Source organism: Oncorhynchus keta, chromosome 33, assembly GCF_023373465.1.
Source record: "Oncorhynchus keta strain PuntledgeMale-10-30-2019 chromosome 33, Oket_V2, whole genome shotgun sequence".
NCBI classification, from domain to species: domain Eukaryota; kingdom Metazoa; phylum Chordata; class Actinopteri; order Salmoniformes; family Salmonidae; genus Oncorhynchus; species Oncorhynchus keta.
In genome coordinates, this window is record NC_068453.1 from 5,615,857 (window position 1) to 5,687,945 (window position 72,089).

The 72,089-nt window shown below is 43.9% G+C and overlaps 2 protein-coding genes across 2 annotated transcripts; one reads left to right on the forward strand and one right to left on the reverse strand.

Moving 5' to 3' along the window:
* The first annotated feature begins 19,769 nt into the window (after positions 1-19,769).
* wnt7ba (wingless-type MMTV integration site family, member 7Ba) lies at positions 19,770-36,287 on the forward strand. Its single transcript, XM_035748171.2, has 4 exons — positions 19,770-20,153; positions 21,645-21,871; positions 28,830-29,101; positions 33,349-36,287. The coding sequence occupies exons 1-4, from the start codon at positions 20,071-20,073 to the stop codon at positions 33,826-33,828; spliced, it is 1,062 nt and encodes a 353-aa protein (XP_035604064.1). The 5' UTR covers positions 19,770-20,070; the 3' UTR covers positions 33,829-36,287.
* Positions 36,288-37,122: 835 nt separating this feature from the next.
* atxn10 (ataxin 10) lies at positions 37,123-49,226 on the reverse strand. The gene is made up of 11 exons (XM_035748461.2): positions 49,054-49,226; positions 48,609-48,785; positions 48,228-48,313; positions 47,946-48,042; positions 47,140-47,304; positions 46,964-47,044; positions 45,136-45,286; positions 44,905-45,013; positions 44,138-44,316; positions 42,712-42,775; positions 37,123-39,107 (listed from the first exon to the last, which is right to left on the reverse strand). The coding sequence occupies exons 1-11, from the start codon at positions 49,191-49,193 to the stop codon at positions 38,923-38,925; spliced, it is 1,434 nt and encodes a 477-aa protein (XP_035604354.1). The 5' UTR covers positions 49,194-49,226; the 3' UTR covers positions 37,123-38,922.
* Between the last annotated feature and the right edge of the window lie 22,863 nt (positions 49,227-72,089).

Consider the following 72,089-nt stretch of genomic DNA (forward strand, 5'->3'; position numbering starts at 1 on the left):
AATCTCAAGTATAATATATATTTTGATTTGTTTAACACTTTATTGGTTACTACATGATTCCATATTTGTTATTTCATAGTTTTGATGTCTTCACTATTATTTTACAATGTAGAAAATAGTAAAAATAAAGAAAAACTCTTGAATGAGTAGGTGTGTCCAAACTTTTGACTGGTGCTGTAAGTCAAAACTGTCACGCCTTGGTCATTGTATCTTGTGTTTTTGTTATATGTTTGGGTAGGCCAGGGTGTGACATGGGTTTATATGTTGTATTTCGTATTGGGGTTTGTATTAATTGGGAGTGTGTATTATTAGGGGTGTGTCTAGTTAGGCTTGGCTGCCTGAGGCGATTCCTAATTGGAGTCAGCTGATTCTCGTTGTCTCGGATTGGGAACCGTATTTAGGCAGCCTGAGTGCGCGTTGTATTTCGTGGGTGATTGTACCTGTCTTAGTGTTAGTCACCAGATAGGCTGTATTAGTTTCACTCGTTTGTTGTTTTTGTATTTTCAGTTATTTCATGTACCGCATTATTCTTCATTAAAAGTCATGAGTAACCTACACGCTGCATTTCGGTCTGACTCTCTACAAACAACACACGAAGTTCATTACAGAATCACCCACCACCATTCACAGACCGAGCAGCGTGTGAACTGGCAGGATCTAAAGGAGGACGCTATGGATGGCAGAAGCAGGGATTATACGACGTGGGAAGAAATCGACAGGTGGGACCCAGAGCGAGTGCAGGAGCCCGCCTGGGATTCCCTACAGCAATGCGAAGAGGGCTATACACGTATGGAATCGAGAAGGAAAGCATTGCTATACAGAGCGAAAACTGAAGGTAACAGGGGAAAGCGCAGAGAGAGAGTGGCTGAGTCAGGAAACAGACCTGAGCCTACTCTCCCTGTTAATCGTGAAGAGCAGTTGCAATGGGAGAGAATGCATCATTTGGAGATTTGGACATGGGAGGAGGAATTAGACGGTCAAGGACCCTGGGAGCAGCCGGGAGAATATCGCAGTCCCAAGGAGGAAATAGAGGCAGCAAAAGCGGAGAGGCGCATGTATGAGGAGGCAGCACGGCGACTCGGGGTAGGAAACCTGCGCATACTCCCTGTGCTCACCGTTGGGCTAGAGAGACTGGGCAGGCACCGTGTTATGCTATGGAGCGGACGGTGTTTCCAGTGCAGGTGCAGAGCCAGCTGCGACACATACCAGCCCTTCCTATTGGCCGGGCTAGAGTGGGCATCGAGCCAGGTAAGCTTGGGCAGGCTCGGTGCTCTAGAGCTCCAGTGCGCCTGCACGGTCCGGTCTATCCAGAGCCACCTCTACACACCAGTCCTCCGGTAGCAGCTCCCCGCACCAGGCTTCCTGTGCGTGTCCTCGCGCCAGTACCACCAGTTCCAGCACCACGCACCAGGCCTCCAGTGCGCCTCGCTTGTTCAGCGCAGCCAGTGCTTTTCTCCCCTCCTGCGCTGCCGGAGTCTCCCGCTTGTTTAGCGCAACCAGAGCTGTTCTCTTCTCCTGTGCTATCGGAGTCTCCAGCCTGTTCAGCGCAGCCAGAGCCTTTCTCCTCTCCTGCGCTGCCGGAGTCTCCTGTCTGTCCAGCGCCGCCAGTGCTCCCAGTCTGCCCAGCGCCGCCAGTGCTCCCAGTCTGCCCAGCGCCGCCAGTGCTCCCAGTCTGCCCAGCGCCGCCAGTGCTCCCAGTCTGCCCAGCGCCGCCAGTACCGCCAGTCCTCCCAGCGCCGCCAGACAACCAGTCTCTTCCAGATCTGCCAGACAACCAGTCTCTTCCAGATCTGCCAGACAACCAGATCTGCCAGACAACCAGTCTCTTCCAGATCTGCCAGACAACCAGTCTCTTCCAGATCTGCCAGACAACCAGTCTCTTCCAGATCTGCCAGACAACCAGTCTCTTCCAGATCTGCCAGACAACCAGTCTCTTCCAGATCTGCCCGACAACCAGTCTCTTCCAGATCTGCCCGACAACCAGTCTCTTCCAGATCTGCCCGACAACCAGTCTCTTCCAGATCTGCCCGACAACCAGTCTCTTCCAGATCTGCCCGACAACCAGTCTCTTCCAGATCTGCCCGACAACCAATCTCTTCCAGATCTGCCCGACAACCAGTCTCTTCCAGATCTGCCCGACAACCAGTCTCTTCCAGATCTGCCCGACAACCAGTCTCTTCCAGATCTGCCCGTCAACCTAGATCTTCTAGATCGGCCAGACAACCTGAATCATCCAGGTCCACCAGCCAGCCAGGATTTACCGGAGCCTACTACCTGCCTGAGCTTCCTCTCAGTACTGAGCTTCCTTTCAGTACTAGGCTTCCTCTCTGTACTGGGCTCCCTCTCAGTACCGGGCTTCCCCTCAGTACTGGGCTGCTTCGGTCCCAGGCTGCTCCTCTGTCCCGGGCTGCCCCTCTGTCCCGAGCTGCCCCTCTGTCCCGAGCTGCCCCTCGGTCCCGAGCTGCCCCTCGGTCCCGAGCTGCCCCTCGGTCCCGAGCTGCCCCTCTGTCCCGAGCTGCCCCTCGATCCCGAGCTGCCCCTCTGTCCCGAGTTATGTCCCGGGATCAGGGTCCCGAGCTGCCCTCAGTTATGGGGGATCAGGGTGAGGACTATTAGGCCATGGAGAAGGTGGATTATCCTAGGACGCGAAGGGGAGGAACTAGGACATTTATGGAGTGGGGTCCACGTCCCGAGCCAGAACCGCCACCATGGACAGACGCCCACCCGGACCCTCCCTATGCTCTTGAGGTGCGTCCCGGAGTCCGCACCTTAGGGGGGTTCTGTCACGCCTTGGTCATTGTATCTTGTGTTTTTGTTATATGTTTGGTTAGGCCAGGGTGTGACATGGGTTTATATGTTGTATTTCGTATTGGGGTTTGTATTAATTGGGAGTGTGTATTATTAGGGGTGTGTCTAGTTAGGCTTGGCTGCCTGAGGCGATTCCTAATTGGAGTCAGCTGATTCTCGTTGTCTCGGATTGGGAACCGTATTTAGGCAGCCTGAGTGCGCGTTGTATTTCGTGGGTGATTGTTACTGTCTTAGTGTTAGTCACCAGATAGGCTGTATTAGTTTCACTCGTTTGTTGTTTTTGTATTTTCAGTTATTTCATGTACCGCATTATTCTTCATTAAAAGTCATGAGTAACCTACACGCTGCATTTCGGTCTGACTCTCTACAAACAACAGATGAAGTTCATTACAAAAACTATAACTCGGACATTCAGGAACATTCACTGCCTTCTTGGTAAGCAACTCCAGTTTAGATTTTCATTATTGTTCTGCTAAAAGGTGATTTAATCTCCCAGTATCTGTTGTTGGAAACCAGACTGAACCAGGTTTTATTCCAGGATTTTGTCTGTGCTTAGCCCCATTTTGTTTCTTTTTTATCCTGAAAAACTCCCCAGTCCTTAATGATTACAAGCATACACATAATATGATGCAGCCACCACTATGCTTGAAAACATCGAGAGTGGTAGTCAGTAATGTGTTGTATTGGATTTGGCCCAAACATAACACTTTGTATTCAGGACAAACAGTTAATTGCTTTGTCACATTTTTTGCAGTTTTACTTCAGCGCCTTGTTGCAAACAGGATGCATGTTTTGGAATATTTGTATTCTGTACAGTCTTCCTTCTTTTCACTCTGTCAATTAGGTTAGTATTGTGGAGTAACTATGTTGTTAATCCATCCACAGTTTTCTACTATCACACCCATTCAAATTGGCCTCATGGTGAAAACCTTCCTCTACAGCAACGGAGATAGGAACGATGCCTGTATCTTTGTAGTGACTGGGTGTATTGATACACCATCCAAAGTGTAATTAATAACTTCATCATGTTTAAAGGGATATTCAATGCCTTCTTTTTATATTTTTACCCACCTACCAATAGGTTCCCTTCTTTGCAAAACCTCCCTGGTCTTTGTGGTTGAATCTGTGTTGGAAATTCACTGCTCGACAGAGGGACCTTGCATATAACTGTATGTGTGGGATACAGAGATGAGGTAGTCATAAAAAAAATTATGTTAAACACTATTATTGCACACTGAGTGAGTATTATGTGACTTGTTGAGCACATTTGTACTCCTGAACGTATTTAGCCTTGCCATAACAAAGTGGTTGAATACTTATTGACTCTTATCTTTTAATGAATTTGTAAACATTGAAAAAAAACATTATTCCACTTTGAGGGGCCAGACCAGTGGCTGACTTTGCCATTGAGTTCCCCACCCTCACCGCCAAGAGTGGGTGGAATAAGGAGGCCCTGGTCACCGCTTTCCACCAGGGTTTGTCTAACTCCATTAAGGATGAACTGGCCTCTCAGGAACTGGGAGAGGACCTCGAGTCCCTGATAATACTGGCAATCAGGATCGACAACAGCTTCCCAGAACGAGTGAGAGCGCCTTTTTGACACCACCCCAGTGACCCGGTTTCCTGAGCACCCCAAGCCCCCCGAACCCAGCATTGAGGAGTCTATGCAGCTGGGACGAAACGTCTGAGCCCACAGGCGCATGTGCATGGCTGCTACCTCTACTGCGGAGGTCTCGGCCATCTCCGTGTTACATGCCCAGAGCTGACGGGAAACGACAAGGCTCGCCAGGACAAGTGGAGATCCTGAAGAGCTGTGCAGTTACCACCCAGCTACCCAGTCATCGTCTGTCACTACCCTCCACTGGGACAACCATCAGCACCAGATTCAAGCCTTCTTGGACTTCGGGCCGCAGATAATTTCATTGATCAGGACTTTGCCAGAGAATTTCAAATCCCCTGCGTGGAGTGTCCCATCCCTCTGCAGATTCAAGCCCTCGGTGGACGGCCCATTGGCTCCGGTAAGATGGAATATCAGACCAAGCCCTTTCTACTGCAGGTTGGGGTGACTTACTAAGAGACTCTTAGTTTTCTTTTGATCACTGCTCCTGAGAATCCCCTTATCTTAGGGTACCCCTGGCTAGCGCTACATAACCCACTATTCTCCTGGTTCACGGGACACCTACTAAACTGGGATAAGGACTGCCAGACTAAAAGTTCTAAGACCCCCACCAAGAGCCTCACCGTGTCCTCCTGCATCCACTGAAGACCAAGACTTCTCCGCTCTCCCTCTTGAATACTTCGACCTCTGGGAGGCCTTCAGTAAAGAGGCAAGCCGCCATCCTTCCCACCATCGTCCATACGACTGTGCCATAGATCTCCTACCTGGCTTCACACCTCATCGGGGCCGCCTGTACTCCCTCTCGACCCCTGAAGCAGCAGTCATGGACAATTACATCCGGGAGTCACTCTAGCGACAGGTTTCATTCGCCCCTCTACATCCCCAGCTGGTGCAGGCTTCTTCTTTGTGGGTAAGAAGGATGGAGGCCTGTGTCCTTGCATCGATTATAGAGCATTGAACGGGATTACGATCAAGAATAGTTACGCCTTAACCGTGATGTCCACCGCCTTCGAATTACCCCCAGGGTCCCAATTCTTCACCAAACCGGACCTCCGCAACGCTTACAATCTGGTGAGAATCATTGAGGGAGATGAGTGGAAAACTGCCTTTAACAACCCTCGTGGTCACTATAAATATTTAGTCATGCCCTTCAGATTATCAAACTCACCAGCAGTCTTTCAAGCATTGGTCAATGACACTCTTAGGGATATGTTGAATCGGTTCGTCTTTGTTGACCTCGACTACATTCTGATCTTCTCCAAAATCCTTCCGGAACATATACTGCAAGTCCGCCAAATCCTGAGATGCCTCCTGCAGAGCCAACTATATGTCAAGATAGAAAAGAGTTCCATGTATCCCAAGTGTCTTTCCTGGATCACATTATCTCTACCGCAAGCATGCGAATGGATCCCATAAAGGTTGATATGGATGCCGTCTGGCCCCGTCCCACCACACTCAAGCAGGTCCAGCGGTTCTTCGGGTTTTCCAATTTTTGCAGGCACTTTATATGCAACTTTGGTGCAGTGGCAGCGCCTGTCACGGTCCTAACCCGGAAGTCCCAGACCCGTTTTTGCTGGACTCCTGAGCTAACAGGGAGGTCATTCATGGAGCTCAAAGGAAGTTTCACCTCTGGACCCATCCTCGTTCATCCTGATCCTACTCATCCCTTTATGGTAGAGGTGGACGCCTCTGACACCGGAGCAGGGGCGGTCCTTTCACAGTGGAATGAGGAGGACAAGAAACTGCACCCAAGCGCCTTTCTCTCCAAGCGGTTCTCGCCAGCGGAACGCAACTACGATGTAGGCAACCGGGAGTTCTTGGCAGGTAAGTGGGCCCTTGAGGGGTGGAGACACTGGTTGGCGGGTGCACTTCATCCTTTCGTGATCTGGACAGAACATAAAAACTTGGTCATTCAGGAAGCCAAGTAATTGAATGCTCACCAGGCTAGGTGGGCTCTGTTTTTTAACAGGTCTGATGTCAGACTAGCCTATCGCCCGGGATCCAAGAATCAGAAGCGGTACCGTCCCAAATCGCCAACAGCCAGTGAAATTGCAGGGTGCCAAATTCAAAACAACAGAAATCCCATAATTCCTCAAACATACAAGTATTTTACACCATTTTAAAGATAAACTTGTTGTAAATCCAGCCGATTTCAAAAAGGCTTTACGACGAAAGCACACCAAACGATTATGTTAGGTCAGCACCAAGTCACAGAAAAACACAGCCATTTTTCCAGCGAAAGAGAGGAGTCACAAAAAGCAGAAATAGAGATAAAATTAATTACTAACCTTTGATGATCTTAATCAGATGACACAGATGATCAGATGATAAAGTTCATATTTATATCCAAAAATCTCAGTTTACATTGCCGTGTTTTGTTCAATAGTTCCTAAACATTCTGGGATTTTGCAGAGAGACACATTAATTTACAGAAATACTCATAATAAACATTGCTAAAAGATACAAGTGTTATGCATGGAATTTTAGATCCACTTCTCCTTAATGCAACCGCTGTGTCAGATTTAAAAAAAACACACCATGCAATATTCTGAGTACAGCGCTCAGACACAGAAACAAGCCATACAGATATCCGCCATGTTGTGGAGTCAACAGAAGTCAGAAATAGCATCATAAATATTCACTTACCTTTGATGATCTTCATCAGAATGCACTCCCAGGAATCTCAGTTCCACCATAACTGTTTGTTTTGTTCAATAAAGTCCATAATTTATGTCCAAATACCTCCCTTTTGTTCGCGCGTTTAGCCCAGTAATCCAAATTAATAAGGCGCGATCACTAGGTCCAGACGAAAAGTCACAAAGTTCCGTTACAGTCCGTAGAAACATGTCAAACGATGTACAGAATCAATCTTTAGGATGTTTTTAACATAAATCTTCAATAATGTTCCAACCGGAGAATTCCTTTGTCTTCAGAAATACAATGGAACGCAGGTCACTCTCATGTGTGCGCACGTGATCAGTTCATGCCACTCTGGCAGACATCTGGTTAAATCAGCTCTCATTCCCCCCTCTTCACTGTAGAGAACTCAAACAAGGTTCTGTTGACATCTAGTGGAAGCCTTAGAAAGTGCATTAGGACCCCATAGACACTGTATATTCGATAGGCAATGACTTGAATAACTACAAACATCAGATTTCCCACTTCCTGGTTGGATTTTTTCTCAGGTTTTTGCCTGCCATATGAGTTCTGTTATACTCACAGACATTATTCAAACATTTTTATAAACTTCAGTGTGTTTTCTATCCAATACTAATAATAATATGCATGTTCTAGATTTTAGGCCTGAGTAGCAGGCAGTTTACGCTGGGCACCTTTTTATCCAAGCTACTCAATACTGCCCCCCAGTCCCAAAGAAGTTTTAAGGAAAATATAAATATTAGGATGAGCAATGTAGGAGTGGCATAGACTAAAATACAGTAGAATAGAATATAGTATATACATATGAGACGAGTAAAGCATAAATATGTAAACATTATTAAAGTGACTAGTGTTCCGTTATTAAGTGGGCAGTGATTTCAAGTCTATGTATATGGGACAGCAGCCTCTAAGGTGCAGGGTTACATAACCGGGTGGAAGCCACCTAGTGATGGCCTTGACATAGAAGCTGTTTTTCAGTCTCTCGGTCCCAGCTTTGATGCACCTGCACTGACCTAGCCTTCTGGATGATAGTGGGGTGAACAGGTAGTGGCTCGGGTGGTGGTTGTCCTTGATGATGTTTTCGGTCTTCCTGTGACATCGGGTGATGTAGGTGTTCTGGAGGGCAGGTAGTTTGCCCTCCAGATGCGTTGTGCAGACCGCACCACCCTCTGGAGATCCCTGTGGTTGCGGGTGGTGCAGATGCTGTACCAGGCTATGATACAGCCTGACAGGATGCTCTCAATTGTGCATCTGTAATGGTTTGTGAGGGTTTTAAGGTGCCAAGCCAAATTTCTTCAGCCGACTGAGGTTGAAGAGGCTCTGTTGCGCCTTCTTCAGCACACTGTCTGTGTGGGTGGACCATTTCAGATCGTCAGTGATGTGTATGCAGAGGAACTTGAAGCTTTCCACCTGCTCCACTGCGGTTCCGTCGATGTAGATAGGGAGGTGCACCCTCTGCTGTTTCCTGAAGTCCACGATCAGCTCCTTTGTTTTGTCGACATTGAGTGAGAGGTTATTTTCCTGGCATCACACGCCGAGGGCCCTCATCTCCTCTCTGTAGGCTGTCTCGTCATTGTTGGTATTCAGGCCTACTACCATTGTGTCCTCTGTAAACTGTGTGTGTGTGGTGCAGGATCAGATGATGCAGGTTCAGATGATGCAGGACTCCTGTTTACCCATGAATGAAGAATACAGTACATCACACACAGTTTTTTCTAACATTGCAAAATACTGTGTCATTCACATATTCATTCCAAATAACAATATCTGCAAGATCACACAGTAGGCCTATGAGGCAAATGCGAAGATATGATCTGCATTCAACCCGTAATAAATAATTCAAAATTATGTATGCCTGCTAATTTATACCTAATAAATTTGTGGACAAAAATTTAACAACAGTTTACAAGCTAAGACAAATGACATGCTATGATTTAGATTCACCCGATTAGTAAAGTAAATTTGAGATTTCTAATTTTTTACCAATTGATTTGAATAACTTCTATCAAAGACTCAAAACCTGTAGCTTTCGCAAAACAATTTCACCCAATTTCCTCCAGCACCAACTGTATCAGAGGGAAGGAGTGAACGAAGGAGGGAGGGGATAAACTGGAGGGTGAGGGTAGCTCCATTTCACACTAAGGTCTGTGCTAATTTGCAATCAGACACTCTCTTTGAGTTCTCTCTCCATGCCTCCAGACAGTGTAAATGGCAGCTGAGACAAAGCAGCCATTCTCTGGGGCCTGAGCGGCCGACCAGCCAGAGCCCTAGCTAGCTCGTACTTTTATTTCAGGCCAGTGCTCTCAGACGGAGAGCATTCTGGGACTGGAGAGAGCCAAGAGATGGCAATGACGTCCGAGGAGGCGGAACCAAAGCAGGACAAACTGCCATTCTCTATCCCTCCCTCCCTTCTCACCAAAGACATGCTGCAGTGCCACACCCTAGGGCCTAGGCAGGCACTGCGTGTTCAGGCCTCTGGGTAGTTCTACTCTTTTAACATCTGATATCCATGGTTATGTCATCAGGTTTTATAGCTCTGCTCTGTTATAATATCTGGTATCCAGGTCGTGGAGTTCTTCTGTGACTCTTGGCTATGCAGTATTACATTATACACTGTCTTCACATTGAACTGACATTGTGAGGGAGAGGTCACCTCTGGAAAATAACCTAATTCTCCTTGTTTCAGAACAGTATGCAGAATAATTTGTGAATCACTTTAATTAATAACTTTAGATATTATACAGTGTGTTCATGTTGAACTGATATTATGAGGGAGAGGTCACTCTTGGAAAATAACCTTATGTCAGAAATCTACACAGAATAAACTGCTAATCACTCTTATTTCTTTAGAAGAACAAAGGTTGTTAGAGGCCTCCCAAAATCATCTGCTATTTCAATAGAATAGAATATATCTTTATTAAATGGACCTGCATATTTAACTTTTCCGTAGTACCAAGAAACCATCTGAAAGTCAAATATAACCATAATAAAAACATTTAATTAGGACTAAATGTGGCAGACTATGACAGAGTAGGCCTAAGCTTCACTGATAAGGCAGTCATAAAGTCTGTCTGTGTGATTGTCGATAACAGCTCGCCTGAGTGTGTGTGCATCTCCAGTGCTGTCATTGCCCTGCTATCTGTTGGGTGTTTGCTGTAGCTCTGTTGCCACAGGTAACAGGTGAATGATTACCCAGGGAGCCCCGACCGAGGGAGGGTTTCCTCAGGAACAAGTCATGGCCTGGCCATCAGCCTCACCACACTGTGACAGATACAGAGACACAAGCAGAACCATGCATTGTTAGGCTGTGGTAGCTAAGCTGAGTGGCACAGCAGTCTAAGGCACTGCATCTCAGTGTTAGAGGCTTCACTACAGACACCCTGGTTCAAATCCAGGCTGTATCACAACCGGTCGTGTTTCGGAGTCCCATAGGGCGGCGCACAATTGGCCCAGCGTCGCCCGACTTGCCCAGTTAAATAAAGGTTCAAAACCTTCTGACAGTAAGTTTAACTGACTGATGATGACATATTTTTCATTTGTGTCTATTTGTTATTGTTAGCAAGGGCAATGCTAGCTGTATGCTAGTCTTATACTTTTTTTGTAACATACATATTGTGAACCATAGTGACATTTTGAATTTATGCATGTAAAAAGTAAATTGAGTGTGCCTAGCTCTAGCTGATGTAATAGAACTGGAAGACCTTGTAGCAGGGGTATTCAACTCTTCCCCCACGAGATCTGGAGCCTGCTGGTTTTCTGTTCTACCTGATAATTAATTGCACCCGCCTGGTGTCCCAGGTCTAAATCAGTCCCTGATTAGAAGGGAACAATGAAAAAAAAAACACAGTGGAACTGGTCCAGAGTTGAGTTTGATGGCCTTGTAGGACACATGAGGTAGCACACCCTACTACCTCATCCCAATATTGTTATTTATCCTGTTGCTCTTTTGCACCCCAGTGTCTCTACTTGCACGTCGGCATCTGCACATCTATCACTCCAGTGTTGATGCTGAATTGTGGTTATTTCGCCTCTCTGGCCTATTTATTGCATTACCTCCCTACTCTTCTACATTTGCACACACTGTATATAGATGTTTCTATTGTGTTATTGACTGCACGTTTGTTTATGTGTAACTCTGTGTTGTTGTTTTTGCCGCACTGCTTTGCTTTATCTTGGCCTGGTCGCAGTTGTAAATGAGAACTTGTTCTCAACTGGCCTACCTGGTTAAATAAAGGTGAAATAAATGTAAAATAAATCAATAAAATATAAATTATGTTAAAAGAGTACTGGGTCTGAGGCTCTCTGGGGCTTTCTCACTCAACTCTACCCCACTCTACACAATACCCCTCACACCAACACTAACATACTACAATGCCAGGAATGGGTGCGTATTTGCAGAAATCAATTCAGAAACATCCCCTTAATTAATTTTCTCCTGCTGCCAAGCCAGCAAAAGCTCGACTGGAGGGGAGTCAGTCTACAACTGCAAGCAAAGCTAACAGTTTATCTTCATCTTATAATCGTATAGTTGTTATTGCAAAGGACAAGGGAATTGATAGAGTGACTGACTGGGAGCATTATACCCTTGAGGTGACCCCACTAGTGCAGCAGCAAAGAGCCACACACACACACACACACACACACACACACACACACACACACACACACACACACACACACACACACACACACACACACACACACACACACACACACACACACACACACACACACACACACACACACACACACACACACACACACACACACACACACACACACACACACACACACACACACACACACACACACACACACACACACACACACACACACACACACACACACACACACACACACACACACACACACACACACACACACACACACACACACACACACACACACACACACACACACACACACACACACACACACACACACACACACACACACACACACACACACACACACACACACACACACACACACACACACACACACACACACACACACACACACACACACACACACACACACACACACACACACACACACACACACACACACACACACACACACACACACACACACACACACACACACACACACACACACACACACACACACACACACACACACACACACACACACACACACACACACACACACACACACACACACACACACACACACACACACACACACACACACACACACACACACACACACACACACACACACACACACACACACACACACACACACACACACACACACACACACACACACACACACACACACACACACACACACACACACACACACACACACACACACACACACACACACACACACACACACACACACACACAGGTCTCTGAGCAACAGTGAGTGAACAGTACAATTACTGTATTGCTTGCCTCGGATGGCCACAAACACTCATTGTCAAGGAATACCACTGATGGGATCGGAGGATAAACTTTAGCATTGCAACAACTGCACAATCAAGCTACAATCCTGTCGGGCCGTGTGTGTGCCATCATTTAGAAAACAATGCTTTGTGTGGTGCTGCTAGATAGGGTAGCACAAGTTCAGCATATTTACACAGTAACTATCCCTTGAGCTTAAACAGTGATGATTTTGTAGATACACATAGGATTTTGTAGATAATACAATTGTTTAGTTATTTGCCCTCTAGGGTTGTTACTACTAAGTCTGAAAAAAGTATAGATGTTGTATTATAAAGCACTATAAATGTGTACATCTGTATGTGTCATTACATTCAGTGTGTTCTTTACAAGAACTAACTTAATACTGGGCTGCAGGGCTGAAGAGGAGCAGTGGCTGAAAAATAGTTCCCCCTCCCCCTCCCTGCTTTCTCTGCCCGTCTCCCTTCCCTTTTCTCTCCCTCTCTTGGATCAAGGATCTGCGTGTCCGCTGTCCTCATGCGCTGGCTTCTTTTGCTCCACCCCTCCACATACCCTATCCCATTTCTACATGACATCATCGCACATCTGTCGTCCCAACAGGGTGATGGTGACAAGGCCCACAAAATGACGAGCCTCTCTTTATCTATATTTGCCCCTCTAACTCTCTTTCCCTTTCCCAGTCTGGCTCTCTTTCTCTTTCACTCCCTCTGCCTCTCTCTCTCGCTCTGCCCTCGTCCCTCCCTTTCACTCCCTCTCTGCCCACCCAGTTTGTAATACCAACTCTTTTCAAGCAGATCACCATATTCACATGCCCGAGAAGGCCAAGGTGACCTGCCTAAATTACTATCACCCCGTAGCACTCCCATCTATTGCCATGAAATGCTTTGAAGTGCTGGTCATGGATCACATCAACACCATCATCCCAGACACCCTGGACCCACTCCAATTCACATACCGGCCCAACATAGCCACATGTGTCTCTAATCTCTATTGCACGACCCTCACCCACCTAAACAAGGATGCTGTTCGTTGACTGCTGTTTATTGACTCCAGATCAGCATTTAACAACATAGTCCCCTCCAAGCTCAGGACCCTGGGACTGAACACCTCCCTCTGCAACTTGATCCTGGATGGGCCGCCCCCCCAGGTGGTGAAGGTAGGCAACAACACAGCTGACCATCAACACTGGGCCCCTCAGGGGTGTGTGCTTACCCCTACCTATATGTACACAGTTACCTCAATTACCTCGTACCCCTGCACATCAACTCAGTACTGGTATTCTCTGTATATAGCCATGTTACTTTTACTCGTTATTGTTATTTGTTATTCATTGTGTATTTATTCCTTGTGTCACAATTTTTTCAATCTGTTTCTTAAAGTCTGTATTGTTGGGAAAGGATCTGTAAGTAAGCATTTCACTGTTAGTGTACACCTGTTGTTTATGATTTAGCAGGTTGTTTGATTTAGCCAGTCTCTCTTTCTCTGCTGAGTCGAGTACTGCAAATAATCAGGCTACATACACTAGCATGTCTGCTAATGTTTTCTCCAACATGTGCTTTGAGAAGCAGAAAATGTTTGTTAAAGTTAAAACAAATGACCCGTTCAGCTAACCCCAGAGTTGACCCATGTGATTATAACCAAGCTTAATCAGCACTAATGCGACATGGCTTGTGTGTGTGTGTGTGTGTGTGTGTGTGTGTGTGTGTGTGTGTGTGTGTGTGTGTGTGTGTGTGTGTGTGTGTGTGTGTGTGTGTGTGTGTGTGTGTGTGTGTGTGTGTGTGTGTGTGTGTGTGTGTGTGTGTGTTAGAGAGAAAGAGATATTGTCAGTATGTTTCAACAAAGAAACCTAACCCTGTGGACTAATGGCACTCAATATATTCAAGAGAGACTTACAGAAATCTGATATGTTTGATTCCCAAATCCCCTATTTTGGGAACAACAACCAGTACATAATGGGGACCAACGATCAGTACATAAAGATAACTTCACAATGTAATAAACATTATGTTATACAGGGCCTTTACTTTTCCTGTCCTTGGTTTCAACATTTTGCCCCAAAAAGGGGCACTGCAAATAAACGTTTGCACCTTGCAGATAGTTACACAAAAAGTGGAAAAAATGTGTTTAAACAGTTATAACCACACCTTTAAACATCCAATACTCTTTTCAGGAAGTAATAATACGCCTAGTAGCCTACACACAGTGGAAAAACACTTATTCCGATATGAACTTGGTTAGTTGAGTATCAATAATACCGATGCTCACTCTTGCCAAAGTGGGAATCAAAATGGCGGAACCACTGCAGAGTCTCTCAGTACGGTGCAATGATTTGGAGGGTGTTCGACATCATGAGCTCCAGCACTTTTTCTGCAGCAAATATGGATGAGAAGAGACCCCAGGTGGACATTTAGAGCATTGCTTTCTCAGAGAGACAATCCAGAACTTCATTGGCATCACGCACAAAGCAGACAATGTAGAACTTGACAAGAATAAATGCATATCTATTTTAATGTGGAATATACTGAAATTCATGGGTACTACCTTCATAAAATCAACAATAAAATCTGAAAGTTGAAGCATAAGTGAAAACAATGACAATACATATGGGGTAGAGATAAGGGAGAAGCTAAATGTGGAGGTTTTAGGCTATATCATCTAAGTTCAGCCATTCTTCAGGTTATTGTCTCCCTCTATTGGTAAAAACTACAAGGGGGCAGAAATTCAAAACTGACCTTAGATCAGTTTCTGGGGGCAACTCACTTCATCATACATCATCCTGCAAAACACCAGATACAATAGTCATATACAACATTAACAATGTTAGCACTGTATTTCTGATCAATTTGATGTTATTTTAATGGACAAAAAATGTGTTTTTCTTTCAAAAACATGGATATTTCTAAGTGACCCCACAACTTATGTTGCGAAGAAATCCGAAGAGGGTGGCCAGCAGAGATAGTTGGGATGGGCTGAGGGAAGCTGGGGGTTGGGATGTGGAATTGGAGACAAGTGGTAGTGGAGTTGCTGAGAGGGGGATAGAATGATGGTCAAAGATAAAAGTATAACAAATAAAGTCAAAATAAAACATAATAAAAAGTACATTTGAATGACACTGAGGGGCAGTTTTTACAACTAAAGCAGGTTTGCCTGAGGCTGATACTGTACAGGTATTTGTACACATGCATATACACACACTCTCATTCAAATGCACACATACATGGACACACACACATGTAAATAGTGCCAGACATGCACACAAACATATACAGTTGGGCTTGCTGTTATGATTTTAGTTGTCCTTGGTGACCTTGTTTTCCATTTTCCTCTGTCTCTTTATTTTTTAAGTACTTTTTTTTGGTTGTTGGTGCATTGGGGGGGGGTTCTTGGGGGGGGGGGGTCTCAGATGGTTGAGGGGCAGCTCTTGGGGAACTGTGGGGGGATCTTGGAGGGTTGGGGTCCTTGTTTTTGGCATTGTGGAACATCTGTCGACGTGCCCTTGGGCGTGGTGTTGACCCTTTATGCTTCTTCTGTGTGTCGCTCTGAATGGGAGTCTATTGGATGACTGGTGTGATGTAGTTGTTGAGCGGCTTCACTGCAAGTATATTGTATGTTTTGGATATTCAATCAAATAAAAAATTAAAATATATTTTTAAAATCCACTTGGCTTTATCGTAAATACTCCCCATTGGTTAGTTTACTCTTCATCACCCATACTTGTTCTCAACTTGCCTACCTGGTTAAATAAAGGTGAAATAAATCAAATAAAAAACTGTGTGTGTGTGTGTGTGTGTGTGTGTGTGTGTGTGTGTGTGTGTGTGCGCGTGTGCGCGTGCGTGCGTGCGTGCGTGTGTGCGTGTGTGTGTGTGTGTATCATACAATCTCAGAGGAGCAGAGGTGAGAATACACATTTTCTCCACAGATTCCTGACGGTTAGTTTATGCTTTTTCCTTTTACATGAATGATTAGTGGTGCCATGTGTTTGTCCAAGCATGTTACTGGTGATAAATGCCTCTGCTGTTTTGTAAAGGATACCAGCCAAGCCATCTGATAAGGATGAGTTGAGATTACTTAAATGTGCTGGTTGGTCTTTTTATCTTTTCCTACACTGTATAGTGTCGACATCTGTTTGGGATGAATAGGATGAAAGTCAAGTGATATTTGGAGTGGTACCAGACAGAAACCCTTCATGGCACTAAACTTTTAACCCATAAAAGTCTTAGCAATTGTTCTATGATATCTACTACCTTAATATATATGATAACATGACCATCTAGCTATTTGGTTCTCTATTTTAGGGGACCCGGGGATATCAGAAACAAATGTGTAAAAGTTATTTGATGAAACCGGGGTGGATTCCTGCTTTACACATGCAGGATGTCCTAGTCCAGAGGTTGCCAAACGTTTACTGCACCTTAAATTGGCACTGGAATATCCAGGGGTCCCAACATGATATCCCCTATTTAATGCTGTGCCGGCTGTCCAGACACATAATAATGACATGAAAGCACATTCTTATAGCGTAAGGGGTCCTTAGTTGACACTAAAAGGTTGCATTATATACCCATTTGAAGAGAAAAAAGTAATTCATTTGTTTGGTCAAATTACAGATTTTCTCAGGGGACCCCATTTCAATTTCAGGGGACTCCACATGTGAAATGCCAAAAGATAGATTATAGTACATGGCAAACAGGGACATGGGGAGAATCTCAATTGCACACTCCTCACAAATGCCAGAGGTGAGGTCCTTTCCTCTGACCTTCTCCTGCAATGGGTCTTGAGAAGGAGGCGAGGAGAGAGGACATGAGGAGTATGCAATTGAGATTCTCCCATGATATCCTACCTGACTGTCACTATCCCTGCCCTTGGGTCAAGTTCTAAGAGAGGACAGAGGAGGCCATCTTGCACCAAGCAGAAGTTCTCTATCCTTTCTCTCTGGGGATGGATTCACATATTAAAGACAACTTACATTATTCTGTGAAGTTTTCCCCGTGGTTGGAAACCAAAATGATTCGAATCCCTTCCATTTCTCCCCTTCCCTCCCTTACTATGTAAAAACATGATAAGAAACAGATACCATTGTCCAGACCAGTTGATACAGCGAGTGCACTGCTTAAGTGCTGTCTTGGCTTTAGACACAGTGGTCAAATACACTAACAAGGGGTACATCCTAAATGGCACCCTATTCCCTATATAGTGCACTACTTTTTACCAGAGTCATATGGGTCCTGGTCATAAGCAGTGCACTATATAGGGAACAGGGTGCAATTTGAGATGCAACCAAGGCGAGGAGGATTATACAAAACTGTCAGAGAGAAAGTTCCAGATACTCTGTGTATGTCTCAAATGGTACCCTATACCCTATTTAGTGCACTAATTTTGACAAGGGCATGGTCAAAAGTAGTGCACTAAATAGGCAATAGGGTGCCATTTGAGATGCACACTTAGTCTACTGTGCTTTGTGCGGGCCCTGATCAGAAAGCCAACAAAGTTATCTGTGAGATGTCCGCTGGAATCAGAAGTAGGACACAAGTTGTGTTTTACTGACAGGGGCTTTGTTGAAATGAAAGATATGAAAGCCTGGATTGAGGTGTTATCAGCTAGAGAATTCTATCTAACTCTAAGGTGGTTTGTTGGCAGAGAGGTTTTAGACAGGGTGAATCTGAGTCTTTGTGGCTACAGATAGTCTGTGACCAAGATAGACTGTGACCAAGAGGTTGGCAAATAGGTTTTAGTAGGAAGGGTGTAGTGCAGTGGTTCCGAACTCCGGTCCTTCGAGTACCCCCAACAGCACACATTTAGGTTGTAGCCACAGACAAAAACACCTGGTTCAACTCATTGAGGGCTTGATGATAAGTTGACATGTTGAATCAGGTGTGCTGTTGGGGTACTGGAGGAGTGGGGAAACACTGGGGTTGTGGTTTTCCTTGCCTGGCTCTTAAAATGGGTGAATCTGAGTCTGCGGTTACACAGATAGTAGTCTCAGCTTGTAGTGGCTTTTCTGATCTGATCTGAATAAAGAATGTGAGATATTTCTCTTCATGTTTTCTTTTATTGATTGAAACAAAGCATGCCTTTCATGCTTGAATGACTGCTCAGTGCTCAGCTGGTCCAATCTGTGCTAGCAGACCAAGATGAAGAGCACAACAGCCAGAGGATGTCTTCAACACAACACTTCCCTAACATGACACGACACCCCCGAAAAGGAGAGAGAAGAGACAACATGGGCGTACTTTGCCCTCAGTTATCATCCCATGAGAGAAGTATCCTTGTAAAACTGTCCATGCTTTGAAGGTTGTTTGAAACTAAACAGCACCATCCCCACCCACTGAGATTTTTTACTCACACTAAGTTTCTAGGCAAACAAGCTGCTATTTGCATGGAGCATCTTTAAAGGGAAGACTGTAAATATGTCTTTCTTTGTTTCTCATTCCCATCTGATATTCTAGAGTGCTTTTGGTGGTTTTATTTGCATGTCTTGGAAGTTATACACATGTGGTTAAAACATGGGCCTCTGTTTGAGAAGAATCACTCAGGGCTTAGATACAGTTTTGTCTTCATGAACTCGTAAATGATTCCTGACAAGATTAATACTAAGAAAAAGTATTAAATAATAGCTTCTTTCTGCAGTGTGATGTGTTCAAGATCACAACTATTTGACCTCCTTCAAGTTGACAGTGATGGCAAATGCATTCTACCTTTCAACCACGTGAGGGTATCTTCGAGATCTAAAGATCATTGAGAGAGCAGCAAGATAATTCATTGTGTCCTGAAAGTATCCTACATTATTTCTATAGTTGTTATTTAGGGATTGAGTGGTTATATTGTGTGTCACCCCATGTATGTCCTACCTGTTTCCACAACAAACAATGTTATGGTGTCTCTTTTATCAGTTGAAATGAACAGGACCTGTCATGCATGCCTTCACAAGCAATTGATGGTTTTACAATTGTTTTTACGCGAGCCTTTTACTGAGACCTGTTGAAGACATAATGTCCAGAAATATCTGTATCCTACCTAACACCATAATACCAATAATATAAATGCATAAAAGCACAGATTTTTAAGACAGTATTGATCACATAGATTCATTGATTGAATGAAAAAAAAATATTTGGGAGCTAAATAGTCGAAGTCTCGTCTCTCTACCGTTGTCCCGTTTGGTTTTAACGGGGGGTGGGCGGTTTAGCACTGTCATACTCCCTCCACTGTGTCTCCCTCTGCAAATGATAAAACAGTGTCTCTTGGGAGGCGAAAGCGGCACATCCCTGTTGTCCCGGAATCTAAAATCCACCCCATCAGTCCAGGAGGACAACCACATTGACACCACTGCCGCCAAGAGATGACCCGTCCAGTCTCCGCGCCCGAAGCCAACGCTACTACCGGGGGGCTTGGAGCTGCATAGCACCAACGCTCCGCCGACTGACCCAAAGAAGGGAACAGAGATTTTTTTTAAACGAACACCCAGGACTACTTATCTTCTAAAGGAATTATCTAGCTAATTTCATTTTTTCCCCCTCACTAAAGCAAGCAGCGGTCGTTGTGTTCAATGACACCATGCTCATTGTCTCGTCCCGCAGTGCGCTGCTGTCCGTCTACTATCCCCAGATCTTCCTCATCCTCACCAGCGGTAGCTACCTGTAGGTTGGCACGTGCTTTTTTTTTACCCTTCTCTCCAACAGGTGCTTGTAGAGAGAGCCATGTGATGGTGTGCATTTGTAAGATCTCTTTACATATTGAATCTCTATTATACACGAATTTAATTAATTTGTTGATTAGGACATTTACGCACGTGAAAAGTATGTGTAGTGTATAATGCAATTTCGCTATAAAATGACCAACTCAAATAAGCTATTGGAACTTATATAATAGCCTATTGTAAAATAAGGGGATGGTATTGGCCTTTACATGAAATTGTTGGTGCCAAACAACACATATCTGTTTGGTTTTGTGACTGAAAATGATTATATTAATAACAAAACCTACAAGAAAACCACTTAACAAGAATAAAAACATGTCTGTTGAATATCTTAATTTAAACGTTATTTGACGAAATGTATTTTCCAACTAGCCTAAAAGTGGTACAGTCAATGGAGAGCTGCTCCAACTTCCCAAACTGACAAATGAAATGAAATCAATATTTTGATGGATTTATAAATGACTTACGTTATATTCACAGTGTTCAATAACTAAATTGATGAGCTTACCTGACTCGTAGGATTTGCGCATTGCCGCATGACCATGTTCCAGGCACGCTATTTTTGTAAAAGCAACACATGGAAAAGAGCAACATGTCGCTGGATGACATCCTGTGTTCTGTCGACAGTAAGACTGCACAACTGGTTATTTCTTATTACACGAAAAGACCCATGCTCTCACAGAACGAATGATTACTGCACATATATGTCTCATACTTGTACAGACAGACCTGACCAATACCTAAAACAGTCATTGTTGAGGTTCATGGCTTTAGTTAAAATGTGGGAATAAACGGCTATTAGTCAGAGTTGGTTTGTTGTCTGTTCTTCATCGGCTAACCATTGTCTGCTTTTGTGCATTTTAAAACCTGATTCGGTGACCCGAAGTAAACCTTACACACAGTGGTCCTTTAAAAGTTATGAGGGTCAAGTTGCAGGTTTTGCTTGTTTATCTGAAGTTAGTATGTAACATGTTTATTTGTCAGTCTCAAAACATAATCAATCAAGTGTAAACCAGAAGTTATTGGCAAATACAATAGAGATATTGGCCCATTACTGTGATTCGACTCATTTTCGGGGTTACGGCAAGCCACACGAGTCACGCTCCCCATCCCTTTCTCTTTTTGTAAGCAGGCGGTGGAGCAGGGTCGTTCCTAACTGACTCAGATCTATAAGGTCACAATAAACAATCTCAGTGACCTGCTTGTCTCGAACCAGGAGTGTGTCTTAAATCAGCTGTGTGTCTTAAGTGCTCTATCTAGATTGGTAGCGAAACTACCTGCGAGCCAAACCAAAACCTGACTGATATGAGGGAACACTGTTGCCCATGGGGGACCTGTAGAATCTGTAGCTACAGTCCGTGCCACGCCGACTCTGCCCTGCCAACTCTATGTCTTGATGATTAACTATCTCCCTCCTCCCCCCCCCCCATAGGGCACTGTCCTCGGTGGTAGCTTTGGGCGCTAACATAATCTGCAACAAGATCCCTGGGCTGGCCCCTAGACAGCGCGCACTCTGCCAGAGCCGCCCGGATGCCATCATCGTCATCGGTGAGGGTGCCCAGCAGGGCATCAATGAGTGCCAGTACCAGTTCCGCTATGGCCGCTGGAACTGCTCCGCCCTGGGCGAGAGGACCGTCTTCGGACAAGAGCTGAGAGTAGGTCAGTCTACCTGCTGCAATTAGTCTAGTCAAATGCACATAACTTATTAGGGGGTGCTGGGCTGAAGAAAACTTGTAGGGACAGTTTCCCTGAAGCAGATTAACCCTATTCCTGGATTTCTAACAACAAAAAACAATTTTCGATGGAGATTGTCCATTGAGCTTGCTTTTTAGTCCAGGACTAGGCTTAATCTGTGTCTGGGAAATCACCCTGTATAGATGAAGTAGGACCCGTAATGTTGTGGGTCGTACTTCATCTCTACTCTACATTCTCTACAGTGTGGCCGCTCCACACTGAGAAGGATATAATAACAGTTTATGATGATGATGCAGTGATTGCATCAGAATGCCCACCACACCAAGCATTGGTGAGAGGTGAGCATCTGATTGTGCCAACTGGGCAGAATGAGAAGTCACTGGCTTTTCCTGTGCCCTGATGAAAACGTATAGGTCTACTGTCAGTGACTAGCACCTAACGCACAGTCCAACCAATACAGTCCATGGTGCATGACACAAAGCATAAGCTGGATATATAAAACAAAAAATCTGATCAGCCACTCTTAAAGGAAAATGAAAGTTAAATTAAAGTTGTTTCTGTTGAACTTCCTTTTTCTTCACAGTGGCTATGTTCAGACCAGGGCACTGGTTACAGGACAAGTTATGGTAGTCAGTTCAGGGCAATACAATTTGGTGAAGGTGGCTATCATCATGGCCAATTTGGTTGTTGTAGTGTGTGTGGTGCTACTCCTGCAATAGAAGCAACAATGAGAGGTTCACAAACTAGACCTCCTCTTCATTAGAATGAAGAGTGAAGCTCTACGGTTTAGTGAAACTACTACTACAGTGAAATCTTCCAGTGAGAATATTATTCTTTCACCATCATCCTCCTTCAATAACCACAGTGAATACCGTACTTTTACTCCATAATATTTGGCATACGGGAACAATTTAAACTTGAAGCCGTGTTGCTAGTGTCCTGAAGGGGTTTCAATCCTACAACAGTCAGTCCTACATGTGACCTCAAGTCTGTCCTGCTTCTGGGCTTGACTGTCCTAAATACAGTAGATCTATAATAATTATTGTGTGAAAATGAACCACAATGTCCTTAGAAGTGCAACCTCTCCTAACTATCTATACTCATAGTCTCTAAACATCACTCTGATCTGGTTTTAGTCAGCATTCCCCTATTTTTTTTTTACATTTCCCACAGCACACCAGTGGTATTGGTCTTAATACGGGGCTCTCTTATATAAGTTGTCTATCAGTCAGAAATGTTTTGTTGCGGGGTCTCACTGTGGTTTGGGAACTTTGTTTAATCCAGCAGCTCTGGAAACAATCACTTCTCTCACAGACAGGCGGACTGCTGGATCGAGGATTCATTTAGTTGTTTTGTTAGAGGAAAGGAAATGTATCTATTCCTCTGTTCACCGTGGTGTGTTAGGGTTATGGTGTGTTAGGTGGCTAATAGGGACACTCAGCTTGTCCCTCTACTGACTGTATGTGTTGGGAGAGATTGATATGGCAAGAACTCTGTCCATCTACTGGGAAGTTATGGTAGGACTCACCTCTTGGGTTGCTGTTGGTAGCGATGAAATGTTGGATTTGTCATTCACAGGGCCTGGGGACAGGCTCATCCTATGGTTAGTTGATCCATTCGAGTTCATGCATATGTAAAGGCATCACGGGTGTCAAGAAGTTCCTCTTCAAACACTTAATCTGATTGACCTGCAAGGACAGGGAACATACACCATAACTATTGAGTGAGACCGGAGTTTCTGTCTTGACCACTAATCAAGGTCAGCTACAGCAGTTAAAATACCCACAACAATGGAACCAAGCGTGTATTACTCTACAATCATTTTATATGCTGGGGACGACATTTGGCAGCTCGAGGAAAACCTTCACTATTCTACATTTACTGAAAGGTCAGTTTCCCTGGTTCAGACTGATGAGAGAAGACTTCAGAGTTTGTTTAAAGTTATGGATCAGTGAGCCACAGAGCTACTGGGATCTACGAGTGAGTTTGTCAGGTTGGAGAGAAGCCACCCCACCCCATCCCATCCACTAGACACCATGCATTAATACTCAGGTTGTTGAGGAGAATGGAACCCAACATAGTATCTTGATTGAGGCGAGAAGTATCCTATTACAAGGACAACGCAATAGTAATGTTATATACAGTTGAAGTCAGAAGTTTACATACACTTAGGTTGGAGTCATTCAAACTCGTTTTCCAACCACTCCACACATTTCTTTGACAAGTTGGTGAGGACATCTACTTTGTGCATGACACAAATAATTTTTCCAACAATTGTTTACAGACAGATTATTTAACTTATAATTCACTTATAATTCATTTCCAGTGGGTCAGAAGTTTACATACACTAAGTTGACTGTGCCTTTAAACAACTTGGAAAATTCAAAAAATGATGTCATGGCTTTTGAAGCTTCTGATAGGCTAATTGACATCATTTGAGTCAATTGGAGGTGTACCTGTGGATGTATTTCAAGGCCTACCTTCAAACTCACTGTCTCTTTGCTTGACATCATGGGAAAATCAAAATAAATCAGCCAAGACCTCTGGTTCATCCTTGGGAGCAATTTCCAAACGCCTGAAGGTACCACATTAATCTGTACAAACAATAGCACGCAAGTATAAACACCATGGCCCCACGTAGCCGTCATACCGCTCAGGAAGGAGACGCTTTCTGTCTCCTAGAGATGAACGTACTTTAGTGATGAAAAGTGCAAATCAATGCCAGAACAACAGCAAAGGACCTCGTGAAGATGCTGGAGGAAACAGGTACAAAAGTATCTACATCCACAGTAAAACGAGTCGACATATCGACATAACCTGAAAGGCTGCTCAGCAAGGAAGAAGCCACTGCTCCAAAACCGCCATAAAAAATCCAGACTACGCATGGGGACAAATATCGTACTTTTTGGAGAAATGTCCTCTGGTCTGATGAAACAAAAATAGAACTGTTTGGCCGTAATGCCCATTGTTATGTTAGGAGGAAAAAGAGGGAGGCTTGCAAGCCAAAGAACACCATCCCAACCGTGAAGCACAGGGGTGGCAGCATCATGTTGTGGGGGTGCTTTGCTGCAGGAGGGACTGGTGCACTTCAAAAATTAGATGGCATCATGAAGAATCAACATTTTGTGGCTATATTGAAGCAACATCTCAAGACATCAGTCAGGAAGTTAAAGCTTGGTCGCAAATGGGTCTTCCAAATGGACAATGACCCCAAGCATACTTCCAAAGTTGTGGACAACAAAGTCAAGGTATTGGAGTGACCATCACAAAGCCCTGACTTCAATCCTATAGAACATTTGTGGGCAGAACTGAAAAAGTGTGTGCGAGCAAGGAGGCCTACAAACCTGACTGAGTTACACCATCTCAGTCAGCAGTAATGGGCCAAAATTCATCCAACTTATTATGAAAAGCTTGAGGAAGGCTACCCGAAATGTTTGACCCAAGTTAAACAATTTAAAGGCAATGCTTCCAAATACTATGTTAGCATTGTATGTAAACTTCTGACCCACTGGGAATTTGATGGAATAAATTAAATCTGAATAAATAATTATTTCCACTATTATTCTGACATTTCACATTCTTAAAATAAAGTGGTGACCCTAACTGACCTAAAACAGGGAATTTGTACTTGGATTAAATGTCAGGAATTGTGAAAAACTGAGTTTAAATGTATTTGGCTGAGGCGTATGTAAACTTCGACTTCAACTGTACAGTAATTCATTTCCTTTCCATGCTGTAAATGTGAATGTGTTTGTTCTGAAATGGAAAGCGGGTCATTTGAAAGTCTCTTACGGGTATTTATCGTTGCTTTGACAGTGTAGTTTGACAGAATGATCAATGGTACAGCAGATGTGAGAATGTAACATGTGGTTGTGGGTCTATAACCTGTGATAAGTTACCACCACCAGCTACAAAAACAATATGAGTAATGTACACTTAACATTTATCTAGCATCTTTAAGCGGATTTGTGTGTTTATTAACATCTTATAAAAAAATATAAAGAAGACATTACATTACATCCATAAACAACTTGTCTAGAGTGAAGGTAGTGAGTTCAATAACGCTACATTGTCAGCTATAGAATGACAAATGTGTTGGCTGAAGCAGAAACCAACTGGCACACATTAAGTGCACTTATAGATAGGATAATCTACACCGAACAAAACTATAAACATAGCATTTAAAGTGTTGGTCCCATGTTTCATGAGCTGAAATAAAACATCCCAGAAATTTTCCAAATGCTAAAAATATTATTTCTCTCAAATTTTTTGCACAAATTTGTTTACATCCTTGTTAATGAGCATTTTCTCTTTTGCCAAGATAATCCATCCACCTGACAGGTGTGGCATATCAAGAAGCTGATTAAACAACACGATCATTACACAGGTGCACCTTGTGCTGGGGACAATAAAATGCCACTCTAAAATGTGCAGTTTTGTCACACAACACAATGCCACAGATGAGTGTGCAATTGGCATGCTGACTGCAGGAATGTCCACCAGAGCTGTTGGCAGAGAATTTAATGTTAATTTCTCTACCATAAGTCGCCTCAAATGTCATTTTAGAGAATTTGGCAGTACGTCCAACTGACCTCACAACCGCAAACCACGTGTATGGCGTAGTTTGGGCGAGCGATTTGCTGATGTCAAATCAAAATCAAATCAAATTGTATTGGTCACATACACACGGTGAGCAGATGTGAATCCGAGTGTAGCGAAATGTTTGTGCTTCTAGTTCCGACAGTGCAGTAATATCTAACAAGTAATCTAAGAATTTCACAACAACTACCTAATACACACAAATCTAAAGCGATGAATGAGAATATGTACATAGAAACATATGGATGAGCGATGGCCGAGCGGCATAGGCAAGGTGCAATAGATGGTATAAAATACACTATATACATATGATGTGAGTAATGTAAGATATATAAACATTATTAAAGTGGCATTATTTAAAGTGACTATTAATCCATTTATTAAAGTGGCCAGTGATTGGGTCTCAATGCAGGCAGCAGCCTCTCTGAGTTAGCACCACCCTCTGAAGAGCCTTGCGATTGAGGGCGGTGCAGTTGCCATACCAGTTTGTTAGGGTTTTGGGTGACAAGCCAAATTTCTTCAGCCTCTTGAGGTTGAAGAGGTGCTGTTGTGCCTTCTTCACCACACTGTCCGTGTGGGTGGACCATTTTAGTTTGTCTGTGATGTGTACGCAGAGAACTTAATCAATCGATGTATTTATAAAGCCCTTCTTACATCAGCTGATGTCACAAAGTGCTGTGCAGAAAACGTTCCACCTTCTCCACTGCTGTTCCTTCATTGTGGATAGGGGGATCCTCCCTCTGCTGTTTCCTGAAGTCCACGATCATCTCCTTTGTTTTGTTCATTTTGTGTGAGAGGTTGTTTTCCTGACACCACACTCCGAGTGCCCCCACCTCCTCCTTGTAGGCTGTCTTGTCATTGTTGGTAATCAAGCCCACTACTGTTGTGTCATCTGCAAAGTTGATGATTTGAGTTGGAGGCGTGCATGGCCACGCAGTCGTGGGTGAACAGGAAGTACAGGAGGGGGCTGAGCACCCACCCTTGTGGGGCCCCAGTGTTGAGAGTCAGCGAAGGGGAGATGTTGTTTCCCACCTTCACCACCTGGGGTCGGCCCGTCAGAAAGTCCAGGACCCAATTGCACAAGGCGGAGTTGAGACCCAGGGCCTCCAGCTTGATGATGAGCTTGGAGGGTACAATGGTGTTGAATGCTGACCTGTAGTCAATGAATAGCATTCTTACATAGGTATTCCTCTTGTCCAGATGGGATAGGGCAGTGTGCAGTGTGATGGCGATTGCATCGTCTGTGGACCTGTTGGGTCACCGTTGTGAACAGAGTGCTCCATGGTGGCTGTGAGGTTACGGTATGGGCAGGCATAATGTCACGTGACTAGGGGGTATTCTAGCTTAATATTTCTATGTTGTGTTCTAGTTTATTTTTCTATGTTGGTGTTTTGTATGATTCCCAATTAGAGGCAGCTGGTAATCGTTGGCTCTAATTGGATTCATATTTAAGTAGCTATTTTTCCCACCTGTGTTTGTGGGATATTGTTTTGTGTTTGTGCATGTGCACCACATAGTCACGTTTCATTGTTCGTTTACTGATTTATTGTTTTTGCTTTAAGTTTCACTTTGAAATAAATACGTGGAACTCAACATCCGCTGCGCCGTGGTCCGATTCTTACGACAACCGTGACACATAAGCTATGGACAACGAACACAATTGTATTTTACTGATGGCAATTTCCATGCAGAGAGATAGCGTGACGAGATGCTGAGGCCCTTTATTGTGCCATTCATCAGCCGCCCAGTTCTTCAATGGCCTGCATACTAACCAGACATCTATTTCCTTATATGAACTGTAACTCTAATTGTTGCATGTTGCATTTATATTTTTGTTCAGTATATATACTCTATAATACTATAGTACATATACTACTATAGTAATACTATAGTAGTACTACAGTACTTTTTACTGTATCTGCTGTACAGACACAGATACAGTAAGGCTCCTGTGGTCAACCAGCAGATGTCACTTGGGGTTTTATCAGTGGAGAGTTACCAAGCCCACCTGTTAAAAATTAGGGCTCTGACGAGAGTCAGTTAGAAAGAGACTATCAAATAAGGAATGGTAGGTATTTATTAGCCTGTTACAGGTTAATTACATTAGACTATTAAAAGGCCAAATTGCAGTCAGGTCACCTAGTAATGTAAAGTGTGGATGAATTTTGTTGTAGTGGGCCACAAGCCTTTCATTAGGCCACAGCATAAAATACTATACTGTATAGTAACACATACTCATACTATGTACTGTAATGCACTACAACTCACCTAGGACTAGTGCAAGATAACTCTTTGCCGCTCTCTCCCTCTCTCTCCGCCCCAGGCAGCCGAGAGGCGGCGTTCACCTATTCCATCACGGCGGCTGGCGTGGCACATTCGGTGACAGCGGCGTGTAGTCAGGGCAACCTGAGCCAGTGTGGCTGCGACAGGGAGAAGCAGGGCTACCATGACCAGGAGGAGGGCTGGAAGTGGGGAGGCTGCTCGGCCAACATCAAGTACGGCGTGGAGTTCTCCAGACGCTTCGTGGATGCCCGAGAGATCAAGAAGAACGCCCGACGTCTGATGAACCTGCATAATAATGAGGCAGGACGAAAGGTAAAGTGACTGACACTGCTTGTCTTGTTGTCTGGTTTTAACACACCTAACAAACATGTAGTTGTTTCTGTAGAGATCTAGAATATCAGGCAATAGAATATAATACAACTCAACCAGGAAAGTATACGGAACAAAAATCTAAATGCAACGTTCGTCCCATGTTTCATGAGGTGAATTAAAAAGATCCCGGAAATGTTCCATACGCACAAAAAGTGTATTTCTCTCAAATTTTGTGCAGAGATTTGTTCACATCCCTGTCAGTGAGCATTTCTCATTTGTCAAGATAATCCATCCACCTGATAGGTGTGGCATATCAAGAAGCTGATTAAACAGCATGATCATTACAAAGGTGCACCTTGTGCTGCGGACAATAAAAGGCCACTCTATAATGTGCAGTTTTGTCACACAACATGGATGTGTTGTTTTAGAGAATTTGGCAGTATATCCAACCGGCCTCACAACCGACCTCCACAGCCGGCTTCTCCACCTGCGGGACCGTCTGAGACCAGCCAACCGGACAGCTGATGAAACTGTGGGTTTGCACAACCAGAGAATTTCTGCACAAACTGTCAGAAACTGTCTCAGGGAAGTTCATCTGTGTGCTCGTCTTCCTCACCAGGGTCATGACCTGACTGCAGTTCGGCGCCATAACCAACTTCATTGGGCAAATGCTCACCTTCGATGGCCATTGGCATGCTAGAGAAGTGTGCTCTTCACGGATGAATCCCGTTTGTTTTCTCTGGATTGGTGTGTATGACAGCGTGTTCCAGTTCCCAGCAATATCCAGCAACTTCTCACAGCCATTGAAGAGTGGGATAACATTCCACACGAAACAATCAACAGCCTGATCAACTATATGTGAAGACGATGTTTTTCTGGTTTTCTGATCCACGCCCCTACCTTTTTTTAAAAAGTATCTGTGACCAACAGATGCATATCTGTATTCCCAGTCATGTAAAATCTATAGATTAGGGCCTAAGGAATTTATTTCAATTGACTGATTTCCTTATATGAACTGTAACGCAGTAAAATCTTTGAAATTGCTGCATGTTGCATTTATATATTTTCTCAGTGTAAATATAAGTTCAGAGGAGACCGCATCGCTGTGCTAAATTATGCTATACTAGTTTAAAATCAGAAGGTTTCAAAATGTGTGTGTGTGTGAGAGCACATGCGTGTGTGCCTGCCCATGTGTGGGTGTGTGCGTGATCTCGCCCCTGTGTGTATGTGTGTGTGTGAGCGGAGGGAACGCAAGGCCAGGCAAACCGGCTGCCAAATGGAGTACTGCCATAACCCTGCAGTCCCATTCATTGAAATACAGAGCATTAAGTCAGGATGCAGGATATTATTGCAAAGTCTCTCTCTCTTCCTCTCTCGTTGGCAGCCCCCAAAACCATGCTGCTGCACCACTGCACACACTGAACCAACCTAATCAAGAGCCAATTCCCCTAACTTGATAGCAGGGCAGATCAAGTGCAACAGGCTTGATACACTCGTACATGATAGGCTAGTAGGCTACAGTACTGGCCACACAGAAGTTTTGAATTCCTATTGACAATGCATCTAATGTCAACACTGATAGATATTGCTTTGTGTTAGAATTTTCTATTATTTTTTGGGGAACATTAGTCTACATAAACATTTCAAAATTTGGTCACAACTAAACTCAGCAAAAAAAGAAACGTCCTCTCACTAGACGTTTCTGGCCCTTCCTACATATTCTGGACCTTGCTACATATTCTGGACCTTGCTACATATTCGTCACCAGACCCACTGGCTCCAGGTCATCCATAAGTCTATGCTAGGTAAAGCTACGCCTTATCTCAGCTCACTGGTCACGATAACAACACCCACCTGTAGCACGCGCTCCAGCAGGTATATGTCACTGGTCATCCCCAAAGCCAACACCTCCTTTGGCTGCCTTTTCTTCCAGTTCTCTGCTGCCAATGACTGGAACGAATTGCAAAAATTGCTGAAGCTGGAGACTTATATTTCCCTCACTAACTTTAAACATCAGCTAACTGATCGCTGCAGCTGTACACAGCCCATCTGTAAATAGCCCACCCAATCTACCTACCTCATCCCCATATTGTTTTTATTTAGTTTTCTGCTCTTTTGCACACCAGTATTTCTACTTGCACATCACCATCTGCTCATCTATCACTACAGTGTTAATTTGCTAAATTGTAATTACTTCGCTACTATAGCCTATTTATTGCCTTACCTCCTCAAACCATTTGCACACACTGTATATAGACTTTATTTTTTTCCCTATTGTGTTATTGACTGTACGCTTGTTTATTCCATGTGTAACTCTGTGTTTTTGTTTGTGTTGCACTGCTTGGCTTTATCTTGGCCAGGTCGCAGTTGTAAATGAGAGCTTGTTCTCAACTAGCTTACCTGGTTAAATAAAGGTGAAATAAAATAAAATAATACATTTTAAAATGTTAAAAACTGTCAACTGCGTTTATTTTCAGCAAACTTAACGTGTAAATATTTGTATGAACATAACAAGATTCAACAACTGAGACATAAACTGAACAAGTTCCGCAGACATGTGACTAACAGAAATGGAATAATGTGTCCCTGAACAAAGGGGGGGTCAAAATCAAAAGTAACAGTCAGTATCTGGTGTGGCCACCAGCTGTATTAAGTACTGCAGTGCATCTCCTCCTCATGGACTGCACCAGATTTGCCAGTTCTTGCTGTGAGATGACACCCCACTCTTCCCGGACATTCCTGGGGGGAATGGCCCGAGCCCTCACCCTCCGATCCAACAGGTTCCAGACGTGCTCAATGGGATTGAGATCTGGGCTCTTCGCTGGCCATGGCAGAACACTGACATTCCTGTCTTGCAGGAAATCACGCACAGAACGAGCAGTATGGCTGGTGGCATTGTCATGCTGGAGGGTCATGTCAGGATGAGTCTGCAGGAAGGGTACCACATGATGGAAGAGGATGTCTTCCCTGTATCGCACAGCGTTGAGATTGCCTGCAATGACAACAAGCTCACTCAGATGCAGTGACACACCGCCCCAGACCATGACTGATCCTCCACCTCAAAATGGATCCCTCTCCAGAGTACAGGCCTCGGTGTAATGCTCATTCCTTCGACGATAAACGCGAATCCGACCATCACCCCTGGTGAGACAAAACCGTGACTCATCAGTGAAGAGCACTTTTTGCCAGTCCGGTCCGGAGACGGTGGGTTTGTGCCCATAGATGACGTTGTTGCCGGTGATGTCTGGTGAGGACCTGCCTTACAGCAGGCCTACAAGCCCTAAGTCCAGCCTCTCTCAGCCTATTGCGGTTAGTCTGAGCACTGATGGGAGGGATTGTGCGTTATTGGTGTAACTCGGGCAGTTGTTGTTGCCATCCTGTACCTGTCCCACAGGTGTGATGTTCGGATGTACCGATCCTGTGCAGGTGTTGTTACACGTGGTCTGCCACTGCGAGGATGATCAGCTGTCCATCCTGTTTCCCTGTAGTGCTGTCTTAGGCGTCTCATAGGCCAGTTGCAATTTATTGTCCTGGCCACATCTGCAGTCCTCATGCCTCGGTGTCTAAGGCATGTTCACACAGATGAGCAGGGACCCTGGGCATCTTTCTTTTGGTGTTTTTCAGAGTCAGTAGAAAGGCCTCTTTAGTGTCCTAAGTTTTCATAACTGTAACCTTAATTGCCTACAGTCTGTAAGCTGTTAGTGTCTTAACGACCGTTCCACAGGTGCATGTTCATTAATTGTTCATGGTTCATTGAACAAACATGGGAAACAGTGTTTAAACCCTTTACAATGAAGATCTGTGAAGTTATTTGGATTTTTACGAATTATCTTTGAAAGACAGGGTCCTGAAAAAGGACAAGTTAGTAAGAGAGTAGAGGCTTGAGCCATAAGTTATTTTCACTTAATTTTTTTACATAGCTGGCATCACTGCCCAGTTGGGGGATTTGAAATATATAGTCCAAATGGACTTTAGGCTATATTGCAGGGGATGCCCTTAGTTGATAGACGTAATGTATTGTAGAACTGTTGAATGGAAAATACAATTTGTGGATATGTGGGCTGGCCTAAACTCTTTCATACAAATCTCCAATTCACATCACTTTGAATTAAGTAGCTAAGCTACCTACACACAACTATTCAACATTTGGGATTTGCCAACTCTTACTCAAAGCATTTATCTAACCCTCGGGTCATGTTAACCTTTTCCAAACCTTGTATCCAACCCCCTTCTCTCCTCTCCCTCAGATCCTGGAGGAGCATATGAAGTTGGAGTGTAAGTGTCACGGCGTGTCAGGCTCCTGCACCACCAAGACCTGCTGGATCACCTTACCCAATTTCCGGGAGATTGGCTACATCCTGAAAGAGCGCTACAGCGAGGCGGTCCAAGTCGAACCGGTCCGGGCCTCCCGTCTCCGCCAACCATCCTTCCTTCGGCTGAAGGAGGCGCGGGGCTACCAGAAACCCACGGACACAGATCTGGTCTACCTGGAGAGGTCTCCTAACTACTGCGAGGAGGACACGGCGACAGGGAGCACAGGGACGCGGGGGAGACTGTGTAACCACACGTCACCCCATACCGACAGCTGCAATCTGATGTGTTGTGGTAGAGGCCACAACACCCACCAGTATACCCGCGTGTGGCAGTGCAACTGCAAGTTCCAGTGGTGCTGTTTTGTGAAGTGTAACACGTGCAGCGAGAAGTCTGAGGTGTTCACCTGCAAGTAAAGGATGGATGGACAAGCAGATGGATGGAGGGGGACGGAGGGATGAGGGACGGAGCTGGGAAAAGGGACAAGGCAAGGCCCTGAGAGAGGATACAAGGAAGGAAAAAAGGGTACTAGGACGTGGACTTAGTGGGGAAGGACTTCAGGAGGGACTCTACAGAGTGGACTTGGAAAATTGTTCGATTCTTCACGGCTTCATTTTGCACATTGGCCATCCTATTTGATTTTAAAAAACAAAGGAAAGATTAAATGTACTAAAATGACTGAGAGAAATTACTTTGAGAAGTAGGCAAATAATGTTTTCTTCTTATGTGCTGACTGGAAAACTGTGATGCAGATATACTATGTGTTGCAAGATATTGATGAAGTGCAAGGATTGTGGTTGTTCATTTTTCTATCTCCAACCAAGCAAATCTGTTATTGGAAACATTGCGGACCCAAACTTTATCAAGTGCAGTTTTCACCTCCTCTTGTAACACTGCTCATAAAAGCAAAATAACCTCGACATCTGAAACAGGGAAGTAAAAAAAAAAACGGATTAACTGACATAATTACAACCTCAAACTGGAAACGGTACATCAGCAAAGTGCCTTTTGACTGCGACGCGAGACGGATGGAGAGAGAAAGGAGCGTGGTTTCAAAAGACTGGTGTAGAATGGTGGTGTACCTTGACTATCCAGTCACACTGTATTTACAATGCCTTCAGAAACTATTCACACCCCTTGTTTTTTTTGAGTGTAGTGTTACAAAGTGTTATTAAAATGGATTTGTAATTTCCTGTCAACAATATACACAAAATACTCTATAATGTCAAAGTGGGAGAAAAATTCTAACATTTGTAAAAAAAAAAATTTAAAAAACGAATGAAAAATAAAACACGAATACATCTTGATTAGATAAGTATTCAACCCTCTTGAGTCAATACATGTAAGAATCACCTTTTGGCAGTGATTACAAGCTGTGTCTTTCTGGGTAAGTCTCTAAGAGCTTTCCGCACTTGGATTGTGCAACAATTGTCAATATTTTTTTCAAAATTCTTATAGCTCTGTCAAATTGGTTGTTGATCATCGCTAGACAACCATTTTCAGGTCTTGCCATAGATTTTCAAGCAGATGTAAGTAAAAACTGTAACTCGGCAACTCATTCACTGTCTTCTTGGTAAGCAATTCCAGTATAGATTTGGCCATGTGTTTTAGGTTATTGTCAAAAACAACAAAACATTTGATGAAAATGTAAGTTGCTCTGGATAAGATGTAAATGTAAATGTTGAAAGGTGAATTCATCTACCAGTGTCTGGTGGAAAACAGACTGAATCATGTTTTCCTCTAGGATTTTACCAGTGCTTAGCTCCATTCCATTTATTTTTATCCTGAAAAACTCCCCAGTCCTTTACGATTACAAGCATACACATAACATGATGCATACACCACTATGCTTGAAAATATGGAGAGTGGTACTCAGTAATGTGTTGTATTTTCCCCGAACATAACACTTTGTATTCAGGACATAAAGTTAATTGCTTTGCCACAGTTTTAGCAGTATCACTTTAGTGCCTTGTTGCAAACAGGATGCATGTTTTGGAATATTTGTATTCTGTACAGTACAGGCTTCCTTCTTTTCACTCTGTCAATTAGGTTAGTATTGTGGAGTAACTACAATGTTGTTGATCCATCCTCAGTGTTCTATTACAGCCATTAAACTCTATAACTGTTTTAAAGTCACCATTGGCCTCATCCCGAAGTGGTTTCCTTCCTCTCCAGGAACGGAGATAAAAACGACGCCTGTATCTTCATAGTGACTGGGTGTATTGATACACCATCCAAAGAGTAATTAATAACTTCACCATGCTCAAAGGGATATTCAATGTCTGAAAAAAAATTGCCATCTACTAATAGGTGCCCTTCTTTGCAAGGGATTGTAAAACCTTTCCGAAAACAGAATTCCACTTTGACATTATGGGGTAAACCATTTTCAATTCAGGGTGTAACACAACAAAATGTGGAAAAAGTCAAGGGGTGTGAATATTTTCTGAAGGCACTGTATGTTTGAACACTGAAAATAAATGGTTTATTTATGTTAAGATATCTTCAAACTAAAAGGTCTTATAGTATGGATAGCAATGTTTAATATATATATTTTTCTCTTTGATTGCTACTGAAGTGTACCAGAGTTAGTGTGGCATTAAGCATAAAGCCACAACAGTAGAGTACAAAACATTTTTCTGCAATTTTCATTTTCTTAGATCTGTGCATTTCTATTGTCAGTAGCGTGTCTAAGTAGTTATCTTATTATTTTGCTCACCATCCCTCCTCAATTCATTGAACATGATTTTAACATGTTACTAGGTGAATTGGTGAGTGCTGCACTGAATCATTTTACCAAGAGCCCAACAAAGCAACCCATTCTAGCCCATACAAAGGAAAAATAAAACATGTCCCTATTTCGGTCTCAATTCCAACATGGGGGGGGGGGTAATTATTCCCATTCTGTCTGAGATGATGCGGTGTAAGCGTTATGGAGCTCCATGGGCGATACACTGCACGTACCAACGAATGCCAGAAACATGGAATTTCACTTTCGCTCACCCCTTGCATTCAGGTCTATACCAGCAGAGTTAAAGGCAACCTGTCCTGAGAATAAGTATTTTGCCGAACCATATAATACAGATCTATGGAAAGAGGTCATGGGCCGGGGGCTATTTCAGGCATTAACCTTCTATGTATTCAGCGATTTTGTTTTATTTAGGCTTTATATAGCTAAAAAAAACAAAGAGTATATTTTTATATGCATTACATATGGCACTTTGTTTTCATTGATTGTCATTGTTTTTAAAGATTTGAGAGCTACAAATTATTCTGAATGATTATTCTGTCTCTGATTGATTAAAGTTGCTGTAGTGTACATAGACCATGTGTTCGACAATTAGCCCAGATTATTTTATTCTCAATATGAAGACCATCATTTTCTATAGCTCCTGGTTTACTTGGTGGATAATCAAGAAATGCGCCGGAAAAATATTAAGTATTAAGAAAATAAATGGATGTTACTGATCCAGTGTTGGATTGGATGTCTGCTATCATGAGAAATGATTACTTAGCTTTTAGGCCATGCAGGATTGTGTGCACCACAGACAAATGGATACTTGTAATTTTTCTAATAAAATCTGAGCATCCTTTAGTGATTTATTGGGGTTTCCTGTCCAAACTACTATACCGCTGTCTTTAGACACAAAAGCATACTTCAATTTACAAAAGACTGACCCATTCTCTCTGGGGGAAAAAAAAAAAACAGAACATTTGTCACACAAAAGTTTTATTCAGCAGTACAATCATCCATTATATAGAGCTTGAGTAGTACGGATATAATTTGTGAAGAATACCAGTACAGAAGGCACAGGAGTACAGAGTTACGGTTTGAGTTGTGAAACGGCTGATCTTGATGACACCGCTCAGTCCTGACTGCGGTTGGACAGCTGTTTACTCCTGACCCAGAAGTTGTTGAATAGACGGCTGTGACTGCCACCTCATTCAGCCAGCCTGACGCTCTCTCTGTGTTTTCCTGTGTTTGAAAAGCATTGCAGGCAGCCGCTGGAGCAGAAGTAAAGGCCGTGTTTTGTTAGGCGTCTGAAATGCTGGGGACCGGAACCTCATAAGCTCCCCTCACTATACCCAGCGGATTGGGAAAAGTCAACCCGATTGTTTCAATACATTTTGTCATTAAAAAATAAGAGACCCGAGTAAATAGGGCGGAGCGGCGAGTGGGCCGGGTGACTAAAGCAGTGCATTGTTGAGGTGTCAGGACCGGTCAGCTTATTCAGTGGGGGAGGGGGGTCGTTCTGCAAGCCAATACTTCTGGTCTGATTCACACGCACTGCCACTCACACTACCTGTTCTCTGTCTACAAACACATATACTACCACTTACACAACGGCTCACTGTCTACACACTGTTCCAATCACACTCAGGCAGTCTGTCCTCTGTCTAGCTGGCTGCCAAACATCCACACTAGTACACACACACAGTAAACAAAGCTGCCACATAATAATAATAATATATGCCATTTAGCAGACGCTTTTATCCAAAGCGACTTGTGTGCATACATTCTACGTATGGGTGGTCCCGGGAATCGAACCCACTACCCTGGCGTTACAAGCGCCATGCTCTACCAACTGAGCTACAGAAGGACCATAACATAGATTAGGTTATTGAAATGTGTAAGGTATTTGACGACTGGTGTTGTTGGTTGGAACATGTAACAAATATGTATCTAAAATGTAACTAAGGTTTGTTGTTGTAAAGAAACATGCAGAAACAGGTACCTGAAGGACAGGAATGGTCCTATCTGTCATTGTTATTCTCACCAAAAGCCAAAACAGGGTGGTAAAAGCAGATATAGTGCAACGCTTGTAGCGAGACAATCAAAATGCATTCCATGAGCAACATCCTTAGAAATAGAGGGGGCACCCTGTATAGTTTGGTTAGCACCATTAAATTGGTTTGAAATCATTTGTGTGGAAATCGAGAAAAAAAAACATTCTCCAGTCAAAATGCCTGAGGTTTCCATAAAATGTGATAATTCCAGAAGCTAGCTTGAAGTCAGATCGACATTCCAGTCCAGTTCCTTCGGTCATTCTCTCGCTTTTTGTTGATTTCCGCAAAATTGATTGGTTTTGGGATTAGAGCCCACCCCCTGCCGATGTTAAGAGTCTCCCTCAGAGGGGTGAAAGGGCAGGAAACAGAGTAGCCCTTTGTTGGATGATTAAACCCCAACACTATATCACAGATACCAGCAGGAGTTCACTTGACCCATAGAAACCCTTAATTTCCCTTTACTTAAAGAAACACAAAAAGTGTTAAAAAAAACACTCTACACTCCAAATTAAACCTACTTTTAAATAAGGGCCCATCCTGTGTTTTCTGTACCATAACAAATCTCAGCAGAACATTGGGTCCAGGCCATCCAACAGTTTAACCAACAAAAAAAAAGAGCTAGAGCTAAAAAGTAGTGCACTACCAGAGCAAAACAATAGTGCACTAAAAAGTAATGCAGCACTATATGGTGCAGCACAATATAGTCCTTAGAGTTTAGGGCACCTTTAAGGGTCCTTTGAACAAGGTTTGAGCAGCACGTTACCATCTCTCTCCTCTACTCTAAAGCCCATGGCCCTCAAGGCGGAGTCATCGGCCACCCCGCGACGTTCTAGAGCTGCCACCAGCTCCTGATTCTCCAGGTTGTGTTCTAGAATATTCCGAGTGGCAAAGATGGCCCATTGACTGATGACTGGTGGAGAAACAACAGTTAAGGATAGCATTACAAATACATTCGTGGCACAAAGAGAGTGAGAGTTAAAGATTTTACTATGGGAGAGGAACAAGAGCTAGACAAAAACAACCCTCAAAAGCTTTTTTCTACACAAAACTACCCACATTGGTTGGTCTCCTACACATTCACACACTCCCTTTCCACCACAAATAAAAGTAAAGTAACACTAACCCCCACTCTAAATTAGCTACCACCATCCCACCGTACAGGAAACTATCAGTACAGTGAGTGAGTACTGTGTCCATTTTGAATGACAAGGAAGCGACCCAGCCTCCCGTCCTTCCTCTCCACATATGCCCAGTCAGCATCTGTGACCAGGCCATGTAGCTGTGGCTGAGACCTGGGCTCAAATAGCATTCTAAATCATTTCAAATGCTTTATCTGTGCTTGATTGAGCTTGCCTGGCTGAATGAACCAATAGAATCATCTCAAACCGGCAAAGCCCGCACAGCTTCCCACTGGGCACAGACGTCATTTCAACATCTAGCTTTGGTTTACATTAGGTTCAGATGTCAACTTAAGTGAATTTTACTTGAAATCAACAAAACATTTAATGTCATTGGATTTATGTTGACTTTTCAAATCGAATCAGTTTTTCACGTCGATTCAACTTTACACATATCATTTTTTTGTTGAATTGACTTGGAAACAGCATTGCTTCAAACAGTTTTTGCCCAGTGGGTCTGGCTATGGCCCACCTGAGAAGAGCAGAGGGAGCTCAACAGTAACAGTCGATGACAACTTCCTTCCTGAGGGGGTCAGGGGGAGAGTGGGGCTCAGATGAATAGCTGGTGAAAAAGACAAGCTGGCACCGTGCCCTGACCGGCAGCTAGTCCCCGGGGGGTGGACGGAGGCGGACACAAACTAAGCCTCTGTTCTGTCAGTACCAACATCCACCAACAGTATAAACATGATGGATACACGACGCATACTGTATAAGAATTCACCAGTGACTTGTATGTAGACATACACTCCCCTACATTTATTTGGACAGTGAAGCTAAAACGTTTCATTTGGCCCTGTACTGCAGCATTTTGGATTTGAGATAAAAAATGTTTTGAGGCGAAAGTACAGACCTTTTATTTGAGGGTATTTTCATACATATCTGTTCAACGTTTAGAAATGAATGCACTTTATGCATCTTGTCCCCCCTTTTGACCGTGTCGTAAGTATTTGGACAAATTCACATAGTACATAAAATGTAGTAATTGGTCCCATATTGCGAGCACACAATGACTACATCAAGCTTGTGACTCTTCAAACTTGTTGGATGCATTTGCAGTTTGTTTTGGATTATGTTGTGTCCAAAATAAATGAATGATAAATAATGTATTCTGTCATTTTGGAGACACTTCTATTGTGAATAAGAATATAATATGTTTCTGAACACTTCTACATTAATGTGAATGCTACCATGATTACAGATTATCATTAATTAATCGTGAATAATGTGTGAGAAACTTACAGATGTACAAAGGTCATGCCCCCAAAACACGCTAACCTCCCACAATTACTAATAACAGGGGAAGTTAGCATTGGGGGTATGAATCTTTGTTCCTTTGTAACTTTCTCTTACTCATCATTATTCACAATTTATTCTGAACTATCCATGATCAAGGCAGCATCCACATTAATGTAGAATGACTGAAGCTCAGTTCTGGGATTTTCTTCTACTCCAAAATGAAAAGAAAATTCAATGCTGACACCATCTAAAATATAATTTTAATCTCCAGAAATGAGCCTAATAACAGATAGGTTAAACATATTTTTTTTACCAGTCTATATAAAGGTCCCAAAGTTGACAGTGCATGTCAGAATACACCATCCCATCCCTGGCACCATCCCTACAATGAAGTATGGTGGTGGCAGCATCATGCTGTGGGGATGTTTTTCAGCAGCAGGGACAAGGAGATTAGTCAGGATCGAGGGAAAGATGAACAGAGCAAAGTACAGAGAGATACTTGATAAAAACCTTCACCAGACCTCTCAGAACCTCAGACTAGGGTGAAGGTTCGCTTTCCAACAGGACAACAACCCCAAGCACGCAGCCAAGACAATGCAAGATGTCTCTGAATGTCCCGAAGGGCGGCCCAGCCAGATCCCGGACTTAAACCTGATAGAACAGTGACCTGAAAATAGCTGTGCAGCAATGCTCCCCATCCAACCTGACAGAGCTTGAGAGAATCTGCAGATAAGAATGGGAGAAACTGCCCAAATACAGGTGTGCCAAGCTTGTAGTATCATACACAAGAAGACTTGAGGCTGTAATCGCTGCCAAAGGTGCTTCAACCAAATACTGAGTAAAGGGTTTGAATACTTATGTAAATGTATAAAAATATATATTTAATCAATTTCAGAATAAGGCTATAAAACCTAACAAAATGTGAAAAAAGTCAAGGGGTCTAAATACTTTCTGAAGGCACTGTATATCAGATGTACTATTAGCAATAAGCATTATCACCTGTAGCACAACTGATGCAGCATCGTGGCTATAAAAACATAGAAGCATGGTTTGTCCATCTACATTTCCCCCACTGGACACACCATCCTGATTATTAAATTATTATTAAGAATTATTCATTTTTAGTCACAAATAAAAAATAATAATTACAAAGTATTGTCAGTGCACTTTTAAGTAGCCATTGCACCTTTAAGAGCTCTGTTGTGCCCAAAACTCCAGGTGTAAACATTTTTCAATGATGCCACGCAATTTTAGGAGTAGAGAAATACAAGTGGTAGCAATGAAAAGCCAGGATCCCCCTCTTTCTTAACAAAGGCCATTGCATTAAAGACTTGTTGTGCATTGACTGCTTGTCAGAATACATGTTTCCCTCCCTATGGCTCTCACAACTTAAACGCACCTCGAGAGGAATATTTATCTGGCACAGAACACATCAGCCGATTAGGTAAATAGGAAAACTATTCTACTATGGGGTTGTCTGATTTTGTTTTACAAAATTACATGGCAAAAATAGTAGCACTAGAAAGTGAAAGTACAGGATTTGAATTCCTTTGCCAGCAGCTATAAGTAGGATCTACACTTATCTCAAAAACAACCTCTTCAGAATCAATATGACAGAAATCCCATCACAGCAATGGAGAACTTTAACCCCTGTGCATCCAACAAGTTTGAAGAGCCATTAGTCATTGCATGCTAGGAATATGGGACCAAATACTAAACTTTACTAGATGCATTAAGTGCAATACCCTCAAATAAAAAAGAAGATTCTGTACTGTCGCCTAATTACATGCTTTATGTCAAATCCTAAATGATAGAGAATAAAGACAAATGTTCACATTTTAGCGTCACTGTGTGTCCAAAAATACGTAGGGAGTGTATACAGTAATACATCTGTCAATCACCAACATTGACTTATGACTATAAACATGGTAGATAAACGTACGTGTCAGCCACCACAATTACTTTCAGGAAGACAAAAAGGATGATACCAAGATCATTAGGTTAACATCCATCCACAGTGGCTTATAACATGATAGTTACACGACTAGTATCATTTATTCACCAAAGGGACATTAGATTCTAGACTAATCAAAAGGATACAGGGATTGTTGCTGTCAATACTGCAGTTGTCCATAATGAGAGGAAGACCATCCAGTTTCCGAACCTGGAAGAAGACAAAAAAAATATAATCAAAACAAACACATTTACAATGCAAAAAACTTCTTTCTCATCCAAACACAGTAAAAAAAAACACTAGTCTCACTAATTATTCTGTTTGGCTTGAGTCTATGGATAGGGCCAATTTAAAACAATGCTGAGATGGCGATTTTCCTTATGCACGAAGAAGCTGTTTAAAAAGTGTTGTTTCTCCTTGGTTTATATAGGAAAATCTCAATAACTAACCAACATCTATGTCCCGATCAGCCAACATGGAGGTCCCTATCCTTAGGAAATCCCTACTACCATGGAAAATAGCCATGTGTGGTTGTGGGCTGGTCTAAAGCTGTCACAACGTGTTGCACTGGTCTCTGTCAGCCATCTAATTATGCAGGTTCATTTACATACATGCGGTTACTCTACAAATTCATTGGTAGAGTCATGAATGGCCATAGCAAGAGAGAAAATGCTGAGTTAGTTACAACTAAAAATCTAAACTTAAGCCTATATGTAAAAAAAGACTTAATCAAACAGTACCATATTAAATGATTATTAACCAGCTGGGAGCCGGAGAAGGTTTACTACTATGATTCTCAAGGGCCTTGTAAAAGTGGGAGCAAGGTTTTTAAGCCAATGCAAGTGGACACATGCCAGTTTCCCCCCACATTCCTCTTATTTTCTATTAAATGTGTTTATATCAGTCAGCGATAGCTGCCGATAGCTGGGATGGAACAGATAAATGAGTAAGGAAATGTTTCTCTTTCCTCCATGAATTTAATAATAATACCACCATGAAGCCAATATGGCTCAGTGCCACGATGGACTCAAAAAGCACATATTCTCTCTCCGGCGTGACCCAGGAAGCACAGAGACAGCATGAGGAGATCACTGTATGTGCTATTCAACTCAAAATGTGTCTCAAATGACATCGTATTCCCTTTAGTGAACTACTTTCGACCAGAATGGATTAGAATAGGAAGTGTCATTTCACGTGTCTCCTTGCCTGACCTTTTACACATGCCTTTTGACCCTTGATCTGTCCTTTCCAAGGATTAAACTCCTCTTTTAGACACTGAGAAAGGACCCCAAGGGCTTATTTAAGGGTTCAAAAGGAGTTTGCAAATCCTACTCTGAAAGGACACGCTCACAGACAAAACCTGTGGAGGGTGAGTAAAACTTCAAAGCCTAGGATGAAATGTGGTTAATCAATGGTGTTGCATCACAAGAAAGTCAGTCATTTAATCGTCGACCCCCACACCCATGTTTTGTCGACGATTTGTCTGATGTCTGCTGCTGGTGGCAAAACATATCTCCCTCATTGGGGATCAACACAGTACATTCATTCGTTTGTTTTTTCATTCTTTCATACCTTGTTCTGGTTGGCAGTGTTTCCGTGACAGAGGTTTCCGATGAGACGGATGAGATGTGCCTTGAAGCTGACAGAGGGAGAGGAGGAGCAGTCTCCTCCCTGAGCCAAGGAGAAGTTCTGAGCTGCAGTGAATACATTCTTACTGGTCTTCCCCAGAGCATGGACCTGCTGCAGGAGATCTGTAAGAGGAGAAAGAGAGATGAACAGGAGAACACACAAAGGGATACAGTACCAGAATATCAATTAAATCAGTCACATTTACTTATAAAGCCCTTTTTACATCAGAAGTCAGACAAAGCCTCCAGGGCCCAGGAAAAGACTAAATAACAATCAGTGAACAGAAAAAAGCAACAGAGAACATAAAGTATTATCAATTGGACAGAGAAATCTAGGTATTCCCCTCTCAGTCCCGCTGATGATAGATTCAATTATTAAGATGTGACTGCTGTTTCAATGTAACAGCGTCTCTCTCAACAGAAAGGCATGACCCTGCTGGTACTTTAAGTGTCATAGTTCTGTTCCAACACAGTAAAACCATATTATGTCACTGGATTTGTATTGATAGTGTAAACTCTAAAACTGTGGGCCACCTTCTTTGTCATGGACATTTGAGACAGTGTAACATGCTGGTGGTTTTTACAACAACAAAAAAAAGATAACAGCATTTGGCCATTTACCAGGGCTCTAATGTCAAAAGACTAAGCATCATAGGTAAAAGGTTTTGTAAACTTCCAGTTCAATAGATCTTGGTGTACTTATTTATTTACCAACGGTAGACTTGAGGAGGTCAGGATGGTTCTGCAGGAACATGAACTGTTTGTGATCAGAGGTCATCTCACAGAGAACATCTAACAGGCTGATCACAGTCAGGGCCTCCTACAAAATACAACACAAATCAATCAACCAATAAAAAAAAGGCAATCTAAAATGTCACAGAAACAGTCAGGTACCCAGGCTATGGAACAGGTCATTTATACAACCAATCGGATCATTGATACCTCATTGTCTGATTCGGAGGCGAGTGTGAGCACGGCCCCACAGCGCTCCTGGAAGCAGGATGCCAGGAAGGTAGCGACGGTGGGGGGGATCCCACAATCCTCAGAGTCCTCCTCTCCCAACTGAGCAGAGATGAGCTCCAGCAACGTCACCCTGCAGCTCCATCAATATTTATGTAATTAATTGGATTTATGTACAGTCGTACCCAAAATGTTAGAGAATGACACGCATGAATTTTCACAAAGTCCGCATCTTCGGTGTCTTTAGATATTTTTGTCAGATGTTACTATGGAATACTGAAGTACAATTACAAGCATTTCATAAGTGTCAAAGGCTTTTCTTGACAATTACATGAAGTTGACACAAAGAGTCAATATTTGCAGTGTTGACCCTTCTTTTTCAAGACCTCTGCAATCCACCCTGGCATGCTGTCAATTCACTTCCGGGCCACATCTTAACTGATGGCAGCCCATTCTTGCATAATCAATGCTTGGAGTTTGTCAGAATTTGTGGGTTTTTGTTTGTCCACCCGCTTCTTGAGGATTTACCACAAGTTCTCAATGGGATTAAGGTCTGGGGAGTTTCCTGGTCATGGACCCAAAATATTGATGTTTTGCTCCCAAAGCAACTTAGTTATCATTTTGCCTTATGGCAAGGTGCTCCAGCATGCTGGAAAAGGCATTGTTCTTCGACAAAATTGTGAGTGAGCCCACTTCCTTGGCTGAGAAGCAACCCCATACATGAATGGTTTCAGGATGCTTTACTGTTGGCATGACACAGGACTGACGGTAGCGCTCATCTTGTCTTCTCCGGACAAGCTTTTTTCCGGATGCCCGAAACAATCGGAAAGGGGATTCATCAGAGAAAATGACTCCAGTCCTCAGCAATCCAATCTTTATACCTTTTGCAGAATATCAGTCTGTCCATTATGTTTTTCCTGGAGAGAAGTGGTTTCTTTGCTGCCCTTCTTGACACCAGGCCATCCACCAGGCCTCACTGTACGGACAGATGCACTCACACCTGCCTCCTGACATTCCTGAGAAAGCCCTGTACTGGTGGTGTCCCAATCCCGCAGCCGAATCAACTTTAGGAGACGGTCCTGGCGCTTCCTGGACTTTCTTGGGCGCCCTGAAGCCTTCTTCACAACAACTGAACCGCTCTCCTTGAAGTTCTTGATGATCCAATAAATGGTTGATTTAGGTGCAATCTTACTGGCAGCAATATCCATGCTTGTGAAGCACTTTTTGTGCAAAGCAATGATGACGGCATGTGTTTCCTTGCAGGTAACCGTGGTTCAGAAGAGGAACAATGATTCCAAGCACCACCCTCCTTTTGAAGCTTCCAGTCTGTTATTCGAACTCAATCAGCATGAGAGAGTGATCTCCAGCCTTGTCCTCGTCAAAACTCACACCTGTGTTAATGAGAGAATCACTGACATGTCAGCTGGTCCTTTTGTGACAGGGCTGAAATGCAGTGGAAATGTTTTGGGGGGGATTCAATTCATTTGCATGGCAAAGAGGGACTTTGCAATTAATTGCAATTCATCTGATCACTCTTCATAACATTCTGGAGTATATGCAAATTGGCATCATACAAATTGAGGCAGCAGACTTTGTGAAAATGAATATTTGTGTCATTCTCAAAACTTGGTCACGACTGTACAGTCTAGCTTTTCTAGAAGATCAATGTAAGGAGAAAACTCATGTCAATCACACATTTGGGACCATCAAAAGGAGAAAGAATTGCTCACTTTGGGTGTAGATATACTAGTTTCTAAGTATTTGTGAGAGTAGTTAAGATTCTTTAATTGGATGAACTAGATGGAGTTACCTCTCCTGATGGCTCATCCCTGCATACATGTTCTTAACGAGCACTGAGGACTTGAGGAAGTGCTGGGTAGCAATCAAAACCCTGTCAAAAATAGGTACCATACATGTTTATATACTGTGTGTACATCTAACACACACAGCAAACCCCATCGCCCACACCCCTCAGAGGGTACCTACGTCCAGTCCAGTTCTGACTGAGTCCTACACAGCTCCATGACCTTCAGGGCCAGGTGGATGTTCCCTGGATGAGCCAGTCGCTCCACCTTGTGTTCATCTAGACAGGTGTGGAGCACCATGGAGGAGTAGCCCACTGCCCTTTCGTCATCCACACACAGCAGGGCCCTGTGATCAAAGACAACAGAGTTGACTTATCACTCACACCTATAAGATCCCTGCAAACACAGACATCACAGACAGGTGTGGAGCACCATGAAGGAATAGGCCAATGACCACTCATCATCCACACCCAGAAGGGCCCTGCAAACACAGCCAACATTGAAGATCATCCAGTTTGATTTCTGAGATAGATGGGATGGGTTGAGGTTTGTTTTTAATCCTATCCTTCAACTAACAAAAAGTTAACTACTGCAAAATACTTTGTGTCTGTAAATTGTATGTAGTATGTATAAGCTGGAAGCCTAAGTATTGTTGTCCATTAGTGTACTCCAATTAGGGGAGGGGTGGCAGGGTTAGGGGAAGATAATGAAGGAATACAATTGTTTGTAAAAACAAATGAAAACAGTCAACACATCAGTAACTTCGATCCAGTCCGGTACGATTCGCTGACACTATGCTTTCATGCATAAAATCCCTTTGATTGCTGTTTGTAGGCCTAAAGGGTCAATAAAGATGAAGTCCTAATGTGAATTGTGAAAACCATGTAAGGCTCAAGCTTAATGCTTTCACATTAATTTCCCATACATGATTTGCATATAAGGTCGAGGCCTTGAGAGGTGAAACTGATGTCGGGCCCAAGTACTTACAAGAGAAGATCTGGAAAGATGAGTGTCCAAATGTCATCTTTGCAGAACTGGTTATCAACAGCAAGGTTTCCAATGAACTGTACCCCACATCGAAGTGCTAGATCAATGATAAAGTGCAGTCAGACATGTATAAGACCAGATGTTAAGATTTTTTTTTTTTATCCTATCAAATTTGAACAGTTACTATACAATATGCTACAATTGTTTTACAAGTAAGCAGAACAGCAAATATCAGATTACACTTATCCTCTTCAGCCATAGGAGGGACAATAAAACAATCACCTTCAAAGACGTAGTCAGTGTTCTCAGACTTCAGTTTCTGAAGCATGTCTAGGATTCTGATTGACAGGTCAATAGCACCAAGTGACCTGGATAACAAGGTAGGTTTGCTTATGTTTTAACCAAACCACACACACAACCGGACACTTCATAACAGGGAAATTGTTAGATAGAACACCCCCAGAACACCCCCAGGATTTTGAAGTGTAAATTCCTGTGAAAACAAAACTACGGACATGGATGTGCTTGGGAATGTTATTAACTCTTCCTTGACTGTGCGTGAGATTGGATTAGTGTCTGGTAAATTAACTAAATGTAGGCCCAATGTAAAACGTTTGTGTGCATGCTTTGTGTGTGTCAAGGACAATATGGACTGCAGCCCACCTCAATAGGGACTGGTTGCGTGCACACTGTACACAGCCATTCCTCTGGGCTCTGAAGCATGCTGCAGTCAACTGCAGGATCAGCTCTTCAACCTCTCCACCTGCAGCCTGGATCTCCTCTGATAGCTTTGACAGGATCTTCATTAGGCTCCTGAAGGCTTCATCCTCACTGCGGTCTCTGTGAGCGCACCACACACGCGCACACACACACACGTTGACTTGGGTGTAGCTTTTAAAATTGTCAAGTGAAAACTGAACACAGAAGACTTGAGAATAATGGATAATATAGAAAACGAGCAAAGATTCATTTATACAGACAAAATTAGGACATGGGTAACACGATGGATATCTGCTACTCCTGAGCTTGCCTCGGACTGTTTAGCTGAGGACTTTTGATAGCTAGTTAGTTAGCCACATTTAGCTACATAACACTTCAATTTGCGCACCTGTAATCCTGAATTCGTAACGCATTTGTCAGTGATTGTAAAACAAGTAAATGTTTTTCACGGAACTTCTCAGCGAGAATTTCATTCAATAATGTTGGAAAATCCATCCTAATCCACGATTCCAAAGCGGGTTCCGCCATGTATGTTTGTATCGCTCTCCAGTGTGGGTGGGACTTCCGTGTTATATTGTGTTGTTTGATACGATAAAACCAGGAAAGAGGCGGCGCTAGAGGTACATTTCATATCAATACCCATGTAAACCTTCTAATTGCGATGACATTAGCAGTTAAAATGATTGGATAGGTTTGAGGTTTTTTCACATTAGAAATAGACATAGGTAGCTAGCTATATATACACATTAAAGCAAAACACATGCTACCGATTATTGTGATCATGCCATAAATTGACCCCAGCTAGCTCATAATGTTCTGAGAAACCATGTTTCTCATAGCTTGATGAGAGCGTGGTTGTCCTATACTAATAGCAAATATATTTATTTTATATAGCGCTTTTCATACAGAATCTCAACATCGCTTTTTTTTAAACTAACAAAAACAAAGACACAAAATTCCCCTTTACAATAAAACATTGCATGCATCTATAATCACATTTGCACATGGGGATTTTTTTTGGGGGGGGGGGGCAGAGTCTGGAAAAACATTGGACTTTTACAAACGCATTTATTGCAATTCTATATAATTTACATGATAATACATTTGCATTATATTTTTTCATACCACACAAATGACCAAAATGAGTGGCTACTCTGACAGTGCCAAACTTAGCAATAAAAACGACCTGGTCTTGAACATAAACAATGGCCCAGTTCAAGACACAGATTGTCCAAAATTTGAAAAAATAAAAAATAAATAGGATATAGCAGGCTACTAAATAAACTTTCCAGTGGCACTGCCTCACCCAATGTTGAAGACAATGTTTAGGCTCATCACCGTTGATAGCTACTATTATTTGACCATGCTGGTCATTTATGAACATTTAAACATCTTGGCCATGTTCTGTTATGATCTCCACACGGCACAGCCAGAAGAGGACTGGCCATCCCTCATAGCCTGGTTCCTCTCTAGGTTTCTTCCTAGGTTTTGTCCTTTCTAGGGAGTTTTTCCTAGCCACCGTGCTTCTACACCTGCATTGCTTGCTGTTTGGGGTTTTAGGCTGGGTTTCTGTACAGCACTTTGATATATCAGCTGATGTAAGAAGGGCTATATAAATCAATTTGATTTCATTTGACGCGCTCGTGCCAATAAAACAGACAGATTAATCTTCTCTTTTCAGCAGTAGACTTTTGGAAAGAAAACGTTTTTCACGTGATAGCATTTTGACATTTGTGAAAGACAAATTGACAGCTGCAACCAACCAAATAAATATAAATCCTAAAATTACAGTTCCCAGTCAAATAATGGATTGCCAGCCATTGTTAGTGTACCCATTAGTTTCACAGTCAAATTACCAGGGTCAGAGAGTCCAATACCCTTCTATGGAGTAGGCCTATACACTCACCGGCCATTTTATTAGGTTCACAAAAATGGATCGCTCCTACAGACATTGAGTCACGTGGCCTTGGCTTGCTATATAAAGCAGACAGATTGGCATCCATGCATTCAGTTATTGTTCGATTGAACAATAGTATGGATAAAACGAGAGACCTAAGCAACTTTGAGCGTGGTATGATCGTCGGTGCCAGGGCTTTTCACACACAACAGTGTCTAGGTTTTACTGAAAATTGTGCAACAAAACAAGAAACATCCAGTCAGTGGCAGTCCTGTGGGTGAAAACAGCTTGTTGATGAGAGAGGTTGAAGCAGAATGACAAGAATCATGCAAGCTAACAAGGCGCCACAAACTGACAAATAAAGGCGCAGTACAACAGTGGTGTGAATAATTTTAAAAATGTCCTTTATTTAACTAGGCAAGTCAGTTAAGAACACATTCTACAATGACGGCCTACCCCAGCCAAACCCTAACCTGGACGATGCTGGGCCAATTGTGCGTTGCACTATGGGACTCCCAATCACGGCCGGTTGTGACACAGCCTGAAATCAAACTAGGGTCTGTAGTGACGCCTCTAGCACTGAGATGCAGTGCCTTAGACCGTTACGCCACTTGGGATACACAACCCATTTCCTGTTGTGTCATGCTGATGTCAGAGTCAGGATTTGGCGTAAGCAGCATGATTCCATGCACCCATCCTGCTTGGTGTCAGGCTGGTGGTAGTGGGGAACTGGTGTGGGGAATGTTTTCTTGGCACAGTACGGAGGATGTACAGTGTACGGAGGGTGTCATGCAATTGCTGAGCCTCCGGAGGCCAAATCAAGCATCGCTGTCCTTCCCAATTTTGGAACAATGCAGAGGGCTATGTATTGCTCTGCAGTGACATGATTGGTTGACGTTAGGTGGGTGTGTTACGTTTTGTATAAACACAAACTCACTTCCTTGACAAACTTATTCACAACAGCTCTGCTCTGCAAAGCGCAAAAAGTATGAATGCCCTGACTTCTGCAGAGACCGCATCGCAGTAAATGCTGTAAAACCAATATAGACGCCAGATTGACCATAAATCGTCTATTAGTACTTGTGATAAAACCACAGCAATTTTTTTAGAAGCTATTGTTCCTCTGTGGCTAAATTATGCTCTTTGGTGTATTATTTTCAATTATTTTATTTATGTTGGTTCAGGCAGGAGTAATATACTGTTATCTTTGGCAAAATTGACATTTCATTTCAGTAAACTTACTAACATTTATCAGAGTGTGCTGCAGCCACCCCAGCACACCAATGTGTATGATTCATAGCAGAAGTAAATAGTGTCTGCCTTAACGATGGTACTCTAGTAGGCTCTTTGATATAACATGCACTTACATCAGTCTCATTAAGACTACAGAACTGGCAGTGTACAAGCTTAAATTAGTGCACAGTACAACATAACACAGGACACGTTCTTCCACGGGTGTCCAACAGAGCTAACCCAAGGCCACGCCTCTAACAAGCCACACCTCTGCTACATCGCCCCTGCTACATTGCCACTGCTACATTGCCGCTGCTACATTGCCCCCATCCAAGGGGGCTGTCGTCCCTGACAACCACGAAATCCAACACAATGTCATTAAACCTGGACGGGAGTCTTCAGCAGCGTTCTGATTGCTGTAGTGGGTTGCTATCTGACCTTGAGACGGGTGCTAGCGGCGACGACGCCTGGTGGCCATGTGGGCCATTAGTTTCACAGTCAAATTACCAGGGTCAGAGAGTCCAATACCCTTCTATGGAGTAGGCCTATACACTCACCGGCCATTTTATTAGGTTCACGAAAATGGATCGCTCCTACAGACATTGAGTCACGTGGCCTTGGCTTGCTATATAAAGCAGACAGATTGGCATCCATGCATTCAGTTATTGTTCGATTGAACAATAGTATGGATAAAACGAGAGACCTAAGCAACTTTGAGCGTGGTATGATCGTCGGTGCCAGGGCTTTTCACACACAACAGTGTCTAGGTTTTACTGAAAATTGTGCAACAAAACAAGAAACATCCAGTCAGTGGCAGTCCTGTGGGTGAAAACAGCTTGTTGATGAGAGAGGTTGAAGCAGAATGACAAGAATCATGCAAGCTAACAAGGCGCCACAAACTGACAAATAAAGGCGCAGTACAACAGTGGTGTGAATAATTTTAAAAATGTCCTTTATTTAACTAGGCAAGTCAGTTAAGAACAAATTCTACAATGACGGCCTACCCCAGCCAAACCCTAACCTGGACGATGCTGGGCCAATTGTGCGTTGCACTATGGGACTCCCAATCACGGCCGGTTGTGACACAGCCTGAAATCAAACTAGGGTCTGTAGTGACGCCTCTAGCACTGAGATGCAGTGCCTTAGACCGTTACGCCACTTGGGATACACAACCCATTTCCTGTTGTGTCATGCTGATGTCAGAGTCAGGATTTGGCGTAAGCAGCATGATTCCATGCACCCATCCTGCTTGGTGTCAGGCTGGTGGTGGTGGGGAACTGGTGTGGGGAATGTTTTCTTGGCACAGTACGGAGGATGTACAGTGTACGGAGGGTGTCATGCAATTGCTGAGCCTCCGGAGGCCAAATCAAGCATCGCTGTCCTTCCAAATTTTGGAACAATGCAGAGGGCTATGTATTGCTCTGCAGTGACATGATTGGTTGACGTTAGGTGGGTGTGGTACGTTTTGTATAAACACAAACTCACTTCCTTGACAAACGTATTCACAACAGCTCTGCTCTGCAAAGCGCAAAAAGTATGAATGCCCTGACTTCTGCAGAGACCGCATCGCAGTAAATGCTGTAAAACCAATATAGACGCCAGATTGACCATAAATCGTCTATTAGTACTTGTGATAAAACCACAGCAATTTTTTAGAAGCTATTGTTCCTCTGTGGCTAAATTATGCTCTTTGGTGTATTATTTTCAATTATTTTATTTATGTTGGTTCAGGCAGGAGTAATATACTGTTATCTTTGGCAAAATTGACATTTCATTTCAGTAAACTTACTAACATTTATCAGAGTGTGCTGCAGCCACCCCAGCACACCAATGTGTATGATTCATAGCAGAAGTAAATAGTGTCTGCCTTCACGATGGTACTCTAGTAGGCTCTTTGATATAACATGCACTTACATCAGTCTCATTAAGACTACAGAACTGGCAGTGTACAAGCTTAAATTAGTGCACAGTACAACATAACACAGGACACGTTCTTCCACGGGTGTCCAACAGAGCTAACCCAAGGCCACGCCTCCAACAAGCCACACCTCTGCTACATCGCCCCTGCTACATTGGCACTGCTACATTGCCGCTGCTACATTGCCCCCATCCAAGGGGGCTGTCGTCCCTGACAACCACGAAATCCAACACAATGTCATTAAACCTGGACGGGAGTCTTCAGCAGCGGCGTTCTGATTGCTGTAGTGGGTTGCTACCTGACCTTGAGACGGGTGCTAGCGGCGACGACGCCCTGGTGGCCATGTGGGAGTCCCATTCGGACCTTGCCCCTCGAGTAAGACATTGCCTTGTCTGATGGTCCAGGTGTGTGAGGAGGAGTAACCTTCCTGCTCTCTCTTCAGGTTTCAAAACGATAGGTGGTCATTGGACCAAGACACTGTCAATCAAGTGAACACCGCTTGTCTCATTGGTGCATAATGATGGCCCTTCACTGTAATAACGCATGTAAATTGGAACCTGCAGTTAGATAACAATCATTTAAGTTTTCTGACAATATAAAACATGTCTATGTCCCAGGTTGTTGGCTGTTGTTTACAACACCATTCTAGACACATATTGCATATTAAACAGCAACTGTCATGATTTCAGGACACTGATCCTGTACAGTAGTTAAGAGTACAACATTAGAGATGAATTGGCATGGCACTTTCTCCCACGGGTCTACAACAGAGCTAACCCATGGCTACGCTTCCAACAAACCACACCTTCAGATCCTGTAATAGGCTGCCACCACTACAGTATGTCTATAGTCACAACGCATCAAGCCGTTCTATATTTGGCACGTGTGCTGCCCAAATTGCAGCCTTCCCGACTGTAAGTGCTTGTGATAAAACAATCCACAAAATTTTTTTTGAAGCTGTTTATCCTCTGTGGCTAAATTATGCTCTCTTCTGTAGTATTTTGTATGATTTTATTGATGTGTGTTCAGACAGGAGTATCTTAAATGCCGAGTCTCAAATAGCCACCTGTCCCTTTTAAAGGTTGGTTAGAAATGTATTGAGTGACCTGGAGGAAAATGGGGGAGGGTCATGCTTTTTCAATTTCAGTTAGGGGGTGGGTTTAGTCTTTTTTTAATCGAGTACAGGGGAGGGTAATGTAATTTGTAATTGATGGAATTTCAATATTTCTCATTGTTTGAGAATTAGTTGCTTATTAGGCTATATATGCCGCCCCTCAACTCTGATTCTCCGGTGAGTGTGCAATGTCAAGTGCGCCTAAAAGCTATTTAGTGTGGTCCAGGCATGTGCACAGGATGGCTCTACCTGTGCAGAGCACATGCCCATTTGCCCTTCCAGTCTTCAAAGCTCCCTTTTCGTTGGTAGTATAATTTCCCCACAAATGTTTTTTGTATATATTTTTTGCCTTTGTTGTTCTGAACCCACTGCCCGCAAGTCATCGTTAAATTCTCATTAGTGCGTCAGAACCAAAAAGCTGTGCATCTTGATTGTTGACCAATGATGATTATCTGGTCTGATGAAACCAAGACGGAACTCTGTGCCAAGAGTCACATCTGGAGGAAACCTTGCACCATCCCTACGGTGAAGCATGGTTGTGGTAACATCAAGCTGTGGGGATGTTTTTCAGTGGCAGGGACTGGGAGACTGGTCAAGATAGAGGGAAAGATGAACGGCTCACAGTACAGAGAGATCCTTGATGGAAAAGTGATCTAGAGCACTCAGGACCTCAGACTGGGGCGAAGGTTTACCTAACAGGACAACGATCCTAAGCACACAGCCAGTACAATGCAGGAGTGTCTTCGGGAATAGTCTCTTAATGTCTTTGTGACAAGGTAGGGTTGGTATACAGAAGATAGTCCATATTGTGGCAAGAACAGCTCAGATAAGCAAAGACAAACGACAGTCCATCATTACTTTTAAGACATGAAGATCAGACAATGCAGACAATTTCAATCACTTTGAAAGTTTCTTCAAGTGCAGTTGCAAAAACCATCAAGCGCTATGATGAAACTGGCTCTCGTGAGGGCTGCCATCAACATTTCAAGCTAAATGTCCTGATCTGTTGCGTCAGCCACATTGCGTAAAAATGTTTTTGTTGATGCTAGTGGTTGTATTAATTTGTGATCTATCACATCCCACAACTGCCCCAGACTATGTTTGGAATATTTATTTCTTGCACAGCCTAGAATAGGTCGACATTTGTACTATGGGTTATAGTAGATTGACTGTTCGTTAGTGCTCTTGCTGTTCGTTAGGCCTTCTCATATTGTTGGCTGATGAAAAGTAAATGTGGACAGTTCTTCCAATATCTTCAATATGCACCTCGGAATTAGATAAGGACACGCGCAGTTGGGTCCCTGATGTGTCTGTCTTCACTTGTAGCCTGTGATCATCATTAGTCGCATCATGCAGCCTTACAATGTATTACAAATCAAAACATATAGTCCAACGTTTGTAGAATAACTAAAGTTACATTAATAACTCTAAATGAACCATATAGGAGTGTCTATTTCTTTGTTAACCGCTCAACACGGAATAGCCGCATGTGCGTACTCCCTCAAATCATTTGGAGAAAATATCCTCTCCATTTTATTCAGCTTTGTTCAATTGTATTCTTCATACTATAAAATAATGCCACAGAATTGTAAGCAAATCTTGTCTGCTAAATGAACTACCATAGCCCACAGTCATTTTGGCATTGCCATATCAGGACCTAACATTAGGACAACTCAGAGTATGCTATTCAGTTCTTCTGAAAAACACTACATTTTCTTCATATCATGCTTCTTTAGAACTTTCTAAAATAAATTGATTTATTGTGAAGGTGTAGGCTATATTACATGGATTTAATAGACTTTTTAAAATGTAGATGTTCCAAAGGTCTGCATCAGTGGCTTGTAGGATATGTGTGGAAGCTAAATGTATTTATGTTAATTAATGGTCAATTACCATGAGACTGACAGTTCATTTCTGACAAAAATTAATGACCGGGGTATTTCATGACCCCCTCCTCTATAAATTCTATAAATCTATTTCAGAAATTCTATAAATCTGTTTCAGAATAAGACAGAATAAAGTGTCTCAGGAGATTACCCCCCCCCCTAGTGATCCAATAGTCAGAGACATGGGAAGCAGTTGTATCGCTTTCGATTCTGCCTGTTACCCTGCTTAATGTAATATTTTTTCATGTCATAAATGTAGCTTATTTCAAGCTCCTTTGCACCGATACACTCACTCTTCCAATGACCATTGGCCCCACACCTAAAACAGGGCTCTGACACTGCACCTTGGGATAGATTCACTGCCCTTTCCTCCCTGTTTCTTTGTCTTACATTGGCCGTTAAAACCACTGTTAGCGACTTTCACTGTGGCTTTATTAACCACATGCACGGCTGCGAAGTGAGTGGAATTAGAGTCCACTCTCACAGTCTCCTTTTACTATCTCATCCTAGTGAGAATGTTGGTCCACTAACCCTGCAGTAGCCGTTTTGATAACAGGTTTCAAACCTGCCAACCAAGCAGACTTACAAATTCTATTAATGTACTCACATACCCAGTCCTCTCGATGCAGAGTACATCTACAAATGTTGTTCATGTTAATGCTATTTCCAATAGCTGTCACAAATAGTTCAATTTGAACCTGCTAGGTTGCTGGATCGCATGCCTCACGGGTGGACGACCAGGCGGGAGTACGATAGTTTCCAACTAATTGTGCCAACATCGCTTTTGGCAATGGGGATGGGAAAACATGATCATAACTACCAGCGTGGAATTCAAAAATGTGTCCCTGTCCCCTCAGGAAACGGATCAATTCCTGACCCTCTTTAACCGGGCCAGGCACCCCTTTATTATGCTACTGATTTGACCAATACTCAGCGGCTGGTGTTGGTGTTGATTTTGGATTCGTGTGTAGTTTGGCCATCTGGCAGTATGGGGTCCCCTCCTTCTGGGCGTCTCTGCCTGGTATACTAAGTCATCGCAACTGCATGAGTACGAACCGGGCACACCTTTCTATAGTTTCCAGGATCTATGATCCAGTCTGAGGCTACTATGTCTGCATTGGTGAAACGTTCCTCTTCTGCCTCTCTCAACCCATAATGCTCTTTTTCCTCTATAGTGGGAGTGGGATATAGTGGAGACAATACCTATTTTGCCTGAGATACTTGATATCCCGTGGAGAACGGTGGGGAAGGTTCTCATCAAGGATTTGCCTGTAGTTGGCTCCATTCATTGTTCCCTCGGTCATTGCCAGTATCCCATTTCCTTCCTCTGAAAAGTATGCTCATAGCATGAAGATGCCACAACCACGGTTTACGGTAGCAATGTTGTTAGATGGGTGATGAGCTGTGCCTTGTTTTCTCCAGACAGCACATTTCATTCAGGCCAAAAAGTTGAATTTTTGTCTCATTATACCACATCATCTTTTGCCTTATGATCTCAGATTCTTTCATGTGCCTTTTTGCAAACTCCAGGCGTGCTGTCATGTACTTTTTTTCTCAGGAGTGGCTTCTGAGAAACTGTCCCATAATGCCCAGATTGGTGAAGTGCTATCAAGTCTGTTGTCCTTCTGGCAAGTTTGCCCATCTCAGCCAAGGAACTCTGTAATTCTGTCAGAGTGGTCATTGGGTTCTTGGTCATCTCCCTGATCAAGGTCCTCCTTGCCCGGTTGCTCAGTTTGGTCGGACAGCCAGCTCTAGACAGAGTCTGGGTACTTCCATATGTTCTCAATTTTCCAGTGAAGGAGACCACTGTGCCTATGGAAACTTTCAACACTCTAGAAATTGTTTTATACCCTTCCCCAGATATATGCCTCATCACAATTCGATCTGAGAGCTCTACGGACTGGTCCTTGGACTTCCTGGCATAGTATCTGCTCTAACATGCACTATCAACTGTGGGACCTTATATAGACAGGTGTGTTTCTTTCTAAATCGAATTGGCCACAGGTGGAACCCAATCTAGTTGTGGTGACATCTCAAGGATGATCAAATGAAATTGGATGCACCTGAGTGGAGGTATACACCATTTACATTTACATTTAAGTCATTTAGCAGACGCTCTTATCCAGAGCGACTTACAAATTGGTGCATACACCTTATGACATCCAGTGGAACAGCCACTTGCATCTAAATCTCTTTTTGGGGGGTTTGTTCCACCATTGGGGGCCAGAGCAGCGAACAGTTTTGACTGGGCTGAGCGGGAACTGTACTTCCTCAGTGGTAGGGAGGCGAGCAGGCCAGAGGTGGATGAACGCAGTGCCCTTGTTTGGGTGTAGGGCCTGATCAGAGCCTGGAGGTACTGAGGTGCCGTTCCCCTCACAGCTCCGTAGGCAAGCACCATGGTCTTGTAGCGGATGCGAGCTTCAACTGGAAGCCAGTGGAGAGAGCGGAGGAGCGGGGTGACGTGAGAGAACTTGGGAAGGTTGAACACCAGACGGGCTGCGGCGTTCTGGATGAGTTGTAGGGGTTTAATGGCACAGGCAGGGAGCCCAGCCAACAGCGAGTTGCAGTAATCAAGACGGGAGATGACAAGTGCCTGGATTAGGACCTGCGCCGCTTCCTGTGTGAGGCAGGGTCGTACTCTGCGGATGTTGTAGAGCATGAACCTACAGGAACGGGACACCGCCTTGATGTTAGTTGAGAACGTCAGGGTGTTGTCCAGGATCACGCCAAGGTTCTTAGCGCTCTGGGAGGAGGACACAATGGAGTTGTCAACCGTGATGGCGAGATCATGGAACGGGCAGTCCTTCCCGGGAGGAAGAGGAGCTCCGTCTTGCTGAGGTTCAGCTTGAGGTGGTGATCCGTCATCCACACTGATATGTCTGCCAGACATGCAGAGATGCGATTCGCCACCTGGTCATCAGAAGGGGGAAAGGAGAAGATTAATTGTGTGTCGTCTGCATAGCAATGATAGGAGAGACCATGTGAGGTTATGACAGAGCCAAGTGACTTGGTGTATAGCGAGAATAAGAGAGGGCCTAGAACAGAGCCCTGGGGACACCAGTGGTGAGAGCGCGTGGTGAGGAGACAGATTCTCGCCACGCCACCTGGTAGGAGCGACCTGTCAGGTAGGACGCAATCCAAGCGTGGGCCGCGCCGGAGATGCCCAACTCGGAGAGGGTGGAGAGGAGGATCTGATGGTTCACAGTATCGAAGGCAGCCGATAGGTCTAGAAGGATGAGAGCAGAGGAGAGAGAGTTAGCTTTAGCAGTGCGGAGCGCCTCCGTGATACAGAGAAGAGCAGTCTCAGTTGAATGACTAGTCTTGAAACCTGACTGATTTGGATCAAGAAGGTCATTCTGAGAGAGATAGCGGTAGAGCTGGCCAAGGACGGCACGCTCAAGAGTTTTGGAGAGAAAAGAGAGAAGGGATACTGGTCTGTAGTTGTTGACATCGGAGGGATCGAGTGTAGGTTTTTTCAGAAGGGGTGCAACTCTCGCTCTCTTGAAGACGGGAGGGACGTAGCCAGCGGTCAGGGATGAGTTGATGAGCGAGGTGAGGTAAGGGAGAAGGTCTCCGGAAATGGTCTGGAGAAGAGAGGAGGGGATAGGGTCAAGCGGGCAGGTTGTTGGGCGGCCGGCCGTCACAAGACGCGAGATTTCATCTGGAGAGAGAGGGAGAAAGAGGTCAGAGCATAGGGTAGGGCAGTGTGAGCAGAACCAGCGGTGTCGTTTGACTTAGCAAACGAGGATCGGATGTCGTCGACCTTCTTTTCAAAATGGTTGACAAACTCATCTGCAGAGAGGGAGGAGGGGGAGGATTCAGGAGGGAGGAGAAGGTGGCAAAGAGCTTCCTAGGGTTAGAGGCAGATGCTTGGAATTTAGAATGGTAGAAAGTGGCTTTAGCAGCAGAGACAGAGGAGGAAAATGTAGAGAGGAGGGAGTGAAAGGATGCCAGGTCCGCAGGGAGGCGAGTTTTCCTCCATTTCCGCTCGGCTGCCCGGAGCCCTGTTCTGTGAGCTCGCAATGAGTCGTCGAGCCACGGAGCGGGAGGGGAGGACCGAGCCGGCCTGGAGGATAGGGGACATAGGGAGTCAAAGGATGCAGTAAGGGAGGAGAGGAGGGTTGAGGAGGCAGAATCAGGAGATAGGTTGGAGAAAGTTTGAGCAGAGGGAAGAGATGATAGGATGGAAGAGGAGAGAGTAGCGGGGGAGAGAGAGCGAAGGTTGGGACGGCGCGATACCATCCGAGTAGGGGCAGTGTGGGAAGTGTTGGATGAGAGCGAGAGGGAAAAGGATACAAGGTAGTGGTCGGAGACTTGGAGGGAGTTGCAATGAGGTTAGTGGAAGAACAGCATCTAGTAAAGATGAGGTCAAGCGTATTGCCTGCCTTGTGAGTAGGGGGAAGGTGAGAGGGTGAGGTCAAAAGAGGAGAGGAGTGGAAAGAAGGAGGCAGAGAGGAATGAGTCAAAGGTAGACGTGGGGAGGTTAAAGTCGCCCAGAACTGTGAGAGGTGAGCCGTCCTCAGGAAAGGAGCTTATCAAGGCATCAAGCTCATTGATGAACTCTCCGAGGGAACCTGGAGGGCGATAAATGATAAGGATGTTAAGCTTGAAAGGGCTGGTAACTGTGACAGCATGGAATTCAAAGGAGGCGATAGACAGATGGGTAAGGGGAGAAAGAGAGAAAGACCACTTGGGAGAGATGAGGATCCCGGTGCCACCACCCCGCTGACCAGAAGCTCTCGGGGTGTGCGAGAACACGTGGGCGGACGAGGAGAGAGCAGTAGGAGTAGCAGTGTTATCTGTGGTGATCCATGTTTCCGTCAGTGCCAAGAAGTCAAGGGACTGGAGGGAGGCATAGGCTGAGATGAACTCTGCCTTGTTGGCCGCAGATCGGCAGTTCCAGAGGCTACCGGAGACCTGGAACTCCACGTGGGTCGTACGCGCTGGGACCACCAGATTAGGGTGGTCGCGGCCACGCGGTGTGGAGCGTTTGTATGGTCTGTGCAGAGAGGAGAGAACAGGGATAGACAGACACATAGTTGACAGGCTACAGAAAAGGCTACGCTAATGCAAGGAGATTGGAATGACAAGTGGACTACACGTCTCGAATGTTCAGAAAGTTAAGCTTACGTAGCAAGAATCTTATTGACTAAAATGATTAAAATGATACAGTACTGCTAAAGTAGGCTAGCTGGCAGTGGCTGCGTTGTTGACACTACACTAATCAAGTCGTTCCGTTGAGTGTAATAGTTTCTACAGTGCTACTATTCGGGGGCTAGCTGGCTAGCTAGCAGTGTTGTTTACGTTACGTTGCGTTAAAAGAATGACAATAGCTGGCTAGCTAACCTAGGAAATCGCTCTAGACTACACAATTATCTTTGAAACAAAGACGGCTATGTAGCTAGCTACGATCAAACAAATCAAACCGTTGTACTGTAATGAAATGAAATGAAAAAGTGATACTACCTGACCGGTGATTGAATTCGAAACAGTAGACGTTGGCTAGCTGTTAGCTGTTAGCTGTTGGCTAGCTAGCAGAGTCTCCTACGTTAAGGACGACAAATAGCTGGCTAGCGAACCTCAGTGAATTAAGATAATCACTCCAAGGCTACACACACTAAACTACACAATTATCTTGGAAACAAAGACAGCTATGTAGCTAGCTAACACTAGACTAATCAAGTCGTTCAGTTGAGTGAATAGCACTATATACTACAGTGATGCTAATCTGTGTGCGTTAGCTAGCGCTTGCTAGCTCCTGGGCGAATAGCAGTGAAGGCTACGTTAGGGCGACGAAATACGATAATTAAGCAATTATCTCTGATACAAGGACGGCTATGTAGCTAGCTAAGAAGAATTGCTAAGATTAGACAAATCAACCGTTGTACTATAATGAAATGTAATGAAAAAGTTATACAACCTGCAGAGCGAAGTGCGAATGCGACCGCTCGCTCCAACCCGGAACCGGAAAACCACATGAGTTATGTAGTACAACAAAGAAATCAGGCATTTAATAGCCTACACAAATGTTGGAACTCTGCTCGGGCGTCTTTGTATGCCTTCTACGTTAGGTTAGGTTGTTACGAATGCACCAATAGACACTGGGGGTATAAAACATTAGGAACACCTGATCTTTCCATGACATAGACTGACCAGGTGAATCCAGGTGAAAGATACTGTATGATTCCTTATTGATGTCACCTGTTAAATCCACTTCAATCAGTTGTAGATGAAGGGGAGGTGACAGGTTAAAGAAGGATTTTAAAGCCTTGAGACATGGATTGTATATGTGTGCCATTCAGGGGGGGATGAAATTAAATGAAATTGTATTGGTCACATACACATGTTTAGCAGATGTTATTGTGAGTGTATTGTGAAATGCTTGAGCTTCTATTTCCGACAGTGCAGCACTATCTAACAAGTAGTATCTAACAATTTCACAAAAAATACCTCTACTTCCCTGATCCTCAACACTGGGGCCCCACAAGGGTGTGTGCTCAGCCCCCTCCTGTAGTCCCTGTTCACCCATGACTGCGTGTCCATGCACGCCTCCAACTCAAATCATCAAGTTTGCAGATGACACAACAGTACTGGGCGTGATTACCAACAACGATGAGACAGCCTACAGGGAGGAGGTGAGGGCACTCCGAGTGTGGTGTCAGAAAAACAACCTCTCACTCAACGTCAACAAAACAAAGGAGATGGAAACAGCAGAGGGAGCACCCCCCTATCCACATCACTGGGACAACAGTGGAGAAGGTGGAAAGTTTTACGTTCCTCGGTGTACACATCATGGACAAACTGAAATGGTCCACCCACCCAGACAGTGGTGATTAAGAAGGCGCAACAATGCCTCTTCAACCTCAGGAGGCTGAAGAAATTTGTCTTGTCACCTAAAATACACAAACTTTTACAAATGCACAATTGAGAGCATCCTGTCAGGCTGTATCTCCACAACCGCAGGGCACTTCAGAGGGTGGTGCAGTCTGCACAACGCATCACCTGGGGAAAACCACCTGCCCTCCAGCCCCCATACAGCACCCAATGTCACAGGACGGACAAGAAGATAAAAAAATCATCAAACACCCGAGCCACTGCCTGTTCACCCCGCTACCATCCAGAAGGAGAGGTCAGTACAGGTGCATTAAAGCTGGGACCAAGAGGCTGAAAAACAGATTCTATCTCGAGGCCAGACTGTTAAACAGCCATCACTAGCACAGAGGCTGCTGCCTACATTCAGACTTGAAATCATGCCACTTTAATAATGTTTACATATTGTAGCAGGCTCAAGGGCGTGGGGTTTCCACGTGACCAAGTTCAGTAACAAAACAGGCACCAGTAGTACAAATAGAATGCAAATTATTAGTTTATTAGGGGGTTTTACACAGGGAAAGAAGGGGGAATTCACCAATCACATCAGTCCACAAGCCGTTCACGATGTCCATTCTGTATTTCAGGGGTAATCCTCACACTCGTGTACCAGACTGGATTGGCTGAGTACCCAAGGGAGATAGTCCGCCAGTCTGAGCCATGGAACTGCGACACGTTGACGTTTTGCCTGTTTGATTGCCTTGTGGAGGGAATGACTACTCTGTTTGTAGTCTGCCATATTCTGGCCGTCGCTTCATACTCGTCGCCAAACCCACTGGCTCCAGGTCATCTACAAGTCTCTGCTAGGTAAAGAACCGCCTTATTTCAGCTCACTGGTCACCATGGCAGCACCCACCCGTAGCATGCGCTCCAGCAGGTATATCTCACTGGTCACCCCCAAAGCCAATTCCTCCTTTGGCCGCGTTTCCTGCCAGTTCTCTGCTGCCAATGACTGGAACGAACTGCAAAAATCACTGAAGCTGGAGACCCATATCTCCCTCACTAGCTTTAAACACCAGCTGTCAGAGCAGCTCACAGATCGCTGCACCTGTACATAGCCCATCTGAAAACAGCCCATCTGAAAACAGCCCATCATCCAACTACCTCATCCCCATACTGTATTTATTGATTTATCTTGTTCCTGTACACCCCAGTATCTCTACTTGCACATTCATCTTCTGCACATCTACCATTCCAGTATCTAATTGCTATATTGTAATTACTTTGCCACCATGGTCTATTTATTGCCTTACCTCCCTTATCTTACCTCATTTGCATTCACTGTATATATATTTTTCTTTTTTTCTACTGTATTATTGACTGTATGTTTGTTTATTCCATGTGCAACTCTGTGTTGTTGTGTGACAAACTGCTGTGCTTTATCTTGGCCAGGTCACAGTTGTAAATGAGAACTTGTTCTCAACTAGCCTACCGGTGAAATTAAAAATGAATTAAAATTCTCTGTCACCTTGCCATGGTTAAATGCGGTGGTTTGTGCTTTCAGTTTTGTACGAATGCTGCCATCTATCCACGGTTTCTGGTTAGGGTAGATTTAAATAGTCACAGTGGGTACAAGACAAAAGGTTTAAATGCCTTTGAACACGGTATGGGAGAAGGTCCCAGGCGCGGCAATGCTGCTGGGTTTTTCACACTCAACAGTTTCCCGTATGTATCAGTAATTGTCCACCACCTAAAAGACATTCAGTCAACTTGACACAACTGTGGGAAGTATTTGAAGTCAACATAGGCCAGCATTCCTGTGGAACGCTTTCGACACCTTGTAGAGTCCGTGCCCCAATTATTTGAGGCTGTTCTGAGGGCAAAGGGGGTTCACTCAACATTAGGAAGGTGTTCTTAATGTTTTGTCCTCTCAGTGTAAGTCACTAGTTACCACAGCCACAAAATAATAATTATGGCTAAACTATAAATCTGACTTTATACCCAACCTTAACCACACTGCTAACCTTATGCCTAATCCTAACCTTAAATTAAATCAAAGCTAATTTTGTTTTCATTAATTGATAGCCTATAGCCATTTCGGAATTCTGACTTTGTGGCTGTGGTAACTAGTGATGACCGATTTTAAGCATTTTGGCCACATTGAAAAAGAAAACACATTTATATCGGAGTTGTGCCTACAGGAGTATTTGCCCTCTCATTGTCTAGAATTGTCCCACCTGATCTCGTCTTTTCCTGCCAGCCTTCCCATCTTTCAGGACATGTATTGGTAACTCCAATTTGCCTGACATAAGAAGTCTGATCCCACTTCTCTCAGACATCTGCCACCCATCCACATCAAGCACTGATTATTTAAAAGGGCTAGCAGTACTAGGGGATCGATTTGTCTTTATTCCCTAAACAAGTTGTGGGACAAGTGCTTCAGCTGCAACAACAAAGAGAAACCATGTCCTTTGAATTTTCATTTGCGTGGCAGAGTATTTTGGGTCTGTAGACTTTCCAGTCTGTGGTTATTCTGTGTTGACTCTAGCCTTGGGTAGAGAAGCACTGGTAAAAGTCAGTTAATTATGGGAAGGACACGGTATAAGACTATTATCCCAAGTCCTGAGCAGCTAATATAGTAAAAAAAAATCTAAAGTGCTGCTAAGGTACACAAAAGTAGATTTTGGTAGACAGAAGGTGCTCTTTGGTAAAAGGGGTAAATTGGTCATCAAAAAGGAAGGAGGACCAAGTAACTCTTCATATAATTAATTTAAAAATGCCTTTGTTTGTATGGCATGTTTACAAATAAAGGCATTTTAATTCATTATATGAAGAGTGCCTTGGTCCTCCTTTCTTTTTGATGAGCTCATAGATGGTGTTCTAACAGTAACCAAACCCTATAGCATGATATTCACTGGCGTTTTAAGAAGCAGAAAGATTGGAATTGCAAACCGCTGATCTTGTAAAAGCATTGGATCTGTAAATCTGTATATTCTCTATTTTTTTTGCTGAATATTGGCTATCGTCGAAGCGTAATTTGCGACTCTTCTGTTTTTGTCTTTTTTGGTTGTAATGTGTGGAAAATGTTTTTGTTAATTGTCCTTTTTGAAAGTAATAAATATGTGTAAAAATAAATATTGGAAGTGTTGGTTTCTAGCACCAGTGAAAAGAGGACATCCAACTTTCTGAGTTAGTCAGTTCGAAAACCTCTAATGCAAAGTGTTGGAAAATGTATGTAGCTGCCTTGTAGTTTCTGGCCAATTCACCCACTGTCAAAGTACACAGATACAATAAATGTATAGCAATATGTTATAACCCAATGATGAAAAAAACAGACATTTACAGTAAATACCGTTTCTATTCCACAGTAAGATGGTATGGATCAAAGTAGGTAAACCATGTGTTCTATGTGTCAACAACAATATTCATACCTTCATTTTTTATCATTATGGTGTTCAAAATGAATTTCTCACATTCTGGGATTTACACAAATCTACAGAAGTCATAGTTATAACGTTATGCAATTCCACAGGTTAACATTTCATCACAGTGGCACACGTGTGTTGATCATTTACTGATTGTTTCTCATTTATCAAAACTCTGAGATGAAGATGTGGATGAGAACAATGTTCCAGTGAGAGATAACGTCTCAACGTAGTTCATTGCCAACTCCAGGATGACATTCAGAGGGCCAGTGATGGGCTTCACCTGCCGAAAAAACACCTGAAGATCACACGAAGACAGAAACTTTAACCTGGATAGGAGAATAACTCTGGTTACATTTACATTTACATTTAAGTCATTTAGCAGACGCTCTTATCCAGAGCGACTTACAAATTGGTGCATACACCTTATGACAACCAGTGGAACAGCCACTTGCATCTAAATCTTGTTGGGGGAGAAGGGGGGTGAGAAGGATTACTTACCCTTACTTACCCTATCCTAGGTATTCCTTGAAGAGGTGGGGTTTCAGGTGTCTCCGGAAGGTGGTGATTGACTCCGCTGTCCTGGCGTCGTGAGGGAGTTTGTTCCACCATTGGGGGCCAGAGCAGCGAACAGTTTTGACTGGGCTGAGCGGGAACTGTACTTCCTCAGTGGTAGGGAGGCGAGCAGGCCAGAGGTGGATGAACGCAGTGCCCTTGTTTGGGTGTAGGGCCTGATCAGAGCCTGGAGGTACTGAGGTGCCGTTCCCCTCACAGCTCCGTAGGCGAGCACCATGGTCTTGTAGCGGATGCGAGCTTCAACTGGAAGCCAGTGGAGAGAGCGGAGGAGCGGGGTGACGTGAGAGAACTTGGGAAGGTTGAACACCAGACGGGCTGCGGCGTTCTGGATGAGTTGTAGGGGTTTAATGGCACAGGCAGGGAGCCCAGCCAACAGCGAGTTGCAGTAATCAAGACGGGAGATGACAAGTGCCTGGATTAGGACCTGCGCCGCTTCCTGTGTGAGGCAGGGTCGTACTCTGCGGATGTTGTAGAGCATGAACCTACAGGAACGGGACACCGCCTTGATGTTAGTTGAGAACGTCAGGGTGTTGTCCAGGATCACGCCAAGGTTCTTAGCGCTCTGGGAGGAGGACACAATGGAGTTGTCAACCGTGGTTACACATTTAGGTAACATTATTTTGAGAGCCCCTATACTCATGTACAGTACTGCTCAATACACTATCAATAGAATATACAGTTGATATGTTACTAATGGTCTATTGATAGTTTGTCAGAAGTATAGGGACTTTCAACTTAAACATGCAAAAGGGCCCATTGGAATACTGCAATTTGTATTTTGTCTGAATCTCCTCATATCTGGGTTTTGCCTTCTTGTATTATCCCTTAAGATAAAAAAAATTTTTAAAACACCTCTGGCTTCTGATGCAACCAGGAGGGACACAAAACAAAGTATTAGCCTATCTGAAATCCAGAGGAATTTGGGGAGGCTTGTTTAAATTAATATGTGATTGTAAGGGAGCAGAAATTCACTGTGTTTATGTTCCTGTCCAGTTTATTTCTCTCAGTGGAACCCTGGTTATATTCCAGCTTGCTTGGATATTGCCAAAGAGAAATTAGGGCTGAAACTAGCAGAAGAGTATTCTTACTCACTGAACGTGTTCTTCACATGTTCTTCTTCATTCTCTCTCTGTTTTGAATGACTCCTCCGTAGCACTTGACTTCCTCTCCACTCACCCATAATCATGTCATTTTGAGAGAGCTTTACAACATCGAAAGACAACTGGTTGTCATCGGCCAGGATGTCAAAGAAGACATCAGCAGATGTTGAGAAGGGAGCTGGGTTGGCAGGTGAGATGGTACTCAGGAAGACAATCGGCGTTGTTCAAAGGTAGAATAAGAGGTATGCAGATTATGCTTTCAATGTTCTGAGATTGATATGTTTCTTAGAGCTTGGTGAGAGCGTGGTTGTCCTATGGTTATTTTGCAGGCTTACAGGCTTGCTAATACATATTCAGGAAATGGGGGGTGGGAACGTTGTGGTGATTCCCACGTATCCCACGTATCCTCTCTACATTTTCCTCCTCTGTCTCTGCTGCTAAAGCCACTTTCTACCATTCTAAATTCCAAGCATCTGCCTCTAACCCTAGGAAGCTCTTTGCCACCTTCTCCTCCCTCCTGAATCCTCCCCCCCTCCTCCCTCTCTGCAGATGACTTCGTCAACCATTTTGAAAAGAAGGTCGATGACATCCGATCCTCGTTTGCTAAGTCAAACGACACCGCTGGTTCTGCTCACACTGCCCTACCCTATGCTCTGACCTCTTTCTCCCCTCTCTCTCCAGATGAAATCTCGCGTCTTGTGACGGCCGGCCGCCCAACAACCTGCCCGCTTGACCCTATCCCCTCCTCTCTTCTCCAGACCATTTCCGGAGACCTTCTCCCTTACCTCACCTCGCTCATCAACTCATCCCTGACCGCTGGCTACGTCCCTCCCGTCTTCAAGAGAGCGAGAGTTGCACCCCTTCTGAAAAAACCTACACTCGATCCCTCCGATGTCAACAACTACAGACCAGTATCCCTTCTCTCTTTTCTCCTTAAAACTCTTGAGCGTGCCGTCCTTGGCCAGCTCTACCGCTATCTCTCTCAGAATGACCTTCTTGATCCAAATCAGTCAGGTTTCAAGACTAGTCATTCAACTGAGACTGCTCTTCTCTGTATCACGGAGGCGCTCCGCACTGCTAAAGCTAACTCTCTCTCCTCTGCTCTCATCCTTCTAGACCTATCGGCTGCCTTCGATACTGTGAACCATCAGATCCTCCTCTCCACCCTCTCCGAGTTGGGCATCTCCGGCGCGGCCCACGCTTGGATTGCGTCCTACCTGACAGGTCGCTCCTACCAGGTGGCGTGGCGAGAATCTGTCTCCTCACCACGCGCTCTCACCACTGGTGTCCCCCAGGGCTCTGTTCTAGGCCCTCTCTTATTCTCGCTATACACCAAGTCACTTGGCTCTGTCATAACCTCACATGGTCTCTCCTATCATTGCTATGCAGACGACACACAATTAATCTTCTCCTTTCCCCTTCTGATGACCAGGTGGCGAATCGCATCTCTGCATGTCTGGCAGACATATCAGTGTGGATGACGGATCACCACCTCAAGCTGAACCTCAGCAAGACGGAGCTCCTCTTCCTCCCGGGGAAGGACTGCCCGTTCCATGATCTCGCCATCACGGTTGACAACTCCATTGTGTCCTCCTCCCAGAGCGCTAAGAACCTTGGCGTGATCCTGGACAACACCCTGACGTTCTCAACTAACATCAAGGCGGTGTCCCGTTCCTGTAGGTTCATGCTCTACAACATCCGCAGAGTACGACCCTGCCTCACACAGGAAGCGGCGCAGGTCCTAATCCAGGCACTTGTCATCTCCCGTCTTGATTACTGCAACTCGCTGTTGGCTGGGCTCCCTGCCTGTGCCATTAAAACCCTACAACTCATCCAGAACGCCGCAGCCCGTCTGGTGTTCAACCTTCCCAAGTTCTCTCACGTCACCCCGCTCCTCCGCTCTCTCCACTGGCTTCCAGTTGAAGCTCGCATCCGCTACAAGACCATGGTGCTCGCCTACGGAGCTGTGAGGGGAACGGCACCTCAGTACCTCCAGGCTCTGATCAGGCCCTACACCCAAACAAGGGCACTGCGTTCATCCACCTCTGGCCTGCTCGCCTCCCTACCACTGAGGAAGTACAGTTCCCGCTCAGCCCAGTCAAAACTGTTCGCTGCTCTGGCCCCCAATGGTGGAACAAACTCCCTCACGACGCCAGGACAGCGGAGTCAATCACCACCTTCCGGAGACACCTGAAACCCCACCTCTTCAAGGAATACCTAGGATAGGGTAAGTAAGGGTAAGTAATCCTTCTCCCCCCCAACAAGATTTAGATGCAAGTGGCTGTTCCACTGGTTGTCATAAGGTGTATGCACCAATTTGTAAGTCGCTCTGGATAAGAGCGTCTGCTAAATGACTTAAATGTAAATGTAAATGTATAGCAGAGAAATTACAAATAGGGCACTAACTGGCAGATGTCAGTGTTACTAGCTAGCAGGCTAACTGTAGCCAGCCAATGAAAGTTGTGAGCACCATTTCAGTTAAGACGGGCATAGTGTAAGTTGAAATCATTATTTCTGAAAAAGAGACTACCAGCCTACCTGTAAAGAGAGGAGTCTCAGCTAAACTGTGCCTATACAAAACTGTTGACACGTTGAGGGTTGAAGTTTGCCTGACTCTTGCCTTTTGATAATTCCAGTGAAACCATGTCAAATTCCAGACATCGTTAATATTTGGACATGCACACGGACATGATCAAATAGCTATATTTTGTTCTCCCTGTTATAATATCAGCAAACTAGCTAGCTCCAGTGCCTTCAGAAAGTATTCATACCCCTGGACTTATTACACATTTTGTTGTGTTACAGCCTGAATTCAAGATTTATTCAAATGTTTTTTTCCCCCCTCACCCATCTTAGCACAATACCCCATAACATGTTTTTAGAAATGTCTGGCAATTTATTGAAAATTAAACACAGAAATCTCATTTAAGTAAGTATTCACACCCTTGAGTCAATAAACCTTTGGCAGAGAGCTTGCCACACTTGGATTGTGCAACATTTGTCCATTATTCTTTTCAAAATTCTTCAAGTTCTGTCAAATTGGTTGTTGATCATTGCTAGACAACCATTTTCAGTTCTTGTTATAGATTTTCAAGTAGATTTAAGTCAAAACTATAATACGGCCACTTAGGAACATTCACTTTCTTATTGGTAAGCAACTCCAGAGTAGATTTGGTCTTGTGTTTTAGGTTATTGTCCTGCTGAAAGGTGAATTCCTCTCCCAGTGTCTGGTGGAAAGCAGACAACCAGGTTTTCCTTTAGGATTTATTTTACCCAGAAAAACCCCATAGTCCTTAACGGTTACAAGCATACCCATAACATGATGCAGCCACCACTACGCTTGGAAATATGGAAAGTGGTACTCCGTAATTTGTTGAATTGGATTTGCCCCAAGCATACTGTAACACTTTGAATTCAGGACAAAAAGTTAATTGCTTTGCCACATGTTTTTGTTATTACTTTAGT

Excerpts from the sequence above, each read along its gene's own strand:
- wnt7ba (XM_035748171.2), top strand. The coding sequence starts at position 20,071 with ATGCTCATTGTCTCGTCCCGCAGTGCGCTGCTGTCCGTCTACTATCCC. Across the intron at positions 20,154-21,644 it reads CTCACCAGCGGTAGCTACCT|GGCACTGTCCTCGGTGGTAG; the intron begins GTAGGTTGGCAC and ends CCCCCCCCATAG. Across the intron at positions 29,102-33,348 it reads ATAATGAGGCAGGACGAAAG|ATCCTGGAGGAGCATATGAA; the intron begins GTAAAGTGACTG and ends CCTCTCCCTCAG.
- atxn10 (XM_035748461.2), bottom strand. The coding sequence starts at position 49,193 with ATGGCGGAACCCGCTTTGGAATCGTGGATTAGGATGGATTTTCCAACA. Across the intron at positions 48,314-48,608 it reads CGCAACCAGTCCCTATTGAG|GTCACTTGGTGCTATTGACC; the intron begins GTGGGCTGCAGT and ends CTTGTTATCCAG. Across the intron at positions 48,043-48,227 it reads CACTGACTACGTCTTTGAAG|CACTTCGATGTGGGGTACAG; the intron begins GTGATTGTTTTA and ends TCATTGATCTAG.